The 60,948-nt window shown below is 47.1% G+C and overlaps 5 protein-coding genes across 10 annotated transcripts; 2 read left to right on the plus strand and 3 right to left on the minus strand.

The window, feature by feature from the left end:
- Positions 1-13,884: 13,884 nt before the first annotated feature.
- On the plus strand, positions 13,885-19,419 carry RNF39 (ring finger protein 39). The gene is made up of 4 exons (XM_057555527.1): positions 13,885-14,461; positions 16,113-16,135; positions 16,352-16,443; positions 17,971-19,419. Exons 1-4 carry the CDS (start codon positions 13,976-13,978, stop codon positions 18,549-18,551), a joined length of 1,182 nt encoding a protein of 393 aa, XP_057411510.1. The 5' UTR covers positions 13,885-13,975; the 3' UTR covers positions 18,552-19,419.
- PPP1R11 (protein phosphatase 1 regulatory inhibitor subunit 11) lies at positions 19,375-22,581 on the minus strand. Of its 2 annotated transcripts, none has more exons than XM_057555529.1 (4): positions 22,483-22,581; positions 22,230-22,373; positions 21,027-21,135; positions 19,375-20,590 (listed from the first exon to the last, which is right to left on the minus strand). In XM_057555529.1, exons 1-4 carry the CDS (start codon positions 22,516-22,518, stop codon positions 20,388-20,390), a joined length of 492 nt encoding a protein of 163 aa, XP_057411512.1. In that variant the 5' UTR covers positions 22,519-22,581; the 3' UTR covers positions 19,375-20,387. The 2 variants fall into 2 exon arrangements, with proteins under 2 accessions (XP_057411512.1, XP_057411511.1); XM_057555528.1 differs by having other exon boundaries at positions 22,474-22,567.
- Positions 22,582-25,438: 2,857 nt separating this feature from the next.
- On the minus strand, positions 25,439-28,635 carry POLR1H (RNA polymerase I subunit H). The gene is made up of 5 exons (XM_007179091.3): positions 28,474-28,635; positions 28,197-28,352; positions 27,867-27,967; positions 27,560-27,669; positions 25,439-25,668 (listed from the first exon to the last, which is right to left on the minus strand). The coding sequence occupies exons 2-5, from the start codon at positions 28,330-28,332 to the stop codon at positions 25,644-25,646; spliced, it is 372 nt and encodes a 123-aa protein (XP_007179153.1). The 5' UTR covers positions 28,333-28,352; positions 28,474-28,635; the 3' UTR covers positions 25,439-25,643.
- Positions 28,605-48,605, plus strand: ZFP57 (ZFP57 zinc finger protein). 5 transcript variants are annotated; one of them, XM_057555359.1, is made up of 8 exons: positions 28,677-28,789; positions 28,946-29,448; positions 33,583-33,658; positions 34,053-34,466; positions 42,480-42,983; positions 43,443-43,569; positions 44,041-44,121; positions 45,163-48,605. In XM_057555359.1, exons 5-8 carry the CDS (start codon positions 42,639-42,641, stop codon positions 46,395-46,397), a joined length of 1,788 nt encoding a protein of 595 aa, XP_057411342.1. In that variant the 5' UTR covers positions 28,677-28,789; positions 28,946-29,448; positions 33,583-33,658; positions 34,053-34,466; positions 42,480-42,638; the 3' UTR covers positions 46,398-48,605. The 5 variants fall into 5 exon arrangements, 4 of the variants coding, with proteins under 4 accessions (XP_057411343.1, XP_057411344.1, XP_057411342.1 ...); XM_057555360.1 differs by lacking the exon at positions 28,946-29,448 and having other exon boundaries at positions 28,674-28,789; XM_057555358.1 differs by having other exon boundaries at positions 28,677-29,448.
- Positions 47,318-57,248, minus strand: MOG (myelin oligodendrocyte glycoprotein). The gene is made up of 8 exons (XM_007179090.3): positions 56,996-57,248; positions 55,494-55,841; positions 51,370-51,483; positions 50,025-50,045; positions 49,683-49,703; positions 48,071-48,187; positions 47,752-47,772; positions 47,318-47,400 (listed from the first exon to the last, which is right to left on the minus strand). The coding sequence occupies exons 1-8, from the start codon at positions 57,075-57,077 to the stop codon at positions 47,387-47,389; spliced, it is 738 nt and encodes a 245-aa protein (XP_007179152.1). The 5' UTR covers positions 57,078-57,248; the 3' UTR covers positions 47,318-47,386.
- Positions 57,249-60,948: the final 3,700 nt, after the last annotated feature.

Raw genomic sequence — 60,948 nt, forward strand, 5'->3', positions numbered from 1 at the left:
TGATGAAGCTATCTCTTCAAGATGTGGATTTCCTTTCCTCTGGATATATAACCAGAAAGGGGATTGCTAGATTGTATGATAGTTCTATTTTCAATTTTTTGAGGAACCTCCATAATATTTTCCATAGTGGCTCTACCAGTTTACATGCCCACCAACAGGGTTCTCTTTTCTCCACATCCTTCCCATCACTTATATCTTACCCTTTTTTTTTTGTTTTTTGTTTTTTGCCTCACCCTGTGGCTTGCAGGATCTTAATTCCCCCACCAGGCATCAAACCTGGCTCTCCTGCAGTGGAAGCACAGAGTCCTAACCACTGGACTACCAGGGAATTCCCTTGTCTTTTTTTTTCTTCTTTTTTTTTTCTTTTTGGCTGTGTTGGGTCTTCGTTGCTGCACGCAGGCTTCCTCTAGTTGCGGTGAGCAGGGGCCACTCTTTGTTGCGGTGTGCGGACTTATTGCGGTGGCTTCTCTTTGTTTATGCAATGGTTTTAAATAGATCGTGAATTAAAAGTTACTGATCTCCACCCAGTTCCCCTCATATCCCTCCTTTGTTCTCTTTTAACCCACTCAACTCCTTGGAGGTCTCCCAGACACTGTGTTTGCTTGCCTATGCCTCAGAGGCCCTCTCCCACCCCCTCTCCCTCCATCCACTGGGGAAATATTTCCCGTCTTCTTCTGAGACCAGACTGCATCACTTCCTCTGTGAAAGCTGCTCTCCCCCAGAGAAGAGCCCTCAGTTATCTGGGCTGCCTTCCTGTCCCATTTGTGCTGCTCACATTACTCCTCAATTAGCTCAGCCTTTTAAAAAATTTTATTTATTTATTTTTGGCTGCACTGGGTCTTTGTTGCAGTGCGCAGGCTTCTCATTGCGGTGGCTTCTCTTGTTGTGGAGCACCGGCTCTAGGCGCTCTGGCTTCAGTAGTTGTGGCTTGCGGGCTCTAGAGCACAGGCGCAGTAGTTGTGGCACACTGGCTTAGTTGCTCCGCGGCATGTGAGATCTTCCCGGACCAGGGCTCCAACCCGTGTCCCCTACATTGGCAGTCAGATTCTTAACCACTGCGCCACCAGGGAAGTCCCTAGTTCAGCCTTTTGAAGGCAGACTGTCTTAGCATCTTCAGGGCTTAGCACATTGCCTGGCACATTAAAAAGATGCCATAAATATTTGTTGGATAAAAATCTTCAACTTCCTAAAAGTCTAATCTCTTTTCTATATAATATGCCACATACAGAAGCAGCAGCACTTATAGTATAAAGGATAAAGGAGACCGTTTAGAGTCTTACTAGCTGTGTGATTTGGGGCAAGTCACATGACCTCTCTGAGCCTCAGTTTCTTGATCTGTAAAAGGGGGGTAAAGATATCTACTTCATGAGGATGAAATAAATTAAAATATATAAAAAATGCTCTAAAAAGTAACAAGTATTATTATTGTCCCTTCTCCAAACTCATTTCCAACTTAGTTCTGACAAATCTTCTCCCCAGGTCCAGTCACTTCTGTGAGACCATCTCTCTCCTCTCCATCTCTGTTCCCCATTCATTCCTGGTGCTATTGTTTCACTCTCCAGTCCCCTTCATCTAAGTTGATGGGCCCTGTTCTCCACTAATTCCTCCTGTGACTTCTCTGCAGCCTTTGCCTTTCTCCTCTTACGTGTAAATGAATCTTTACAGCTTCCTCGGAGCCATCCCACGAACTTTGGTGCGGTCCTTTTCCTCCACCTCCTGGAAGCCCCTCCCTGTCCTTCCTGCCACACACACCACCCCTGGCGGGCGGGGGTGGGGGGGCGCTGGGCGTGGCTGGTGGATGCCTCTATCAAGCATTGGTTTCAAGACGCTCGCAAAGGTGCTCAGAGACGGGAGATAAAAGGGTGCGAGATGCCACGCCCTTCACAGGGATGGGTTTGATGAGGGGAGCCGCAGAGTCCGCAGGTCCCGAAGCCAGTTTTCCTCCCAGAGACGCAGGGCAGGGCAGGGCTGTGCAGCAGGGGAGTGTTGAGGGAAGGGGAGGAAGAAGGAGTACATCTGAGGCTCCGGAGGAAGTCAGAGGGAGAGGCTCCTGAACTAATTGGCAGGCTGGATGCCAGCGGCATGCCAGTGATGTTTTGGCGACAGGTCACCTGGGAAGAGGAAGGGAGGGAGGGACAGTCCGTCATGTGGGTCAAGACCTGAGAGGCACGTGGGGCTCTCTCAACTGCTCTCCAGCTCATTAGGCTTTTCTAGGTCATGCCCCGTGTTGCTGTCTCCCTCCAGGGCGCCCCTGCTCTGCCTCACGCCTGCTTTCATGTTTCTGACTTGGTCCCTGTGACTCATAGTCCACGTCTCTGACTCTCATTGTGTCTCTCTTTGTGTCTCTGTCCCTGGGAGCCAGGAATGAGGGTTCTAACACTGGGTTGGGAGAAGAAGCCCTTGAATCCTAGTCTTGACTGTGCATCTCGGCAGCCCTGACATTGGGCGAGCAAGCCTGGGCCCTGGTTTCGTCCCTGTAATTCCCCTGGAGTGGTTAGTGAAATTTTAAAAATAAAAATAATAAGAAGCTTTAAAGATTATAAATTCCTATATAAACATGAACTATTCTTTTTGGTTCTGTCACTGCTCATAATGTCATATGCTTACCTAGGGCTTGATGGAAGAAAGGTTCACATGTTGAGGTATGGGGAAGTCACTCTGGCTTATGCATGATTTGCTTGATCTTATGTTAACTAGAACAGCCTGTCTTACAGCCTGTCAAGCATGCATCTGCTTTAACCATTAAGGAGAAGAATGCATTTAAAAACCAAAATGGAGTAACTGTGGTTCAGTCATTCAAAATGGAACCAGGTGGCCATTAGGACTGTGGTTTCAGACAGGTTCCTGCATTACTGAGAACTTGAATTTTCTCAACTATATCAAAGCCAAGGACACCACCAGCCATTTTCAAAATAATATCTGCTAGCAGCTGCCAGCTGCAACCTTATGGTCTCAAGTTCACCCCTTGTAACTATCCAACCATTTTGGACCCCAACCAATCCTTCTTGCCAGCTCCAATCCTAATTCTTGACAAACAACTTATGTAACCTTGCGGTTTTTGCGTTTATAAGCCTCCCCCATTTGTAGTCCGTGCTTTTGAATCTGTGTTTCCCAGGCCATAGTCCTCAATTTGGCTTGAATAAAACTCTTCTATTCTCATTATAGATTAGTTATTGATTATTTCCGTGGACGTTGCACAGTTCACAAAGCAGTTGGACATCTGACAGTCAGCTCAGCTTCACATGCCCACCATTTAACTCCCGACTTCCCACCGAAACTGGCCCCTCACAGTCTTCCCTACCTCAGTCACTGGCAGCTCCATTCTCCCAGGTGCTTGAGCCAAATCTCTTGGAGCTTCCTGACTCCTATTTTGCTCTCATATCCCACATCCAACTCAGCAGCAACCGTATCAGCTCTCCACCAACTCACATCCAGAAGTCAGCCCCTTCTCATCATCTTTGTTCCCTACCAGACTCACTTCACTCAGGACCAAACAAAGTCTTCACAGTGGCCTCAAGACCACACACCATCAGCCCATCACCTCTCTAACTACCTACCACTCACCCCACTGCTCTGTCTGCTCCAGCCACATGGCCTTCATGCTAAGTCTCACACATCAGTAGCTTTTGCCCCTGACTTTCCCTCTATCTGGACCACTCTCCCTCCAGATAGGCAATTGGCTAATTCTTTCACCTGCTTCAAATCCTTGCTCAAGTATTACCTATTGAAATTATAACCCTGCTCACCCTATCCTGCACCTCTATCTTCCTTCCAAGCTTTATGTTGTTTTACGATACCTACCATACATTTCACTTATTTATTTGTTAATTATCTATTTTCCCCATTAAAATGTAATTCCCATGGGGGCAGATTCCTGTCTGCTTTGCTCTCTGCTGAGTTCCCACCTCCCAACAGCATCTGGCACATAGTAAACATTTGTTGAATAAATGAATATAAATTATTTCCTTTGATCCTTAAAACAATTATTTGATGTAAGCATAATTGTTTCTACTTTATAGTCACAAAAATAACAAGAGTTGAATCAAATCTTGAAAACCCCACTGCTTCCAAGCGGGGTGTGTGTTCCTTCATTCTCTGCAGGTTCTTACCTAGTTTAGTCAGAGTGAGCAAAGGCCTCAGTTTTCTCAGTTCAAAATGAGGGATTTAGACTAGCTGATTTCCCATCTGCTAGAGAATGATGCCTCCTTAGCTGCTTCAGTCCAAGTTCTTCTCTCTCCTCCTAGCCTCACCTCTTCCTGGGTCCAGGGAAGAGAGGCTAAATGGTTTATCAGGTCCACTGGGAAACTGTGGACCACAGATTCATGAGAAACCTTTTCATTTCTAGCTTCCTACACTCCACCTATCTCACTGGTTGACTCTCTGATTCTGTCCAGGAAATAGGATGACTACAAAGAAAAAAAGAAAGAGAGAGAGAATAAGAAAGAGAAAATGATGGAGGAGAAGGCAGAGAAGGAGGGAGAAGGAGTAGGCAGGTAAGTGGATGTTTGGAAACATTCTGCAGAGAGAGGCAGTGGTTGTGCACTGTTGTCCAACTGAAACAAGATATCTTATCACTTTGCATTACTTCCTCCCTTGTGATCCCATCTCAACACCCAAATCTCCTTAAGAGCTTTCCCCATTTCCCTAACAGCTCTTGCGTCAACCCAGTTGCTCATTCCAGGAACTAGGAATTCACCCCTGATTTTCCTCTCCCTTACCCTCCAATGACCACTCCAACACTTTCATCAGTTCTGCCTACAAAATATATTTCAAATTGGCCTGCTTGTTTCCAGATCCACTGGCTCCCATCTAACTTAAGCCATCATCATCTCTTGCCTAAATTACTGGAATCAATTTCTCTCTTCAGGATGACCATCTTGCACAACTCTGGGGGATGCCACTAGCATGTAGTGGTTCTGGGTCTCTCCCATTCCACACTTGTCTTAATCCACTACTCAAAACTTAAGAGCCGGGACTTCCCTGGTGGCGCAGTGGTTAAGAATCTGCTTGCCAATGCAGGGTACACGGGTTCGAGCCCTGGTCCGGGAAGATCCCACATGCCGTGGAGCAGCTAATCCCGTGCACCACAACTACTGAGCCTGTGCTCTAGATCCCACGAGCCACAACTTCGGAAGCCCGCGCGCCTAGAGCCCGTGCTCCGCAACAGGAGAAGCCACCACAATGAGAAGCCTGTGCACTGCAACAAAGAGTAGCCCCCGCTCGCTGCAACTAGATGGAGAAAGCCCGTGCACAGCAACGAAGACCCAACGCAGCCAAAAATAAATAAATAAATAAAAAACAAACAAAAAAACTTAAGAGCTTGCATATCTGGTCTCTGCCTAAGTTTTTATCCACCTTGTACCATCTTTACCCCCCAGCTCCCCATGCACCAGCTTTGGGTTTTTGTTTGTTTTTTGTTTGTTTGGCCACACTGCGCAGCTTGTGGGATCTTAGCTCTCCGACCAGGGATTGAACCCATGCCCTTGACGGTGAAAGTGCTGAGACCTAACCACTAGACCGCCAGGGAATTCCCCCAGCTTTGTTTAACTTAGCCCAAATTGTTCTTGCCTTAGAGTCTTTGCAAAGCTGTTCCCTCTGCCTGGAATGCCCTTCCCTCCTCTCTGTGCCTGATGAACTCTTATTCATCTCTCAGGTCTCCTCTTAAATGTCACCTCCTCAGAGAGGCCTTCCTCAGCCCCTCACCTAAATTAGAGCCTCCTGCTATCAGTCTCTGTGCTGGATCTTTATAAAGTTTCCAGATTTAGCAGGTACAAATACAAGACACCTACTTGAAATCTGAATTTCAGATAAATAATGAATCTTTTTTTTTAGTATAAGTATGCCCCCAAACGTATTTGGAAGATATTTACATATTTTTTAAATTCATTGTTTACCTGAAATTCAAATTTGCTTGTATTTTACCTGGCAACTCTAGATATGTGGATTGACTTTATTCCCATTCTATTTGGTTGGACAGTAAAAAACTATTTCTCAGAAATTTTTGCAGCTAGGGTTCTGGATATGAATTAAGTTCGGCCAATTAGACGTGTTTTTTTTTTTTTGTAATTTTAATTATTTATTTTTTGGCTGCACTGGGTTTTCATTGTTGCACGCGGGCTTTCCCTAGTTGTGGTGAGCGGGGGCTACTCTTCGTTGTGTTGCGCGGGCTTCTCATTGCAGTGGCTTCTGTTGTTGCAGAGCACAGGCTCTAGGCATACGGGCTTCAGTAGTTGCAGTACGTGGGCTCAGTAGTTGTGGCTGACGGGCTCTAGAGAGCACGATCAGTAGTTGTGGCGCACGGGCTTAGTTGCTGCGCGGCATGTGGGATCTTCCTGGACCAGGGATCGAACCCATGCTCCCTGCACTGGCAGGCGGATTCTTAACCACTGCACCACTGGGGAAGTCCCAGATGTGTCTGTATGAGATTTGAAAGGCAGAAGTGAAGTGGAAGCCATTTTCCTATAGCAGATGGTCAGGTGGACAATCTCCAATAAACATGAGAGGTGCATGGGAGTAGGACGCTTGGGGCAGTGGCTGCTATGCTATCAGTAGCCGCAGCATTTCTCACCTATGGTGATTGACCTTGAAGCCAAGAGTCCAGTTAGGACCTAATAACTTTTAATTCTCCAGGCCTTTCAATGATTTTCTTGTCAATTACTTCCCTGTGTTAAATCTCTTGCTACTTAAAGTACCTAGAGTGATTTCTGCTTCCTGTACTGAGGCCTTCCTGGCACAGTTCTCATCACCCTGTACCTTCCTTCATATCACTGTTTGTATACATTGTGTGATTATTCAGTATCTCTCACCCTCAGACTCTAAGCTGCCTGAGGGCAGTTGTTGTTATGCCCACCATCACACCCCAGTGTGGCTGTGAACGGACCTTGTCATTTGCTCCTTCTATTCCTTGTCAAGCTGGGCCCCAACTCTGGACATATACTGAGTAGTCAGTTAATACCTTTTTAATTGAAATAAGTGTCTAAGAAACAGGAAGCAATTTGCTCTTGCGCTCTTGAAGGATGAGGTCCACAAAGGCTTCCCCACTTACCAGTTATCTTGGACAAGTTAGGACATCCCCTCTAGGCCTCAATTTTCTTATCTGCGATATAAGAGTTAAAGCCCCTTTCAACTCTAATATTCTAAAAATCTCTGATTCTTTGAACTCTGTAATAGAGGCAGGAATCAGAGTCAAATTAGCTACACTTGGTGCACTGTACAGGCTAATACACTGTTTGTCTGGAAGACTCATTCTCCCTGATGGGGAAATGGGCTGGAAATGAGATGCTCATCTTGAATATGTGAAAGCGGATGAGAGTTAGAAAAGGAAATGGAAAGAGAAGACGACTAGGACAAAGTGAATGTCTAAATACATAAATTGGACCATGTAAATTCCCCACTTAAAGCCCTTCAGTGGCATTGCACTTTGTAGAACAAAACTCTACTTCTTATCCTGGTCCCTAAGGTCCTGCACAGCCTGGCTCTTAGTACCTCTCCAATCTCATTTTAAACCATTCTCATCACACCTCATAGCATGTGATCTTCATCAAGATCTTTCCTACTTCAGGGCCTTTGCACCTGCTGTTCCCATTGCCGGGAAAGCTCTCCCCCAACTCTTTTTACTGCTGACTCCCTCTTATCAGTCAGGGCTCAGCTCAAATGTCACCTTCTCAGAGAAGCTTTTTCTAACACCCTATTAAAAGCAGTGTGCACCTCCACCAGTTAATTCCTTGTATATTACCCACTTTATATTCTCCAAAGCACTTATCACATCTATAATTATCTTGTTAATTTATTTGTTTACTTGCTTATTAGTTAGTCTTTCTCAATAGGATCTAAATTGCCAGAGGGGGACTTCCCTGGTGGCGCAGTGGTTAAGAATCCACCTGCCAATGCAGGGCACATGGGTTTGATCCCTGGTCCAGGAAGATGCCACATGCCACAGAGCAGCTGAGCCCATGCACCACAACTACTGAGCCTGCACTCTAGAGCCCAGGAGCCATAACTACTGAGCCCAGGTGCCATAACTACTGAGCCCAGGTGCCGCAGCTACTGAAGGCCATGCACCTAGAGCCCGTGCTCCGCAACAAGAGAAGCCACCGCAATGAGAAGCCCGCACACCGCAACGAAGAGTTGCCCCCGCTCACTGCAACCAGCGAAAGCCCGCACGCAGCAATGAAGACCCAACGCAGCCTAAATAAATAAATAAAATTGCCAGAGGAAAGGGACCATGGCTGGCTTGTTCACCACTGTATCCTAACTTCTAGAACAGTGTTTGACATACAGTAGGTGCTTAGTAAATAGCTCTTGAATGATTAAATGAATGGATGAATAAATGCACGGCTCTTAAAGGAACACTGCTAAAGGATGGGGGAATAAGAAGGCTTAGGGAACACTGAGAAGAGAAGAATGATTAGCAAATGTTTAAGGGGGAATTTAAAGGATAGATAAAGTAATGTCAGTGACATTGATGGGGGGTTGTCAGAAGGAAGGAGAATAAATGAGTATCCAGAATGAACTTGAGGAGGGGCAGGATCTTGGAGAAACTGTTAGCCTTAAGCAGGATTTAAAGGGAGAGGGACAGAGGAGGCTTCCAGGAGGGAAAATAAAGTCTCAGAAGAGACGAAGTAATTTTTAAGGGAAAGAGCACAGATTTTGGAGGCAGTAGATCTGCATTTCAGTCCTGGCTCTGCCTCTAACTGGCTGTTTGAGCCCAGGCAAATCCCTTACCATGCTGGAATCCGAGTCCTCACTGTAAAATGGCTGGACTCTCAACCCCACAGCTGTTAAAAGGTTAAACAAGAGACCAGGCAATAAAGATGACAGTCCTATATAACCTTGGTCACATTTTTGAGCATTAGGATTGTTTGGTTAATCTGGTCAAATCTTCGTCGTCTATCTCTATCTTAAGTTCACCCTTCCTGAGGCTGCCCTGAGCATCAGGAGGTGTTTTACCCAGAGTTCCTGGAGCCCTTGAATAGGAAAGCTGCCGTGCTCTATTAGGACTTTCAGTTCTGTTAAAGCACATTGTAAACAGCAGTCTTTTAAAAAAAAGAGTCTTTCTGGAAGCAATCGAATTCGAAGAAAATCTTTGGGAAGGGGAAGAGTAAGTGGGAATTGAGAAAGAGTAATGGTCTCCTTCATTTGTGCTTCTTACCCCTGGGCCTCTTTTCCCACTGCCAGTTTTTTCCCCAAAGATGCTTCACATTCTTTGTTCAGGCTTTTTCATTTCTCTCCTGCTCAACCCAACCCATCCTTCATTTACAAGCCACCTCCTCCAGGAAGCCTTCCTGAAATCATTTTCACTCATTCTCTGATCTGTAAACATAATCCTCCACTCACTCTTCTCCCCTCAGCACACCTTTACAATTTGGTAATGACATATCTTGGTTGATGATAGATATACCTTGTTTGCCTCATCACACTCCCTGATTGAGTAATGGCAGATTTTGGATGATGATGGATATACTTTACCTGCCTTATCATACTTCCTAAGGGCAGGGACCATGGCTGGCTTGTCATCAGTCTCCCAAACACCTTTTCATATCTATCTCTCCCCCTCCAAGGCTCTCAAAGACTTGTAGGCTCTTTATTATGACTTTTTAAAATATTTATTTATTTGGCTGCGCCGGGTCTTAGTTGCGGCACACCGGATCTAGTTTCCTGGGCAGGGATAGAACCCAGGCCCCCTGCATTGGGAGCACGGAGGCTTACCCACTGGACCACCAGGGAAGTCCCAAGACTTGTAGGCTGTTTAAAAAGATGGGGATGTTACTGATATGGGGGAGAGATAAACTGAAGAATAAACAAAAAGAGAGAAAAAAAGGAAGAGATGGAAAAGAAATGAGATTAGGTAAGGCTTTCCCACCTCTAGCATCCCCAGTGCCATGCATGGGTGTCTAGCTGCAACATTCCACAACACCACAAGCAGACATCCTGGAGAGAGCTGGAAAGAGGTGCGAACAGTTATGTGGGAGACACTTATATTAAGAAGATGTGGTGCTAACAGAGAGGTAGGATCCAGTCACGGTCAACTAGAGCAAGCCAAGCCAAGCCAAGCCAAGCCAACACACACTAAAAATCACCTCCATCCACCCAGCTCTCCAGAGATAGAATAAACCCAAGGGGGAATTAGAGGATCAAGTGCAGAGTTGTTGCAGATTCTGGTGAGGGAGGGAGACAGTCTTGAGAAGCGAGACATTTCCTGGCAATGTCTGTTTCCAAATGCCTTTTCCCTGCACTACATGTAGTAGTACTTAAAATCATTAAGTGTGAACTCACAGCAACTACTGCTTAAAAGCTGAGCTAAAGCATTTTTAGCAGGCATCCTCATCATCTGGTTATAGAACGCAAGTTTCAGCTAGATCTTGAACATCTTGAGCCAGACTGAACACCATGTCTCACTTCACATGAGCATCCCCCAGCACTGGGCCTGGCATCTGCCGGTGAAGAATGACTGTTGATTGAGAAGGATAAGAATATCTGTGTCTGTATGCACACAAAGGGGTGAAAGAGGTGGGGGGGGGGATGAACTGGGAGACTGGGATTGACATATATACACTAATATGTATAAAATAGATAACTAATAAGAACCTGCTGTTTAAAAACTAAATAAAATAAAACTCAAAAATTAAAAAAAAAAAGAATATCTGTATCTGGCATTTAGAAGATCTAAGCAGAGTCAGTCAAAAGACCCTTTCGCATTGCCCTATTGGTGATGGGCAGTTCAATGACTGGCTATATATTTATTGAGACCGTCTGTGTGCCAGGCACGGTTCAAGGTTCAGGGAAAACAGCAGTGAACAGGCTAGGTTCCTGTTCCTATAAAGCTACCTTCTATTGGATAGAAACAGATCAAACCAGATAAATAGATCATTTCAGATAGTGATAAATACCATGAATCAATATATCTGGGTAAAGAGACAATGAGCACTTTGGAGGAAAACTACTTGAGATACAGTGGTGAAAGAAGTCCTCTCTGAATATGTTACCTTTGAGTTGAGACCTGAATGAGAAGGTGGAGACAGCCATGGATATTGCTAGAGGAAGAAGGGCCCAAACAGAAGGAACATGAGTGCAAAGGCCTGGCAGTAATGTCAGTCTTGTTATGTTCAAGGAACAGAAAATATAAGGCACTGCAGGTAAAGCATAAGGAGAAAAATGGGGAGGGGAAGGTCCACCTGTAACCTCAACATGTAAGACAGGGGGTCCCCCCTTGGTTAAACATTGGAATCACCTGGAGAGCTTTTAAAACTCCTGATTCCTGGGACCCATCCCCAGAGATTCTGTTTAAATGATCTGAGGTGTCTCCTGGGCATCAGGAGTTTAAAAGTTCCCCCAATGACTTTAATGTGCAACTAAGGATGTGAACCATCGACTAGGACTTGAAGGTCATAGAAAGGCTCTTGGATTGGTGACGATACAAGGTTCCTGATGAGACTCAGAGGCATTTCTCTGATATTCCAGGCCCAGATCCAGAAAGAACCCAATGTCCAAGAGGCCTTGGGGTGGGGATAGAGCCAAGAAAATGAAGCAGTCCAAAAAAAAAAAGGGGAGAGAGAGACAGAGACAGAGAGACAGAAGAGGATAGACCAGAAGGCCCAGAGAGGCAGAGAAATCCGAAAAACGTGACAAACTGGAAGGGGCAAAAACAAGTGCATACAGTCCCAAAGGGCCAGAGACTGAGGGAGAAAGGGAAATCATGTGTATTAGTTTCCTATTTGCTGCTGTAACAAATTATCACAAACTTTTGTTTGAAATCTGAGAAACAACACACATTTATTATCTTATAGTTCTGTAGTTCGGAAGTCTAAAATAGGATTTACAGGGCTAAAATCAAGCCCTGTTGGTGGGGCTGGATTCCATCTGTAATCCATCTCCTAGCTTTCTCCAGCTTCTAGTGGCCACCCACTTCCTTTACTCATGACCCCCCATCCTCAGTCTTCAAAGCCAGCAATGTCAGGCTGAGAGATAAACTTCTATCTCTCTGGTTGTCTTCTTCTGCTTCTGTCCTCCACTTTTTTCTTTTTTTTCTTTGGCTCACCGCGCGGCATGCAGGATCTTAGTTCCCCGACCAGGGATCCAACCAGCGCCCCCCTGCAGCGGAAGTGTGGAGTCTTAACTGCTGGACCGCCAGGAAAGTCCCTGTCCTCCACTTTTAAGGACGCTTGGATAATATAGAATAATCTCCCTACTTTAAACTCAACTGATTAGCAACCTTAATTCCATCTGCAAGCTTAATTCCCCTTTGTCATGTAAGGTAACATGTTCACAGGTTCCAGGAATTAGGACATAGACATCTCTGGGGGACCATTATTCTACCTATCATTACATGGACGTCCATTTTATAAAACAGACTTTGGTCATATCTGAAGTCTTTTTCTTGGATAGCTGTGCGTTTTATGAGCATGGAGCTGGGAGGTTTGTTCCAAGATGAGTGTGTTTATTTGTGTACTTTGTTTATCAGGGTGTCATGTTTGAGTGTCTACCTGATAAGTAGGGGAGAGAAGGATGCCTGGAGGAGTTGCCTAATAACATGCTGCTGCTTCATAAAGACTTACTGTTGTATTGCTGTTCTTATTGACAATAAAACTAATGACAGGGGGTCTCTTTGCATGTGTTCTTTGAATACGTCTATCTGTCCCTAAATAATCCTGGATGTCCATCCCAGTGATATTCAGTGGGTATGAGACTATTTGGGCATATCTGTGATTTTGCATTATATGAAAGTATCTGCCTATTTGTGCATTTTGGGGCATTTAGACATTGCTGGATGCACACGCATGTTTGTACAACAGTGTGTGTGATCATAGTTGTAGACATCTGAATGTTTACTTATTCACAGCCCCACAGGCGTACCAGACAGAAAGGCCTAGCATGAGAGAGGTGGAGGAACTAGGAAGAAGAGGGAGCAAGGAGGAAGGAAGGAAAGGAGGGAAGAGGAGAGGAAAGGAGGGAAGAGGAGAGGGAAGGAGGAAAGAGAGAGAGAGATGGAGGTGAGGGAAGAGGGCATGAGGAAAACTCTGGAAAAAAAAATCAGAAAGTAGAAGGGAGTTCTAGGGATCTGAAATTAAAAGGCGGCAGGGTGGAGTCACAGCAAGGCCATGAATCAGAAGATCTGGGTATGGCTCCACTTCAGGTCATTCCCTTACTGTGTGACCTTGACAGTGCCAGGTCTCTGGGCCTCAGTTGACCAAAAGAGTGAAAATAGACAACCTTTGGGTACATGCCAAAGGAGGAGAGAAAGAGAAAAGTGGAAATAAAAACATACACAGGGAAAAGAGAGAGAGACAACTAGAAAGAGAGACATAGGAAGAAACAAGAGAGGCCATGGGAGCCAGCCAGAGGTACAGCTGAGAGAGCCCTACGCTGACTCCTTGAGGTGGGAGTGTGGGCGCCTGCTCCCCACCCCTTACCCCACAGCTTCAGTGTCCTTAAGCCCTTAACAGGTAAGGCAGAAGGATGGAGAGGAGAGAGGCCTCTGGAATGACAGCCACATACCAACACTCAGAGGCCTGCCAAAGCCGCACAAACCAGGATCCGTGCTTCCGGGCCCCAGGCCCCCAGATGTAGGTGTGCCAGCCACCTGGAATGACTCATACCCTGGCGATGTGGGCACACATGCCAAAAGCGAGCCGGGGCGCCCTGCCCACCTGTACACCGCAGGCCAAGGGAGAGGCGAGATTCGGGCAATTCGGGGGGGTGACGGGGGCTACCCACCCCACACCTTGCTACCTTGCCCCCAGAGCGCCCCCTAGCGACCACCTCCTCGGCTCGAGACCTAGATTTCCCTTCCACCCTCCTCCAAACCTCACGGGGAAGCGGGAGAACCAGATGGGGTGTTACGCAAGGCCTGATGTTTACCTCCCGCAGGGGCCTCCTCCCTCCCTATAAAGCCTGACGTGGTGGGGAGATTGGCGGAGACAGACTGGTTGAAGAGAGAGGCGATCCCAGGAGAGCGCCAGAAAGCGTCAGAAAGTTAATGCGGGAGGCGGAGAGAGGAGCAGCGACGCAACCAGCAGCAGAGGCGCTCAGCCATCTGCGTAGCCCGAAGGTGGTCGCGATGGTCGCGGAAGGGACGGCGCCCGGACGCTGGCTCCCCATGGAGGCATCCGAGCTGCTGGGCCGGGGGCTGGTGCAGCGCCTGGAGCAGCTAGCGACGTGCCCGCTGTGCGGGGGCCCCTTCGAGGACCCGGTGCTCCTGGCGTGTGAGCACAGCTTCTGCCGCGCATGCCTGGACCGCCGCTGGGGGACCCCGCCGGCCACCGGCCCCGAGGTGCCCCCCACCGCCTGCCCGTGCTGCGGCCGGCCGTGCCCCCGCCGCAGCCTGAGGTCTAACGTGCGGCTGGCGGTGGAAGCGCGGATCAGCCGCGGGCTGCGGGAGAAGCTGGCCGAGCCCGGGGCCCGAGCGGGGAAACGCCGAGGGGGCCGCATCCCCACCACGGGCTGCCTGGACCCGCACGGAGAGGTGAGGCAGGGGTGCGCTTCGCGAGTCCGCAGCTGTCGGCCGAAGGGGCCATCCGCGGGCTCCCTGGGGAAGAGGGGAATGGCACCTCCCGAGCTGGGGCCCTTCTCGAAGTTTAGGCAAAAGATGGAGCTGGGGAGAGAAAAGCAGAGGACGAGGGGGCGGCAGCTGTCAAGTGAGAGATGCCGGGAAGGAGTTGACGCTTTGCCCAGAGCGAAGCTGGACGGATGCCTGAGTCTTGTGAGAGGGGCTGGAGGGAAGGGGTTGGGGCACTAGACAGAACACGAGGAGACCCCTAAGGCCCGGCGAAGAGCGCGGGAACTGGGAGGCTGGGGAAAGATGCCGCTAGGCGCCCCGGAGGCGGAGGCCCGGCGGAGGGGGGGTGCTGGGTGCCTGGGAGGTTGGTGAGGGAGATCAGAACTAGCCCAGCGGAGGAGAAGCAGGAGGGAGGATGGACAAAAAGCTGGAGTGGAGGGGCGGGGAAGGAGGCGGCTGTCAAAAGTTGGGAAGAGGGGAGGGAGGCAGATCCAAACTCTCCTGTAGTGTCGTAGGTTGGTCCCCGGGCTCCAGCCTGGGCCTTGCTCTGTTGTTACTGTCGTTCTCCGCTGCTCCCAGGGCCCCAGGCAGAGGCGGCCGCGGGTGGAGGCAAGGTCCGGGAAAACAGACGTTGGGACCTCTGGCTCCTCTCCACATCCCACCCCGATCACCCACCCACCTAGCCTCCCGCGTCCCTCCTGGGCCCTGACACTTTGGCCACCAACCAACCCCATTCCCTTGCCGACCCACAGGCGCCCCGCATTCCCGACTGGCTTCTCACCAGCAGCCGAGCCGGTCTCGAGTCTTGCTTCCACCCTTTGAAGTCTACATATATCTAATTAGTCTAGGTGTAATTGGCATAATTAGGCAAATTGCCTTTCCTCTCTCCCCTTCACCACCCTACTGGTCTGCCCCAGTCTTTCCCACTAGACTGCGAAGCGGGAAGAGGGAATCCTAGTATTTGGAGAGGGAGCGTCCAGCGCCCTCTCCTGGCTCTCCTGGTACCCTGCAGATCTGCTGGGCCTTCTGGGACACATCCAAGTCCAGCTGCTTCCTTGGTCAGGGTAGAGAGACACAGAACAAAGGGCCCAATAAACGACACTGGGCTTTTATGGCAAAAGGGGAAGCAGCTTTATTATAAGGCTTTTATAAATGAACTCTTAGCTTAAGGACTCTAAGTATGTGTTTGGTCCGTGTGATGGAGGAGGCGGGGGATACACCCTCAGGAAGGTGGATAAGGATGGGGGCCACTGAGAAAGAGAAGGGGGGGCGGGCGGGGAGGAAACAGGGAACGGTGAGGACTCTGGGGGCAAGAAAAAGGCCTGGATGAGGCGGGGGAAGGGGAACTGAGAGGCTTTGCGGCATGGCAAAGGGAGGAGGATGGTGGGGGTGGAGTCAGGAGGATGAGAAAGTGGTGACTGAGAGGAAGGAAAGGTCATGAAAGGGGAAGGGGGAGAATGAGAGGAAAAGGGAGCACAGGGGATAAAGAGGTGAGATCAGTCTGAGATGTGCGGAGGGACCTCACCAAATCATACCCAGCTACCTGAGGAGGCGGGGGGAGAGCTCCCCACAGTATGAAGCCCGGAGCTCACATCCATTTTTTTTCTGCCCACCCCAGGATACGAAGAAGACATGGAGAAGGTGAGTTCCATTTTTACTGTTTCTTCTTTTCCACGATCGGCTGCCACATCCGTCACCTTCTTACAGGAGCCACGTCTTTGTCCCCACTCACAGACAGGTTTTCTGGGTGTGGCCTCACCCTTTTCTGCTCCAGAGATGTGAGTGGGTTGGGGGTGGGAACATCAGAGGGCAGAGGGTGTCAACTAATTTCCTGACCCTTCTCCCTCATCTATCCAGGTTTGATGCCCCAACTCCCAAGTCATCTAACTCAGAGGACGATCTCCCTGAAGAATACCCAGTGGTCAAAAAGATGCTTCACAGACTGACGGGTAAGGAGGGCAGAAGGGAGGCAACTAAATGAGAGGCTGTTTTCAGTTTGTTCCCTTTTCTCTCTCAAATATGATCAAGTCCTTTTTGATGTCTGTATTAGTTTCCTAGGGCTGCCATAGGAAAGCACTGCACACCGAGTGGCTTAAACAATAGAAATTTATTGTCTCATGGTTCTAGAGGCAGAAGTTAAATGATTCTAGAGGTATAAGTCAAGGTGTTGACAGTGTTGGTTCCTTCTGGGGGCTGAGAGGGAGACTCTGTTCCAGGGCTCTGTCCTAGCTTCTCATAGCCTCAGGTGTTCCTTGGCCTGTGGATGGCATTCTCCCTGTCTTCACAGCATCTTCTCTCTATACACACTTGTCTTTGGGTCCAAGTTTCCCCTTTTTATAAGGACACCAGATATATTGGATTGGGGTCCACCCTAATGACCTCATTTTAACTTGATTACCTGTGTAAAGATTCTATTTCCAAATACAGTCAAATTCTGAGGTATTGGGGGAACTTCACAACTTTCTGGGGGGGGAACACAATTCAACCTATAACAAGGTCTACCCTTCATTCCTCATATTCCAGCTATTCTCTCCTCTTACCTGTTCATACACTCACACAACAGACCCCTGGGGGTCAGCTGCTTCTGGGGAATCCCTGCTGCCGCCACTTCTCATCACTCCCTTCCAGAAGTGTCCCAGGATTCCTGCGTCTCCTTGCCCCTGAGGCTCTGGGCCTTCTCTGCAGCTTCTGGGGAGTTCCTTCCATCACTTCCAAGGCTGCCCTCTGCCCTTCTTTAAACTGCCTAGAGAAGGTGCTCCTCCCTCTTGGTCACCCACCATCCCACCCAACCCAGATTGCTTCTAGCACCCCTAATCCAGAAATCTTTCCTCAAAGCACCCCATACACACAAGGCCAATGATTAGTTCTTTCTGGTCCCTTTGGCTATCATCACCTTCTCTCTCCTCTGCCCTGCCCTCCCTATAGAAATAGGCCTGTCTACTCCCACCTGTTCCTGTGGGTGGTGGGCTGGTTTCTCAGGATACTTTGGATTTCTCCCTCTGGCCCTCCCCTCTATCACGTGGGGTGATGGTATCTGGTATCAGTCTTCCTCTTTAGCTCCATCTTCTCCATCCTGTTGACCCAGCTCCCACCCCACCCCACCCCCCCCCCCCCGCCCCAGATGCTGCAGATTGAGGTATCAGTCCACACCCTCCCTAGAAGTCAGACGAGCCTCACTCTTCCACCAAGCCCGCAAACCCGGGCAACCCCTCCTTCAGTCTCTGCGCTGTGCCCCCTGGCCTGGGCCAGCAGGGTCCTTTTCCAAGTCCAATTCTCCAGAAGGAAGTGGCCCATCAGCACAGGTTGGGTCTTGCCCAAGCCTGCTCTTCATATGCCGTCACCCTCTTTGGTCCTACAGCCGCCTTTTGAGCTGCTGTGGGCCTCTTGTGTACCCTCTGCGCATCCTCTCCATCCTATCCCTCCTCTGACTCGGAAAGCCCGCTCACACGGTCCTCCCCCTGCTTTCTCCTCTCCAGCCGACCTGACCCTGGATCCTGGCACCGCTCACCGCCGCTTGCTGGTCTCCGCGGACCGCCGCAGCGTCCGACTGGCCCCACCGGGGACACCCGCACCCCGCGACGGCCCGGCGCGCTTCGATCAGCTCCCGGCGGTGCTGGGCGCGCAGGGCTTCGGGGCTGGCCGCCACTGCTGGGAGGTGGAGACCGCGGACACCGCCTCGCGCGGAGACTCTTCCGGGGAGGATGAGGACGACGGGGAGAGCCGCTATGCCCTGGGCGCGGCCGGGGAGTCGGTGCGACGCAAGGGCAAAGTAGGCCTATGTCCCGCGGGGGCTGTGTGGGCCGTGGAGGGTCGCGGCAGCCGCCTATGGGCGCTCACGGCCCCGGAGCCCACCCCACTGGGCCGGGCCGGGCCCCAGCCGCGGCGCATCCGCGTGGACTTGGACTGCGAGCGAGGCCGCGTGGCCTTCTACGACGGCCGTTCCCTGGACTTGCTCTTCGCCTTCCAGGCGCCCGGTCCCATGGGTGAGCGCGTCTTCCCGCTGCTGTGCACCCGCGACCCCCGCGTCCCCCTCTGCCTCGTGCCAGCGGAAGGCTGAGAAGCTCACCCACAACTCCTATTCTGGCTTGGTCCGAAATAAGGCTGCTTCCTCTTGGGCACGGAAATCCTTACGCATTCCAGGCATCATGTCCACGCCCATTGCCAGTGTATTGATAAGCACCCCCCCCACCTACATTGTCTGTTTTCTCCCAGATAGTTAGGACCTCAACTGGCCTCCAGTTTCCACATCCATGCCCGAAGCTTAATTCATTCCTGCCCCCTGCCCCCCCCCCCCCAAATCTTGGGATGGTTTTCTCCCTTGGTTACCCCAGTACTTCCCAAGGGATCTCTCCCCTTCTATCTTTCCCAGGCCTGAATTGGGGAACAGGCCCTGCCCCATCAGTACTGGTAATTGGCCCACGTTTAATACATAGAGGCCCTGCTGGTCAAACATTTACCTCCCACCCCTGCCTCTCCTCCTGGCAAAGAAGGGCCCAGTGCCCTCTCCACAGGTCTGAGGCTTGGGCTTCCCTGCCTCGTCCATTCTGAGGTTTCTCCTCAAGAGAAACAAAAGCCTCCTCCCCCAGAACAAGAGGCTTGACTCTGGCCTGGGCCTTAGGGCCCTCTTTCTGGGGGAGATGGGGGCAGGCCAGTTCTACTCCACCATGGCGGCTTGCTATGCTTACAGCCTTTTCCCATTAAGAACGTTCTTAAAACCTCCCCCCTGCACACTCACAACAAGCAACCAATGGTGCTACCTCTCCTTTCCTCAACCTGGGAATGGCCCAGACACCCCAAATTCACCCTTGTATATAGCCTCACTTCTTTCCCCATTTGTATAAATGGGCCCGTATTTAACACATTTTGTGATGTTGGGTTATTTATTTTGTGCATCTGTGGCAATAAATGAGATCTCAGTGGTGGTATGGATTTGACTGATCTCTGCACCTGTGCATGGCAAGAGGCCTGGAAAATGATATCCAGATCCCAGTAAGGGGTGGGGAAGGCCAGGACATCTGGGCTGGCAGAGACATCAAAGCCTAGGAAGGAAGGGGTGAGAGTGCATCTCTTTGCTCCCTCCCTGTTCCTTCCTCTCCCAGGGACCCAGGCCCCTGGGACCGTGTTGGATCTGTCTCCTAAGCTGGAAGACCAAAGGCTGAGTAGATAGTTAGCTCTAAGTGACCAGTCTTGAAGCCAGCTTTGTCAGAAACCCTAGGTCACACGAAAAGAGAGAGGGGAGAGGACATGATTATTTCTTTTTCCATTTCCCATTCTCCCAAGGTGAGAATGACAAAGACCTCTCTCTCTCCTAACTCCTCTTAAGGGCATGACGGGAGTGGGCAGGAGAGGAGGGAAAGGCTAGGAGCCCTGAGGTCTCACATAAGACCTCACATCCCACAGGCAAGGACTAAGAGTTAGGATGACATAAATACATTAGTGGAAAAGCTCTAAGCCAGGATTAACAAGCATAGCGGGGGGCAAGATTGCCTGGAATCTGACTAGGACCCTGGCAGTGAAAGCTGGGGCTGTTGGAAACCCAATTTAACTGTTTGGAACTCAAGTAGAGAGTGCAAGGGGCCAAGATAATTAGATCACAGGACAGGTAGTTTGGCAGTGAGAACAAAGGGAAAAGACTGGGACCAAGATGCCTGGATCCCTGAAGAGAGGAGGCAGAAATGAGGGCTGGGGAAACCCAGATGCTTGGGTTCTGGAATAGCAGCAAGTCAGAATTCCAGGATCTCTGTCCACCCTCCTCCCCCTCTTCCCTCTATAAGGCAGAGGAGAGGGGAGGAGGGGGCTGGAGAAGGGATCAAACCATGGGTTTAGTCCCCGAGTAGCCACATGAATACATTCAGGGCCAGACAGACACAGGAATGGTGGGGGAGAGAGGAATTTAGTGCTGCATTGGCCCTGGAGGGGGCTGGGAGGGGTCAGGAGGCTGGGGAGGGGTGGTGGGGCTTGGTCCCGGGGTTGCATGACGCCGTCCTTTGCGGTGGCCCCGTACACAGTGTGTATGACCACAGCCCTCCTCTTCCTCATCATCACTCTCCGTGGAGCTCTCGCCAAAGGCCCGAGGTTTCTCATAAATACAGCAGCCTGGATTTGGAGGGAGGAGCCCAGTTAAAAAGGAGGAAGAGATAAGATGGAGCATCAGTTCCATTCCCATTGGATCTCAGTAAAAATCCCTACTTTCACCATTTTCTCCTTCTACCTTCCAGGAACCAACTTCCCCAGGCCCACACTCTGGGACTCAGACACCCAACTCCCTCGTCCTTTCCAGCCAGGAATCCAAAGCTCCACTTATCCCACCTCAGATACCTCTTGACTTCAGGCCTTGGCACGTCCCAATTCAAGCCTCTCCCTACCTCTTTTCCTCTAACTTTAACCTTCTCTCCCTGATACTGGACCACCAGGACAGCCACAGGATTGTGAGTATCTGGGGGCTTCGTGAAGGTCAGCGAATGTGAGAAGGCAGCAGACATGCTGAGGGGAGCCAGGACTACAGGGTTACCGTGGGCCGACAATTACTCACATTTTGATGAGCGGCGGCCCATGTGTTCGTTGTCCACAGTGTCACTCGTCCATTCCACCTTTTTCTCTGGCTTCCGTTTCCGAAGTTTGATGGTTAGGCTCCGGTTCTCCTGGAACGTTAAGAAGGATGGGCATACCTAGCTAGTCCCCTCCTATTAACCTTTCCCACTTCCTCCCGGGGGCCTCCTCTCTTCCCTTCCCCAACTCAATCAGGATCAGACATAGTGCCAGAGGAGCTGAGTGCTGGGAGAAGATAAAATAGAACAGATTTTTGGCCTCAGGGAGTCCCTTGAGGAATCATGAAGTATTATTTCCTGTTCTTGGTAACCACTAGTATACAGAGAAGATACAATTCCTAACCTAGGAAAGGTCCCAGCAAATCTTCAAAGGAAAATATAAACCTCGCTGTTTCTCCGTCTTCCTCCCCAAATCATCCTTGGTGGTATTAATACATGGAAATTATTTTCTCAGTCACCAATGCCTAATCTTTGATCTCCCTTTCTTTTTTCTAGACCCACTATTCTTTTTCCCATTAAAGAAAGGACTCTGTTCTCACCTCTCTCATCCTCAAGCCCAGCCCTCCCCACTTGTTATCCACCTATCCCCCAGCATTCTGGCATCTCTAGTAACTATTACTCTAAACTCCCTTAGTCCAAGGGTTATTAAACCCAACACAACCTTCTCCCTTTGAAGTCAACTTAAGTTGTTTTTGCAAAAATGCTACATTTTTCTCTATTTATATCTCCTCTGATTTTTCAGAATACTATCTTAATCTTCCTTTTCTTGTTCCCCCATTCCCTCTGCTTCCTTTTACAATCATCCCTTCAACAAATATTTACTGATAAGTATGCTTCCAGTCAAATTCCCCTGCAGCTGGCCTCCAACCATGCTTTCTCACACAGCCCTTCATTTCCCCCCAGCACATCCCTTGCTCCTTAATCTCCAAATTCCCGTTCTTTCATTACTTATACACACCACCACTCCAAGCAGCATCACCTATATCCTAACTCTATTGCATGTCTCTTGACCAGCCATCTGCACCAACTCTGACACACCCAAAATTTCCCAATACCTTGAGATTCTCCCAACCCCACTTCCTCCCATATCCCCAGGCCCAGACCCTCCAGCAACTCTCCAAAGCCCTATCCCTTCCCTCCCGGTATCTCCCCAACCCGTAAACAGCACCGCCCCCCGCCTTTCTCACGGGCTCGGTTGTCACGGTAACCGTTGTCTCAGTGACGGTCTCACTCAGCCCGGCCCCTGCCTCCGCCATGGCTAAGGCTGAAGAGAGGGAGGAGGGGAGGAAGGGGGATGAGGCACCCTTCTGTCTTTTCTGTGTCTTTGAGATCTAAGAGAATCGGTATCGGATTCAGATTAGTAGCCAGGATCCTCCACCTTCTTTTTTCCCCCTCCTCCTGGGCCTCCGCTGCCCCACCCCTGGGGATAACCTGTCCAACCCCACTTCCGGATCTCCGCTTCCGGGTGTGACGCATTCTGTGGTCCCCCTTTTCTCTTCCTGGCACTAAATGCGTCAAAGCTCAAGGTCGCCGGATTAGTTCCGCCGTAATGTGACAGTGCGCAGGCGCCGCAAGGAGGCTACGCAACTTTGGCGGAAGGGGCGTCACTGCGATGTGGGAGCAGGGGCGGGGCGATCAAGGGCAGCACGCTCATGCACCAGAGATTGAGCAGGAACCTGCGGTCAAGGAGGGTAGAGTCGGGCTTCGCGCTGCAGACTGGTTACCGCACGTGGTTCAGATGTCCAGTAGCTGAGTCCATCCCACCCCCATCCCTGGCTGTGTGGGAGCGCGGAGAAAACTAAGGGGCAATAGTAATGATCCTACCACGGCCTAGCTTCGTCTTCTTATTGTTTCGTCTGGGAATTAGAGAATCGAGACCTGGGAGCAGTTACAAACACACTTGATTAAGAATCTGGGTTGAGCTTCCCTAGTGGCACAGTGGTTAAGAATCCGCCTGTCAATGCAGGAGACACGGGTTCGAGCCCTGGTCCGGGAAGATTCCACATGCCGCGGAGCAACGAAGCCCGTGCACCACAACTACTAAGCCTGCACGCCACAACTACTGAGCCTGCATGCCGAGAGCCCGTGCTGCGCAATGAGAAGCCCATGCACTGCAACGAAGAGTAGCCCCAGCTCGCTGCAACTAAAGAAAACCCAAACGCAGCCAAAAAGAGAAAACCAAATACCGTATGCAGCCAAAAATAAAATTTTAAAAATAAACAAATTTATTTAAAAAAAAAAAAAAAAGAATCTGGGTTTTAATCCTCGCCCTGTGCTTGTAGGTGTTCGAGCAGGGCACAATGCGCCTTCAACTTGGATTTTTTCCTTTCACTGTGCTGTAACTTGAAGATGGAGGCGTATAAAACACTCAGACCCTGCGTTTTAGCTCCCAGTCTAATGGGAAAGACTGGCATAAATACTAACAGAAATATAAGACATTGGAATATTAACAGATGTAAGTCTCATCTGTGAAACTGAATTTAGTTACATACTGCCTACCCTTGCTCTGGGGTGGAGATGAGTAAGATTAAGCACAGAAGTTGTCATAAATTACAATATAGGCCAGTTTATAAGATAAAAATATGTGTATGTTTCTCAGGGAGCACAAGAGTGGCAAAAAGAGAACAGGAAGGCAGACAAATGGGCTTTTTAGGTAAAGAAAGCAGCTTACAAAGTCGTAGTTGTCCGCACTGAAGGAAATGCAGTTTCGTACTGAAGAGATGTAAGGGGAGTGCCAAATGGTGATTGACAGGTGGGCGTGGTTATATAAGACGCCCTGTATGCTTTGCTAAGAAACTTGCACTTTATCCAGTCGGTGAAAGGCTTAAAGCAGGGTAGAAACATGAACAGATTTGTTTTAGATTTCAGGAGTGAGGCAGGAAAGTCAATTACCAGAACTGTTCAAACATACAGTGGAGAAAACTGCCCTGCCCATCCCTCCAAGTTGCTGTGGGATCAAACAAGATAGTGTATGTTAGAGAGCTCACAATATATAAAGGGCCGCACAATTACAAGATAATCGTTACCATCATCTCTTGGTCGCCATTTAAACCAAGGAATGCAGGAATCAGCATTCCCAGACTGAAATTTGAATGTTTATTGTGCCTGGACGTAGCATTTGCTTCCCTTTTTTTTTTTAAAGGCATGCCTTTTTTTTTTAGAAATTCACGTTCTTTTATTTATTTATTTATTTATGACTGTGTTGAGTCTTCGTTTCTGCGCGAGGGCTTTCTCCAGTAGTGGCAAGTGGGGACCACTCTTCATCGCGGTGCGCGGGCCTCTCACCGTTGCGGCCTCTCTTGGTGCGGAGCACAGGCTCCAGACGCGCAGGCTCAGCAATTGTGGCTCACGGGCCCAGTTGCTCCGTGGCATGTGGGATCTTCCCAGACCAGGGCTCGAACCCGTGTCCCCTGCATTGGCAGGCAGATTCTCAACCACTGCGCCACCAGGGAAGCCCTGCTTCCCTTTTAAGTTTCTGGTTTGAACTGAAAAAAGCAAGATACAACTCAGCATGTATAGTAAATCCCATTAAAAAAAAAAAAAAACAAATATCTCTGTGGAATGGGATTCCTTTTGATTTTTACTTTTTTCTTTCTACCTTTCTATATATGAATCTATTACAATGTAAAAAATATATATATATTACATTTATCTCAAGAGCAATAAAAAAAATTTCCAAAATGTCCACCTGTATCTCAGAGCGTCAGACTTTTTATTGTCCAGACTTACATATCAACTGAATCTGGTTAAGTCTTCTGTTGAATCTCCCACTATCCAAACTCCCACTCTTTGTTTCCCTAAACTCAGGAACCAAATAGATTTAGATAATGAGGGAGTACTTATAATTGCCTTTTTTTTTTTTAATTTTTTTATTTTATTTTTGTCTGTGTTGGGTCTTTGTTGCTGAGCGCAGGCTTTCTCTAGTTGCGGCGAGCGGGGGCTACTCTTCCTTGCGGTGCACGGGCTTCTCATTGCGGTGGCCTCTCCTGTTGCGGAGCATGGGCTCTAGGTGCGCGGGCTCAGTAGTTGTGGCTCGCGGGCTCTAGAGCACAGGCTCAGTAGTTGTGGCACACGGGCTTGGTTGCTCCGCAGCATGTGGGATCTTCCCGGACCAGGGCTCGAACCCGTGTCCCCTGCATTGGCAGGCGGATTCTTAACCACTGCACCACCAGGGAAGCCCTAGAATTACCTTTTTATATTAACCTCATTCCTGGCTCCATTTTTTTGTCCTTGTTTTTTGTTTTATTTATTTTTTCCCCTTTTTCTTTTTGTTGTACTAATTTATATTCTCTTTTTGTAGCTGATATATTTGTTGAAAGGACAAATACATCTCTCTAAGCTAATATAAATTTCTTTTGGAAGAAGACAGATTATAAATAACATACATACGTCTGGCTCTTATAGAAAACTATAACTTTAATAAAGGAAACTCAACTAGAGTAGGAGTACTCTGGGGACAATGGTAATCCCCACATGATGATCTGCTTTTCCTCTGGGAGCAAAACACTGCAATCAGGAGACGGACAAAGGATCTAAGAACCCAATATCTTTCACCTTCCAAGGAAGAGAAGGAGAGATTGTTGAGTCGCTCAGAAAAAAAATCAAGAGTCTTCCTTCTCCTGGAACCTATAGAGAAAGAAAGGACTTGTTATATTGACCAAAGGAAGAGGTTCTAGCAGTGTAAGATAAGACAATCAATTAAATTATCAAGAAAGACTTTCATTTATGACCGTGGAGGACTAGCTCCCCTAAACAACCCTCCATAAATTCAAGACAACTAAAAATGCTGGGATTAAAAATATATCTTGCAAATTATGAAGTATGCCAAGATTTCTTAGGAAAACAAAAAGCACTAGCCATAAAAGAAAAAAGGATAAAGTAGACCTCGTAAAAATTAAAAACTTCTAGTCATTAAAAAAATAAAAAGTTAAAAAAACAAATAGGTCAGACTGGGAAAAAAATATTTGCAAAAGGCACATCTAACTATAAATATTTTTAATCCATTGGTGAGAAGGCAAGAAAGTAAAGGCAACCTTCACACTGGCTCAAATGATATAAAACCAAGAATCTAGACAGGTAAGTTAAAACTGAAGCCCCTGCTACCATGGTTCTCTTGCTGTTTTGATAGCCACATGGGTGAACTAGAGACAAACCTACAATGTCTGATAGGAGATACTCTGAATAAGTTTGAGACCCCAAAAGGGCTACCCCTTTGTATAAAAGTGAACAAGAAAAAAAAAAAATCCAACTCTTCAGAAGAGGAATTTGACTGTCTCACTAGGTAGAGGGAGAAAAAAAAAAATCTCCCCTGAGAATTTCTAACCAAAAGCTGGCCTTTACATTGGATTTGCAGTCCAAATTCATACTACCTATGTGCTCCAAAAAACATGAAGCTGAGAATTTATTTAAAGTGATTCTAGCTTGGTAGCACCTCAAGGCACCTGAACAGGAAACACAAATGCTAAGAGTACAGCTTTCACCCCAGGCCTCAAAGAATTCCGTAGTCCAAATTCTAAAAAATCTGAGCTTATCATCAAAAATCACAAAACAAAAAAAGCACCATGAGAGAGTTAGTAGAAATAAAAGATGGCAGCATCAGACCCAAAAAAACTGTGGGTATGAGAATTATCAGATAGAATATAAATATCATGTTTAGTATGGTGGCCCCTCTAAATGTAATATATATTTTAAGAATAAAAGGAACAATTTAAAATATGATTAAAGAAGTGTGAATTATTAAAAAAGAGGAGGGGATTTGAAAGATAATCAAGTAGAACTCAAAAAAAATTTTTTTAAGTAACAATAATTGAAATAAACTGAAGACAGAATTAGTGAACCAGAAGAAAGACCAGAAGAATTTACCCAGAGGCAGAATAAAAAGAGATGGAAAATATAAAAGACAGGGTGAGAGAAATGGAGGATAGAAGATAAGGTCTAATAAACAACTAATTAATTAGAGCTCCAGAATGTGAGAATTGAGAACATAGGGGAATGGCAATACTCAATGAGATACGGCTGATAATTTTCCAAGGTTGCTGGAAAAAAAAATCAATTCTTACTTTCAGAAAGCCCAACAAATCCCAAACACATAAATAAAAGAAAGCCACATCTTGATATATGGTAGTGAAACTGCAGAACACCAAAGAGAAAGAGGAGTTCTTAAAACTATTCCGTGTTCTTTAAATCACTCAACAGTAATTCTCACCAAAGTAAAACTACCTTGAGTGCAGTGGAAGATTCCAACATAACACACTGATCACCAAGCAATACTTGCCTTCTGTATTTTTTTCTTTCCTTTTAAATATCTTAAAAGCTTTAATTCACTGGGTATAAAAAGGATAAGAAAAGTGTAATTAAAAAAAAAAGACCACAAATCTCCCTATTACTTGAACTGTACAGAAATGAGGGATGGAACCAAAGGAAACAACTGTTTATTCAGTACAAAAAGTAAATCGCTGGATTTGTTTAGGTAGCAAACAGACTGAGAAAGGGCAGAGGGGAGGGAAAGGATACGCACTTGCAGTTGGTACAGGTGTAGAAAACGGTCTGCCCTTCATCAGCGGAGCGCATCTGTCTGGTGTGGTATGCCATTCCCTCGTGCCCACATCGAGAGCAGCGCCTGTCAACCTGGGAAGCAACTGGTGGGTTAATAATTCCCCCTACTGATCACAGACATGAGGCTATCACACTCCTCAGACACTGCTGTTTTAAAGACCCCTCTTCCCTCTTAGAATTGGGTACAAAACACTCCAGATCTGTGCAATCCCCCCTCCATTTCTTTCCCACCCTCCTAACGGGGCCAGTCCTCCATGTCACTCACTTACCACGGGTCCCTGGAACTCAGGTCCTTCCTCCATCGACATGGGCATGGCTGTTCCCAGTTTGTGGAACACAACTGAGGTCTTCACAACCTTCGCCTCAAAGTCTGCGCAGGCAGTAAGAGTTGGTTGTGGAGAGGGCTGACACCCACAACTCCCTCTCGGTTAGGACAGGAGGCCTTATATTCTTCCCTTCAGGTTTCCACCCAAGACCAAAAGTGCCTGATACCCTGCTTCAGGGTCCCCCTCTTCAATCCAACCGATCTTGAGGTCCTAAAGCCTCTGACCCTTCCACGCTGGGCCCTCTGCCGGGGCCGCTGCGTACGAGCCCCTCACCTCGCACGTTGATGGAGAAGCCACAGCGAGTACACGCGACCGTATCCTGAGCTCCGGGAAGAGGCAGGACCGAGCCGCAATCCGGACAGAAATCCAGGTCAGACTGAAAGCTGGAGCAGGTGCTGGCGAGGTCCATGATGGACAGGTGGTCGAGGGCTGGGAAGGGGACGAGAGTATTAATAAAAGAAAGAGAGTAACTCCCTCCCGACTGAAGCGTCCTTCATACTCTGTCCCTGGACCTAAGCATACAGAACCCGAGCCCTTCTCCCACGCACACCTTGGGCCTCTGCGACCAAGGAGCCCAAATATCCGGAATTCCAAGCCCGGGTCCGGTACTTCGACTTAGGGGCTTATCTGGGGCTGGCGTGAGGGACCAGCCAGCTCCGCGGGCTAGAGGGCCTGCTCTACGCGGCAGCGGAGCAGTGAGAGCACGGCGGGCTAGAGCGTCGATGCGTCCCGCCTCACGATTGGCTGTGACGTCATAATTAATCGCAAACGTGGTCCCGAGAGCCTGGAGAGGGGGAGGAACGTCTCTGAAGGAAAGTTTTAGCGTCACTTTCAGCCTGGTTCTGTGATGTCAGCTAAGGAAACAGGTGATTGAAGATGCGCCTCCGGTTATTTTTCCCCTCAGGACCCAGTACTGGGGTGTTTATTTTATTGGTCTCGAATTTTAAAGGGACGCAGTCGCGGGGAGCGTTTCTCCTGAAAAATCGTACTAACCTTACTGAATACTAATTTCTTTGGACTAGAGAACTACTACTTCCTCCGTTCCTGAGTTGATATTTTTCTTTAGCTGCCGGGCAGTGGTTAAAAACAAAGCGAAATGGGGCTTCCCTGGTGGCGCTGTGGTTGAGAATCTGCCTGCCAATGCAGGGGACACGGGTTCGAGCCCTGGTCTGGGAAGATCCCACATGCCGCGGAGCAACTGGGCCCGTGAGCCACAATTACTGAGCCTGCGCGTCTGGAGCCTGTGCTCCGCAACGAGAGAGGCCGCGATAGTGAGAGGCCCGCGCACCGCGATGAAGAGTGGCCCCCGCTTGCCACAACTAGAGAAAGCCCTTGCACAGAAACGAAGACCCAACACAGCCATAAATAAAATAAATAAATAAAATTAAAAAAAAAAAAAACAAAGCGAAACATTCTGGGAGTTACAGTTCTAGCGCTCCTTGGACCTCGCGGTCTAAGCAAGGGCTCTCTGCAGAGCCCCTCCTGGCTCGCGTGCTTTGGGGGCTGTTCTGGGCCGTTGGAAGGGGTGAGTCGACTTCTTACGGGGCAGGAAGTGGAGAGGGTGAAGGCGGAGGAGGAACATCTAGTCCTTAGGCACGATAGGAAACAGGGATGAAGTAGGACACTTGGGAAGGGGCTCAGGACTTTGGAGGTGGCGGAGCAGAAGAGGTTGGGACTCCTTCCTCTTTAGATGCCTGCCAAATGAGGGAGGTTAGCATTAGTCAAGGGAGCAACCTTGGGTAGAATTTCAGTAAGACTTGGTCGAGCTTGGCTTTCAGTTGCGGACCCCCTTCCACCTTGTCCCCTGCCTCCCATGGACCAACTCTACTTCATCATCCTCATCCCTTAGGTGGACAGCTGACATTTCCCTGATCTTTTATAAAACATGAGGACAAGTATTTTTTAAATATTGCTATTTTAATTCATCTGTAACCTACCATCTAAAGTATAGAATCTGCGCTTCCCTGATGGCACAGTGGTTAAGAATCCGCCTGCCAATGCAGGGGACACGGGTTCAAGCCCTTGTGGGGGAAGATTCCCACATGCCGTGGAGCGACTAAGCCCGTGTGCCACAACTGCTGAGCCTGCGCTCTGGAGCCTGCGAACCACAACTACTGAGCCCGCGTGCCGCAACTACTGAACTCTGCATGCCTAGAGCCCGTGCTCCGCAACAAGAGAAGCCACCGCAATGAGAAGCCCACGCACCACAACAAAGAGTAGCCCCCCGCTCGCCGCAACTAGAGAAAGCTCGCGTGCAGCAATGAAGACCCAATGCAGCCAAAAATAAATAAATAAAAAATAAAGTATAGAGTCTTTTTTAAAAAATAAATTTATTTATTTATTTATGGCTGAGTTGGGTCTTCGTTGCTGTGTGCGGGCTTTCTCTAGTTGCAGCAAGCAGGGGCTACTCTTCGTTGTGGTGCCTTCTCTTGTTGCAGAGCACGGGCTCTAGGCGCGCCGGCTTCAGTAGTTGTGGCGCTCGGGCGTAGCTGCTCTGCGGCATGTGGGATCTTCCCAGACCAGGGATCCAATCCGTGTCCCCTGCATTGTCAGGTGGATTCTTAACCAGTGCGCCACCAGGGAAGTCCCTGAAGTATAGAATCTTGTTGTCCTGAAGGGACAGCTTCTAGATGAGTTTCCTAGTTCGCTTCCCATCCCTCCAGCCCCGCTCAACCTGATAGTTGTGCTAAGCTCCTTACATATAAAAGTTGTGGAGCCATCACTATTTTCTCCTTTGAAAGAGACAAGCTGTGATCTCTCCTAGAGAGAGGCTTTGATCTACTTCTCTCTGCAATAATGGAAACACTCACCGTAGTGAGGGGATTAAAACTCTGAGCAAGCTACTGGAGAGTGACAAGCCTCATAATAATTTGTCCTACAAGGAGAGGTCTGTTGCTGAGCCCGTGATGGTAGGCAAGTTTTTATTCTCTCTTCTCTGTGTGTCTTTCGCCTTTGAAAGTGGAAATTGAAATTAGCCGTCTTTTCTCCCCAAATTTCCTTTTAAAGTTTGACAAAATTCAGTGAAGATCCACCATGAGTTGAATACTGTCCTAATGCAGTAAAGGAACTAAGCATTATAAGGCATGGCCCTTTCCCAACAAAAGCTCACAATCTGTTCAGTTCGTATTTATTAAGCACTTATGTCAGTCTTCGAGCTGAAGTTGGGGCTGCAAAGCTGAAAACTATGGTCTCTGACCTTAAGGAGTACAAATGGGTAATTAGAATGCAATGAAAGTACACTTATAGGACAAAATGTGAGAGCCCAGGATAGGCATATAAAACAAATAGGCCTGTATACTACAAAGAGGACTGGTAAATGTTTTAATAAAAAGATACAGTGTTATGGGGAATGTAAGAGAGAAAGATACTCAGATATTATGTGATGAGGATAATCACCAATCAACAAATCATTAATTTTGAGAATTTGGGATTACAGACTCTAATGTTAAGTACTGTGCTAGATACTATGTACAGAGAAATAAAAGTAAGGTGGTCATATTTTTAAAATCTCAAAATAGGTATATGTAGTCAGGCAAATAAGAATATGCCCAAAAGGTCAGTGAGATCCAGTATTTGTTATCAGATCCTTTCTGATATGATAGATAGATCATTGTATTTGTAGATTGAAAAATTATAGTTCCAACTCTTTATGAGTCTGAATTTCATTATCAAAATGTTAAAAGTGATTGATATATGGATACAGATAGCACAGTGGAAACCATGATTTTCAAATGAGTTGTAGAAATAAAAAATGTGTGTTCATATTCATAGCGTGGCAAAAATCACTGTTACATAGAGTAGACTGGAAAGACTTTATAGTCAGGGCTTGACCTGTGGAGGATGGATACCATTTATTTTTTAATTTTTTTAATTTTTATTTTATTTTATTTTTTTGGCTGCATTAGGTCTTTGTTGCTGCACGTGGGCTTTCTGTAGTTGTGGTGAGCGGGGGCTACTCTTTGTTGCAGTGCGCGGGCTTCTCATTGTGGTGGCCTCTCGTTGCGGAGCACAGGCTCTAGGCACATGGGCTTCAGTAGTTGTGGCAGTGGGCTCAGTATTTGTGGCTCATGGGCTCTAGAGCGCAGGCTCAGTAGTTGTGGTGCACGGGCTTAGTTGCTCTGTGGCATGTGGGATCTTCCCGGACCAGGGCTCAAACCCGTGTCGCCTGCATTGGCAGGCGGATTCTTAACCACTGTGCCACCAGGGAAGCCCCAACTGCCGTTTATTGAGAACTTACCGTATATCAAGCATTTTGCCAGGCTCTTTAATCTAATTCTCATTTGTTCTTTATAACTCCAAGAGGCAAATTTTGGTCTTATATCTCCATTTTGTAGATGAGGAAACTGATTTAGAGAGAGATTAAGTTACTTGCCCTGAGTCACACACTGGGAAGTGGTGGAATTAGGATTCAAGCATAGCCCTGTAAGGCTTCAAAGCCCATGCTCTAAACCATAAATGGTATAAATAAAGGCATAGAGATGAGATGCCAGGCATCCTCAGTGGCTTAAATACGACCTCACAGTGAGCTCAGATTAGACCAGGGATGACACACAAAAAGTTGGTAGTCTTCACTTGTGTTGCCATCAGCCTGTCCTATAAATAAACCCAGAGTAACCACAGAGTCTCATTCCAAGCGGATCAACAGGGAATGGTCTCATAATGGACTTAGGGTGAAGGATGATTGGCAGAATAAGGCAGGCAAGCAGAGGGGTGGGCGATCAAATAAGAACAGAATTTCAGAACGAAAGATTATAGGGCAGAGATGCTGTATGTGGTGATAGAGGCAGAGAGGGCCCAGATCAAGAAACTGCACAAAGAGAATGAACTGATAACACTGAAGTCTAGAATTATCTCAGAAGACAAAGGAGGCAGCGGGACTGAGCAATCTGTCATAGATGTGCTTGGGCAAAGCTTCACCAAGGAGCCTGTCTCTTCCCTTGCCCAATCCCTGGTACAGGATTCAGAATGGTTCATGTTGAGTCCACAGGAGAAGTATGCTTTAAGTTTATATGAAAGGATTATGGTTGGTCCTTTATATCTGAGGGTTCCCCATCCACAGATTCAACTAACTGTGGGTGGAAAATATTTGAAAAAAAAACAACTCCCGAAAGTTCCCAAAAGCAAAACTTGAATTTGCCACTTACTGGCAACTATTTACATAGTGTTTACATTGTACTTATGACTATTTACATTGTATTTACAACTATTTACATAATATTTACATTGTAGTAGGTATTACAAGTAATCGAGAGATAATTTAAGGTGTACAGGAGAATGTGCTCAGGTTGTATGCAAATACTGTGCCATTTTATATAAGGGACTAGGGCATGGATTTTGGTATCTGGGGTGGGGGTGGTGAGTCCTGGAACCAAGGGACCTTGGTGGGGGTGTCCATGGATACCGAGGGATGACTGTATGTACTCTTATTTATATGTTCTTATTAAAAGAGCATTCATTATTCGTTACCATAGGAATGTAGTGGTTTCCCATTGGGAAATGGCCCTGCTGTAGTCCTACCTATTACCAGGTTTTTTCTTTCTGAGGGAAATACCCTTGGCCATGACCAAAACAATTGGGTTTTTTGGTTCAGTCAGTATGAGAGCAGATTTGTTCTGACATCTCTCACATTCTAATCTACCTTTGCTTTTTTGTCTTACAGATTGGCCTGGCCTAAAGTATCTAAAGACCCTAGGATTGCTGCAGGTCAACAGTCCCCACTGGAGAAAAAAATCTTGGTAAATAAATTATCTTAACATCATACAGTTTGAAATGACTAGGAGAAGGAAAGTTAGGTTTAAAACCCTTCCGTCCAAGTGACACTTTCCAGTAGTGTGTCCACAGTGGCAAATGTTTTCCAGTTAAATCTTTACTTGCAAAACAAAGTATTATTTTTAAAACTCCCAACCCTATGTTTTTAAAAAACTAGTTACTGATTTTGGCGGTGAGAACTCCAACTTTCAGAGCTCACAGGCTCACCTAGGAATGATAGAAGTAAAATCACTATTACTCCGAAATTAATGAAAGACCATGGTCCTTTCTTGGTGTCAATAGTGAGCGTAAGCTCCTGTTTAAATATGTTCAAAGTAAAAAGATGGTCATATTTTAAAATTCTGTACCTCACTTTGACAGAATCTAGGTGGCGTGCATACAACAGCAGCAAGACAACTGATAATTCAAAAATATCAAGAGGAGTATGAAACACTCTGTAGGGAGCAAGGTCTTTCTCTTGACTACTGGCTTGCCAAAGCAGAGTCTTATTATAATAAAAGGATAATGGAAATGATGAAAGAACAAGAGACAGGCAATGAAATCAAGAAGAGATTGGAGGGGAAAACAACCCAAAGCATAGAAGGACAAAAACGATATTATTTGGTACCTGAGAGAGAAGTGAAACATGTAGAAATGCACATATATCGAGCAGGACAGGTCGGAGAGTTTAAGAATAAAACATTTAGACAATTACCACCACGCCCTACTGAAATAAAATTGCCCAAAATTGTGCCAGAAGTACATGGCATCCAGAACGCACAGAGAAGAAAGCAGGTAAATGAGAGGGAACAGATGCAAATTAAAGCTCACCAGGAACGCATGATTCGAGGGAGAGAACTTGTACAGCAAAAACTCAAGGAAGGAATCTTGAGAAAAGACCAGAGCCTGCCTCCTGTACGTGAGAAGCATGAGAGTGTAAAGAAAGAGATAAAAGAGTATGAAAGTGTTATTGCATATCCACTTTTCCAGCCATGCAGTAGCAGTCGGATTAAAGTGAATATTCTTATGGAAAAGTCTCAGAATAGAGAAGACAATACAATTATCAAGCCATATCAAAGAAGATTCTTAACTATGCCACCCTTTTTAAGAAGTCAAATAGGAAAAATAAAAGATTCAGTGATTTCATGACAAAGTCATGTCTCTTAAATGAACCTTTTTTTTTTTTTTTTTTTAATGCTAGTTCTCTTCTACAGGGTTCAGTGACTATTTTCCCATTTATATCTGATACAGAAGTGTCAGATAGTTCTGGACTTTAAAACTAGCTTGGCTATTTTTAGTTGCCTTGTGTTTGTTCAAGTTGCTTATCCTTTTTGATGTTCATTCCTAATCTGTGAAGTGGGAAAATAATAGTTCATAGCATTTATAGGAGAATTTCATTTTTGTGAAGCATTAGCATGTATTAGATGTTTCATAAATGCTGGGTTTCCCAGTTGGAAAGACCTGGGTTGGACAAAGATGGTGAATAAGGAATTGTTCTAATCTGCCTCTTCCAGTCCCCCTGCCCGCAACCTCAAAGGTTATCTTGATGAGATTGCTATAGGTCACTATGTGGTCTTTTATTTTCCATTCATACCTGTATCGGGGAACTGCTAACCAGGCCGTAAAAGTCTAACTTGTACCATACAATTTCTCTGTATGAGAAACTTAAGTTTGAGAACCTCCTATGTACCAGGCATTGTTAGTCACTGAGATGAATAAAGAGATATCCCTGCCCTTGGCTAGTTTACAACTAGTGGCATAGATCACTCTAAAAACAGATAATAAAGTAGGGTTATGATAGAGGTATGCACAGGTATGTACAGAGGAGGGACATGTGTGTACAGAGGAGGGACATCTAACCTGGCCTAGGTGAGCAGGGTGAGGAGGAAGGAGGTCAGAGAATGGAGTGTAGTAATCTCTCATGTTTCTTCCAGCTCCATATTTTGTCACTTTCAGTCACCCACTTAAGCAAGACCTTCCCAATGTTTGGATTCGCTCATAGGTAACCAAACTCACCTTCTCTCAAATAGATGTCCTCCAAAAGTTTGGAAATTTGGGGTTCAGAATTGGTGAGTAGAGAATCAGAGAAATGGAAACTGGATGGCCTAAGGAATATTATACTTAAGTTGTGATAATCCTATGCCCACCCTTTTGTATTAGCAGGACACCCTTTACCCAGGATATTGCTAGATCAGCACTGTCCCATAGACCTTTATGCGATAATATAACTGTTCTATAGGTTTGCTCTTCAATACAGTAGCCAGCCATTTCCCACATGTGGCTACTGAGCATTTGAAATGTGGCTGGTGCACCTGAGGAACTGAATTTTTAATTTTACTTAATTTGCATTAATTTTAAATTGCTACATGTGGCAAGTGACTGCTGTATTGTACAGCATGGCACTAGATAAATATAACTCCTGTGTTCTAGACTTCAATCCCACAATCCATTTTCTGTCTTTGACAATATTTGCAGGTATAATAGATCACTGCTTACTTACATTAGTATAAGTTTAGTTTCCTTTATATTTGAGATGCTCCTTAATCCCATGAAGAGATTCAAAAAGCACTGTAGGCAAATTCTGTGTGGAAATGAGTTGGCTGAAGTTGCTTAAATTGGGTTCAGAAACTAGCCCTCCCTTTGCTCCTTCTGGAATTTGACCAGGACACATACGAAAATCTCATTCCTACCCACCTGATTTGCCTCATGCAGACTTTTTTGTCCTATCTGTTCTCTGGTCTTCCATCATGTTGCAGCTTTTAGATTTTATACCTTGCAAAGATGTGGTTCCTCAGGATGCAGAGGCAAAAGACTTAGAAATTCAGATCAATAGGGTAATGATACAGCCTTTGAGTTGAGTGGGATTGAAAAGTAACCTAATACATAACTGTTGGTAATTGTTTACCATGAAGATATTCACTGCTGGACCATCCTTTTGACCTTTAAATGTACTCAAATCTCTCCCATCTAAATAAGCTGCTACTACATGGGAATTCCCCGGTGGTCCAGTGGTTAAGACTCTGTGCTCTCACTGCCGAGGGCCCAGGTTCAATCCCTGGTCAGGGATAAATCCCACAAACTGAGTGGTGCAGCTAAAAAAATTTTTAAAAAGAATAAATAAGCTACTATGCTATTTCTTTGCACTCCTTTAAAGCCAAGTCCCTTAGAAAGTCTATACCAGCTCCCTGCATTCTAGTTTCAGTGCCCATCAATCCACCAAATCCCTTTTTGGGGAGTCATCAGCAAAGAGCTCCGTGTGGCTAAATCCAATGGACAGTTAAGGGTGGAACGAAAAGGAGAAGGTGCCAACAACAGGCAGAAGACCTGATAGGCATTTGGCAACAAGAGGGATCAACAATTCAAGTGTAAGAATGCATGACACAGAAAACAAGAGGCCAAGGAAGAGCAACAGTCCTTAGAAGTTGGAGATCAGGCAGGAAACCAATGGAACCCATTTAAGGAACAGGAGTAGGGTACCAAAGGAATAAGATAAACAAACAGTTATAAGACTCAGGATAAAACACACGAATAGGAATAGAAGCACTGACAAATCCAGGACGTAGAACTATTGAATTGGGTTCCACTAGGGATGGGACAAGACTGAGTCTTAGGCTGAGCTGAGCCAATAGTTGAGGATTAAGAAAGTCCAAAATAGAAACAAAGCTTATCAGGTCACAGGGGCAGGAGACAAAGCAGATAATTACTATAACCCTCATACTGAGTCAGTTACATGAGATAAGAATTTGAACTCATTAAAGCATGCCTGATATTATCTTTAACCATGGAAGTCATAGTGGCTTGAAAATTGAGCCTCAGGATATAAGGTGTACAAGGTTGGCATGTTGTTTTAAATAGAACTAATTATAAAGTCTTTCATTGGAGTAGCACTACAAATTACAGTAAGGTTGAACAGGAGTACATTTTATCCTTCAAGGGGGATGGTAAGCAGATCAGCAAGGCCATTTAGCATAGGCAAATAAAAGGCAAACCATTGCTACGTTTCCTGGGAGGCCAAAAACATGGCACAGATTAGTTTCAAGGGGCACAATGGTATGGATGGAGAAGGCTGGGCTAGAATAACAGCACTGTACCCTACAGTGTCAACAGTGGTGAGGCGCCGCTGATAGCCCTTGAGGGGGTCAAAGAGCCAATGAAGTCCATCTGCCAGGAGCAGATGAGGACAATGCCCCTTGCTATGTGGCCTCCCTCATCGTAAGACAAGTCAACTTTTGGCAGTAATTGCAAGTCCAAATCAGAAACTGAGTCCTTTACTGTGTGCCCAGTCTATGATGGTGAATGTCTTGCCATGTCTGGTATGATGATGGACTCAGGCAGCAGTGGGGACTGTCTTCACAAAACATGTTTCCATCAGCAGCTTGATTCCAGTCAATTCCATCAGCAACGAGGCTCTTCTTGTGGGCATTCACCTGAGTGACCCAGATGGTTAGATAAGCAGTTATGGTTTATTTCCACAGTTTGCAGCTCCAAAGACAGATGTCTCACCAGTCTAGTTTTTCAAGTGGCATACCACATAGGTAGGCAACAGCACAAGAGTCAGTAAAATTATAGGAAGGTTGATCAAAGAGGTTATTGGCGAGAGCTATGAAATGGCCTTGTGTTCTACCCACCAAGAGGAGCGACAACATCCATTTTTGGCTCTGCATCAGTGGCAATGAGATTGAATGGCTGCATCAGCCAGGGACAGCATTGGGTTTCAGCCTAGCCGAACCGCAGTGAACCAGGGCCAGGCATTTAGGGGAATCTCTGTGAACTGAGAGCCCCATGGGACCAGCAGCTTTGCTTCAGTTGGCAGAGTAGGGGATAAAGTTTTTCCCAGAGGGATATCTGCCACTTTTCCATGTAAAGTAGAGATGTTGAAGCCAGGCCAGCCACATCCTTAAATATACCATTTCCAAATGAGGATTATTGGATCCTTCCCACTTTGTTAGAAGTTGAGTCCAAGTTGACCTACCCCCAAATGTGAGCATTAAGCTAGCGTGTCAGAAGGCCTCCATGGGTCAGGGGTTTAGTTTTGATAGGAGCCCGGTAGCAAGCTGATGCTGCTTTTCAAGATGAGTGTACCCAGTAACCATGTTAGGAAGGTGGCAGGTCCAAAACCCTCAGGGGTGCCACTGAGCACAGGCTGCCTCCATCACCATCTCCACCAGCCTACTGTCTCCATCTGACTCTGTGGGAGCCTCCTCAGCCCACCCACATGAATGTTCTGTCCACAAGGGCAGATCACAGGGTCAGGTACCTTGGGAACACTAAGAGATTTAAAACCTGCATCTGCCAGCCATCCAGTACTAACCATGGATCCAAGACTCCAGTGTACAGACTTGAAAGCAGGGGGTCTGGTTTCCTGTCCCAGTACAACCAGATGTGCACTTTGACAAGGCTCAACATCTCTGAGCCTGTTTCCTCATCTGTGAAGACAGAATAACAAATTCCTACCTCACAAGATGTTTGTGAGGATTTAATGGAGGCTATGTTTACAAGTTTTTTTTTGTAAATTGCAAAACCCCACGCCAATGTGAAATATAAAATATGATCATGATACAAAATGGTATATGGTAAATGCTAATTAAGTGGAAAGGAAATAAATGTGATTTCCATTGAGCTGATTAAAAAAAAAAAAAAGGCATTACTGAGAAAGTCAAACTGGGTTTGGGTAAGTGGCCAAGGTAAGTAGAACTTTACCTGAACATGTCCTCTCTGCTCCCCTACCTCTGTCTGCTGTCATCATTTAAGTCACAGCGGTTTGCCTTCACTTTTCTTTCTTTCTCTCTTTTTAAAATTAATTTATTTTATTTTATTTATTTATGGCTGCATTGGGTCTTCCTTGCTGCTTGCAGGCTTTCTCTAGTTGCAGCAAGCAGGGACTTCTCTTCCTTGAGGTGCCTTCTCTTGTTGCAGAGCACGGGCTCTAGGCGTGCGGGCTTCAGTAGTTGTGGCGCGCAGGCTCAGTAGCTGTGGCTCACGGGCTCAGTAGTTGTGGCTTGTGGGCTCTAGAGCGCAGGCTCAGTAGTTGTGGCGCCCGGGCTTAGTTGTTCCGTGGCATGTGGGATCTTCCTGGACCACAGCTCGAACCCCTGTGCCCTGCATTGGCAGGCGGATTCTTAACCACTGCGCCACCAGGGCAGTGCTGCCTTTGCTTTTTTAAGGTGCTGTGTGCCTCCAGGTCTCTTTCTGGGAGCGCGTAAAGGTCTCATTTTTCTCCTTTGGGCTCTAGGTGATGGTGGTTGGTGATTATGTGTTTTGATCAGAGGTAATTTAATCCTTTTTTCCCCCAAGACTAAATTAAGACTGGGAATGAGATCCGAGCGCTAGGTGGGACCAGCGGCTGCAATTGGTAGGAGGAATGGGCTAGTGGGGCGGGGCGGGTCCTCGTCCTTTTAAGCTTCCTAGACTGTGAACTCTTGACCTTGGCGGGCCCACAAGCTTAACCCGGCAGGGTGCATGGTGGCCTTTCGGAAACAGGCGAGGAGAGCGGGGCCGGTGCTGGGCCCTGGTGGGGCCGGGACGGGGTCGTGGGCAGCCGGTAAACGTGCGCTGGGGTGGAGCGGGCTCGCCGCTGGCCCCTCGGAAACCCTACGTCCCAAAGTCCCGGTCCTCGGCAGCGGCGGGTGAGTAGGACAGCGGGGAGTTGAGCTTGCGGTGGTGGAAGTTAGTGAAGGGTCTTTGTCCCGCAACCTTCCGCCCCTGACCTCGGCAGGCAAGGGGAGCTTCCAACCCCTGGGGCCCATGGGGAAACCTGGGTTAGGGTATGGCCCAGGGCGCCGACCACTCCGGCCGCGTGGGGGACTCAGCGAAGAGGACGGGCTCCTGGCACGTGCTGAAAAAGTCGGGATCCCAGCAACGAAGTTTCGGGGCAGACAGGCATCGGGCAGTGCCGTCCCAGTCAACGGGACCAGTTCAGGGCACAGAAACCCCAACCAGTGGGTATTAACGAGCGTGCCACGCAGTGGTGAGCGAAACTCTCCGTCCCTGCCCGCGGGAGGCCCCGAGACCGGAGTGTGGGGCTGCGCGCGCAGTGACGGGAGGTACGCCCTGTGGGCTCGCGATCTGGTCCGGCAGAGCTGGGCAGGAGCTGCAAAGGGTCCTTGAGGGACAGAGCAGAGACCCGAAGACCGGGTGAGAAGGGCAAATCCCGAGGGTCGTTTTGCTTGGCTGAAGGGCAGAAAACAATAGTGGCTGGAACACCGGGGTGGGGGGCGGCGAGGGCGGACCCCACGAAGCCTGGCAGGTGTGGTGGGGATTTCAGTCGTCCTCAGAATTGCTATGGGAAACCATGGACGGGTTTGGGGTTAGAGAGAGATTGGGTGGACTCAGAGAACTGGAAAATGGCGACACATTTCCTCGAGGGATTTACATTCTGGAAGGGCAGGGACGGGCCGGCAACAGATAAACCGATCTGCGCGGAAAGTCTGTTGAGTTATATCCAGCCTCTTTCCATCGCGGCCCAGCCGGCTTGAGCTCTGGGGCGTGTGGATGTAGAAAGTACTATCGAGGTAAAAGTGCCAGAGGCAGGCAGCAGCTGCCAGAAATTTCAGTCTCCATAGTCATGCTCCCTTCCCAAACCGGAGAACCAGCTTAGAATCTGGACCGAGGGCCTCAGGCTACAACCCGCAGCAAATGCTTTTTGAGAACGACTGACAGGGGTGGGTCTTTCCTGCGGGAGAACAGGAAAGCCAGGACCTTGAGGATACTATTACTGAGACTGTTTTGAAGTGTTACTTTCATTGTGTTTGGCTGGAGAGTAGGAGAATAATCCAGACCTGCCCCTCTCATGCAATGATCGTGGATGGTCTTGAAAGAAAGGAAGGGAGGGAGGGAAGGAGGGACTCAACTTCACCTCCCAGGAATGCACCTTTCCTGTCAGCTTTCTTTTTAGCGATCCCACTAACTCCACTGTTGAATGCCCTTTTCCTTGCTGGCATTTTCAATTCTACCACCTTTCAGAAAAAGTGAAAGGAAGAAAGTCAACAGGTTTTTATGTCTTCATTCTTTTCATTCCATCTGGAGGGAGGAGAAGCCGGGTGAGTGGCCGTCAGTAGGAGGAGGTGGGAGTTCAGCCACGTGTGGGCAGAGCAGGAACTTCCTGGGCTAGGCAGGCAGCCCAGCGCCGGGCTCCTTGGGAGCCCTGCAGAAGCATTTGCTGTTGGGTTGTTACCATTATCATTCTTTTTTTTTTTTTTTTTGGCCATGCCTCGAGGCATGTGGGATCTTAGTTCCTGGACCAGAGATCAAACCCATGCCCCCTGCAGTGAGAGCTAGGACTCTTAACCACTGGACCACCAGGGAAGTCCCTCCATTATCATTCTTTACAAGGATCTGTATGTATTAAAAATCCACAGAATCGTATATTTTTGGGTCCTGGATGGGATCTTAGAGAGTCTCCTTTAATCTCATTTTCCAGTGAAACCAGATCAGAATGAAGAAACTTGTACAAGGTGGTTTGTGACAGATCCAGGGCTGGTTACCTCAGGCACGTGCTTTCTTTCCAGAATACCGTACTGTTGCTCTAGAGAGGGCTTTGGGACAGCGGAAATCACGTCCTCAGTGGTAGAGTCAAGGCTTTGAACACAAACTCTGCTGTGGACCGGGAGTATCCTTGAGCACATTACTTAGCATCTCTGTACTTTAGGTTCCTTAAAATGGGGTCATTAATCGTTACCTCATGGGGCAGTGCTGAGGGGTTTTAGGTACAAAGCAGGGGTTCAGTAACTCTTGGTGTTCCCTGACCAAATTAGGAAACTGCTGTTCCTCACTCCCCCTCTTGCTGATATGATTTCTCTCTGACCTCAGGTTCCTAGAGGTGGGCACCAGCCAGCGGCTAGAAACAGGGTGAAGCAGAAGGCAGACGACGCCTTCAGAGCCCCAACCTGGTGTTACTGAACAGTGGGTGCTGAGCCAAGGGTGACCAGCTTCCTGAACTCTGCGGCCTAGGCTTGGAGGGAATCAGAGATGTTCTCAGCTGTGGAAGAGGAGAATTTGGACAGCAGGACAAAGAAGGAAGACAGCCCCCTGGAGCAGATACCTTTGCCACCAGAGGCCACATCAAACCCTGGGGCCTTTTCAAAGTCTCTCCATCTGCTCAGTCACTGGGAGGTAGACAGCCCCAGGAAGGAGCCCAGTCAGCCTTGGGGGCCAGGCCAGGAGTGGACAAAGCTAGAAAGAGACATCAGGGAAGAGAAGGTGTTTGACCTGCTGAAGCCAATTGAACCTGTACAGAAGCTGCTCCCTCAGGTGGATGAGGAGGCCCTGCAGGAAGCCGTGAAGGGAGAATGCTGGTGGAAGGCGTGGGTGAAGGTGAGGAGACCAAGCGAGAGACAGAGGGAGGGACTGGGTCCTGGACTCCAGGAGCTCTTCCATCCATTATCCTGTCTACAGAACAAATGGAATCTCAAGAGTGTTCCAAGCTGAACAGCACCCAGGAGAAGGGGTTTCAAGGACTTTTTTTCAGACTCCACACCACACTGGCATCCTTGAAGGAGTACCTGCTGAAATTCATCAGAGTGGCAGCCTTTTTCCTTTGCGTTCTTCCTACTTATATTCAGTATATACCCCTCCTTTCTCCTCCCACATTGTTCTTCCCTCCTCTCCATCCTTCCTTTCCTGTCTGTACATTAAAGTTGCTGGCTTTGTACTTGTCTTTTCCTATTTCTCCCTTCCTTCCATGTTTTTCTTTTTCTCTTAGTTGTCTGAATCTTGAGACTGGATGTCTGTCTGTCTATATACAGACTCTCTGAATCTCTCCTGTTCTTCCAGAAGCCAGTCACCTCTGAGGATGTGGCAGTGAATTTCACCCAGGAAGAGTGGGAATGTCTAGATGCCAGTCAGAGGGTACTCTACCAGGACGTTATGTCAGAGACCTTCAGAAACCTGATGTCTGTGGGTAAGAGGCTGGGGTTCCTCACAAGCCCTCTGTCCCAGGCCTCTGGAACATCTTGTTTCCCTGGGCAGGTAGATCAGCTCACAGTTAGCTTCACTGATCCTTGGTTCTATATGTTCCAGGTATGCAAGATCTGGGTTACTAGGCTCAGGGTGAAAGAAGAAATGAAAGCTTGCATGAAGGCAAAGATAAGGCTTGTAACATGATGATAATGTTCTCAAAGTATGCAAATCTGCCTATTCATCCAACTAGTATTTACTGAGTCACTCCTATTATGTACCAGGCACTTTGTTAAGAGCTGGCCTTTTGTGTCTCTCCTCCCTGCACGTAAGTGTCCCAGATTATGGCTCTTAAACCAAATATAACAGAAGAAGGTAGCCTGTTGTCCCCATCAGGTGTGAAGGGGCCGAGCCTGGGACCTCAACTCTTCCTCTCCTTCCCACTCCCCAGTCAGAATCTTTCTGTCTAATCCAGATCTGATCGCCAAGTTTGAACAAGAAGAGAAACAGTGGAGAGCAGATCTCCGTCCCCCAAATGGAGAAGGCCTTCATTCAGGTAAGAATTGCAAAGGAGAGAGGAGGGTGAAAAGGACCCAGGACATGCCTTGGGAGGATGGAAATGACTAAGAGGATCGGGGTCTGCATACTCACTCCTAGCCTGCATCCTTCCTGCCTGGTCAGACGTGGAGCTGGAAGAAACCTTGACATCATCTGCTCAAGTCCCCTGGCTTCAAGAAGATGAGTATCTAAGCCAGTCAGGACAAATGAATATCTTCAGTTTCTAGAGATGGAGAGATTCCATGTCAGTTGCTTATGTCAGTGATACCACCTTGATTAAAAAGTCCTTTCCGGGACTTCCCTGGTGGTCCAGTGGGTAAGACTCCATGCTCCCAATGCAGGGGGCCCGGGTTTGATCCCTGGTTGGGGAACTAGGTCCCACATGCTGCAACTAAGATCTGGCGCAGCCAAAATAAATAAGTAAGTTAAAAAAAAAATTTTTTTTTAAGTCCTTTCCAAAAGAAAAGAAAGGGAGGGGAGACGAGCTTGATGCTGAGTTGGACCAGGGGAGACTTGTTCTTAAGAGTAGAATAAAGACTTGAGAGAAATTTAAGTCTGAGCTGACCTCGCTCCTGGTTTGCCAGGACAGTCCTGGTTTATGCTTCTCATCCTAGCTTGATTGTTAATAGCACCTTCCGTCACTCAAGTGTCCCAATTTGCATGATGTATTATGAGGTCACCTGTGGGTATCTGGGGTGTCTGGGAGTACGAACAAAATTGAAAATGAGAGGAATTAACGCACATGGTAAATCAACCATACTTCAATTTAAAAACAAAAGAAAATGAAAGGAAATGGATTTCAAGAAATGTTAAAATTTTGATCTCTGATATTTTTGGAAGATTCCAGTTAAATTTTTATTTGCTTTTAATTGGAAAACCCAAAAGTTTATTCTTATCTCTGGCCTCTGAGGTCTAAGAGTGAGCGTGAATGTCAGGTGGGAGAGGGAGGGCAGAAAGAGGGGAAGTCGCTTGGACAGAACGGAGAGCTTGTGTCGGGGTTGTCGTGGTGAATCTCGCTATTCTTCCTCATTCCGTACAGGAGGCATGAGAGAGGAACTTCAAGAACAGAGTCAGAGTTTGGGAGATGAGGGAAATAGCGATGACAAGAAGGTCTCCCTTGCTCGCAGAAGGGCAAGCCCATCCTCTGCTCCAGCTGGGTCCCTGGACAGGACACCAGTGTTCCCAGCATCCTGGACTGGGCCACCCTTTACCTGCCATACCTGTGGCAGGTGCTTCAGCAAGCGCTCCAGCCTCTACAACCACCAGTTTGTTCACAGCTGCGGCCAGTGTGGGAAGTCCTTCCTGAACCCCAAGGACCTCAGCTACCACCGGCGCAAGCACCTTGGGGAGAGGCCCTTCTGCTGCTCGCTCTGTGACAAGACCTACTGTGATGCTTCTGGACTGAGCCGTCACCGCCGTGTCCATCTGGGTTACCGGCCCCATTCGTGTCCCTTCTGTGGGAAGTGCTTTCGGGACCAGTCTGAGCTCAAACGCCACCAGAAGATACACCAAGGCCAGGAGCTGGGGGCTGGAAACCAGAAGCATATCGTGAAGATTCCAGACAACACAGCTGGATTCCAGGGGCTGGCAACTGCGAACAATGCACCAGTGGCTGGGACCCAAGGACCCTCATTTAAAACCACGGGTCCCGAGGCTCAGACCCAGCCACCTATAGACAGGAGCCAGGCACCTGCGACCAAGAACCAGGTAATCACTGGGAAGCCTCAGCTCCCAGTCGTTACAACCCCAGAGCCTGTGACCAGGACCCAGGCAGCCAACAAGAGAGCCACCCGCCTGGATACCAAGTCCAGCTCTCACCCAGGAAAGCCTTCAAGACTCAAGGTCTTCTCTTGCCCTCATTGTCCCTTGACTTTTAGCAAGAAAATCTGTCTCTCCAGCCACCAGAAGGCCCACTTCACAGAGCAGTCCAACCGCTGCTTCCACTGCGGCAAGTCCTTCACTTTATTCTCTGGGCTGGTCAGGCACCAACAGACTCACTGGAAGCAGAAGCTCTACTGTTGCCCTATCTGCGACGTCTGCTTTGGGGAGAAAGAGGACCTTCTGGGTCACTGGGGGGGCTACAGGGGCAAGGGGCTCTGCCTGGGCAGTCCCCATAAATGCTGGGCGATCCTGGGTCAGTGGCTTGGCTTCTTTCCCGATGCCTCCACTGTGGCAGGGGAGGAGATGGATCTTTCTCCTGGATCCATACCCTCAGGAGAGGGAAGGAAGGGAGGGGAGAAGGCAGCAGAGGAAAGAAAGCAGATAAGGCAGTGAAGGTCTTGGAATGTAAATAAATGGCCTTTCCACCCGAGGTCTTTCTCTGTTTGGTTTTCCTGAGGGCTGACCTCCAGGGTAAGAAGACTGGGGTAGAGGAAGAGAGAGGTGAAAGAATAATGAAGGAAATACAGAAAGGAAAAGGGACAAGGGGTGGCACGTGGAAACTTGTAGTATTATTAATTAGCACCCAGCTTGTTTCTTTGTGTCTCATAGACCATCAAGTAGTAGTTGTTGAAGAAAACAGTGGACACTCCAATAGGTATGAAGATGGGAGAAAAAGGATGAGTGGGGGAGAGAGTCCGAGGGACCCATCTGGACCAGATGTAGAAGGGGAGGCGTTTTAAAGCAGGTGTGTGGCCCAGTTGTCATCCCTTGCTCCCCTGGCACCTCGGTAGGCTGCCCGGGGCAAGATGGAGCTCTGGCCAGTGTTCTGTGGGTTTCTCCCCATCTCCTGTTTTTGGTTAGGGCTCGCCATGTCCTCACTGTGCAGGTCACTTGGCGCTGTCTTGGATGTTTTGGGCTTTTCCTGCTCCTTCCCAGCAGGGCTGAGATCTTGGAAGAAACGACCACCATTGCAAAGTTGGTGTGCTATAATTTGCCGTGAGGAGGTTCCTGGTCTCCAGTTCATGGCGGAGACCCTCTTGTCTGTGTCACTCTGCAGCACAGGTGCTCTCTGCTGGAGAGGAGAGCGGCTGCCTGGTTGTAGCCAGAGAGGGTTTCCAGACGGAAGACAGACCAAGGAGCAGAAATATGTGGGCAGCGTAAAGGGGCAGAGGAAGGAAGGAGCTGGGGAAAGGGAGAGACTAAGTAGGTGACAGAAGAGAGGTTGATCCTGTTTGGAATTCAGAGCATCCCTGCAAGTGCAGATTGGAATGTCCCCACAGCAAAGAGGCCAGTGAGTGTGCAACTTGATGGATGCGACATCCCCGAGGACCAGTCTCTGGGCCAACCAGGCTCTTCTCCACCCTGCCAAGATGCGACATCATTCAGAAGGGGTTTCCTAGAAGGAGGAGAAAATAACTTGAAAAAGCTGTCAACAGTTTCTATCATGAAACTGTCACACCAGGGAGAAGAAAGGCCCTGTGGAGTCACCTAGTCTTGGAGGTGAGGCCCAGGGCAGCTGCTGTAGGGAACAATCGAGAAAGGAGGCCAACTGGAGTGGGATTCTTGCTTTGGAGCACAAAGGTGGAGGAGGAGTCCTCCCTCCAGCCAGGCTCACCAGCCCTTCCTTTCCTTTGGGATTTTGATCCCTCAATAGCCCCCTCTTCCCCTTGCTGCTTTCCTCGTTTTTGTTTTTGTTTTTGTTTTTTTTTTTTTGCTCTCAGCTTATAAGAAAGAGAAGAAAACTTACTTAGCTCTTCAAGAAATTGCCCTGAAAACAAAGAGAAATAGGTGATGAGTGGAAGATGACTAACTCCTCCCACATCCTCCCTGTGGAATTCATAGTCACGCCCCCTCCCTTTCCACTAAGGGACCCCACAGAGCTCAGTAAGTGGTTCTCTTCATTGATTCTCTGAGGAGCCTGGAGTTGGCCATGTGGACAGAGCAGGAAGGAAATTCCAGCTCTGAATCTTGAGCCCTGGTTCCATCCACCCTCTTTATGTTTCCCACTCAGGGCTGGCTTGCTCCGCTGCTGCTCAGTGGTCCTGTTTGCTGCCCCAGCACTGCACCTGCCAGTCTTCGGTGTAGCCAGTTGTAGCAGATGATCAAGGCCACCAGAGGTCCGAGAACTGGCACGATTACAAACAAGGTTATCTTCCAGCAGGGCACCGTCAGGAAGTGGGGATCTGAATCGTTTGCCACAGAACAAACAGGATTAACATGTGTTCCCCCTTGTGTCCCACCCACCCCTCTCCATTTATTATTGGGTTTCTTTTGGGTGGTGGAGGGGGGAGGTTCTTAACCTGGGTTCCAAAATAGTTTGTGGATAGAGTCCAGGGAGTTCATGAATTTGGATGAGAAAAGCGCTACATTTTTATTTTCACTAACTTCAAACTGAATTTAGCATTTTCTTACACTAAAAATGTAGCTAACAAACCAGTTATCAGCAGTGACTGTGACTTTATCACCAATGGAAACCACATTCCCTTCAGAGTTGTTGCAGAAATCTCAGAATACTGTTTATCAATATTTTGAAATCACCAAATTATTAGACCTGCTGCTACATTTTATTATTTAATGTATATTTTTGTTATTTAACGAAACATTTGTTACTTTATCACACATTTGTTTATATTTCAAAAACTATTTCAAAACAATGGTTTTCTTTATAATCCTATGTGTTATATTTTATGTGTACAGTTCAAAACATTCAGGAAAGGGAGGGGTCCATGAGGCTTCACCAGATTGCCAAAGAGTACAAAAAGTTAAGACCTTTGTTATTTGAATCCTGTAAAACAAAGATCCTGTTCCTCCCCTTTGAGTTGCAGACTGTGTGTTGTTTTTTCAGCACACTGATTAAATGCTAGCGTGGAGCCAGGGGCACCTCCAGCCTCAGGAGGAGAGGCTGTTCAGGAAGGCTGCTCAGAGCAGGGACCATCTTATAATTTCTGCAACATCCATTCAACAAATATTTGGGTGCCCTTCTGTTGTAGGCATTGTCATCAGGCACTGGACAATCTGCAGTGAACAAAAAGGACAGAGACCATGTCCTAGGGCCAACATTCTATTTTTTTTTTTTTTTTTTTGCTGCACGGCATTCGGGATCTTAGTTCTCCCACCAGGGATTGAACCCTCAACCCCTGCAGTGGAAGTGTAGAGTCTTAACCAGTGGACCACCAGGAAGTCCAGGCCAACATTCTAGTGGGGTTTGATGTCTTCACTCTTCCCTCAAGACGCCTTCCCTGAGGAGTCACATGTAGTTACTCATTCTGTACTGTGAAAACTCATTCCTCTGTGTGAGTTGTCGATGATGTATATGTACTTTGTTCTCCAGTTAATTTACGTATATGTATCACCTCCCCAACTAGACATCAAGTTGATGTGCAAAGGATCTGTTTACTTCCCCTTTGTAATTCCTGAAAAAAGAAGTAATGTACATAAAGTACTTGTAATTCCTAGAATATTAACATTTGGGAAGCTGTTACAGTGCCAGGTACATGAAAGCGTAATGTAAAGTGTTTGCTATTATCTAACCCATCCTAGGTGCAGATGATGACATTCAAAGAAAGAACAAGAGAGGGAGGAAACCAACCAGAAGCCAGGGGTCCTTACGTCCCCAGGTAACAGGAGCCGAGTGAAGCACCAAGCTGACCTGCGGGGACTGGGTACCCCAGGACTTACCAAAAGTCCGGTGGAGATTCTCTGAAAGAACAAATGGAAAGGGATTATTAGTATGGCACTCAAAACAATCTTTTCTCCTCTGAGCCTTTGTTATTTAGTCACTTGAAATTGTAAGTGACACACATGGAGGAAAGGAAGCTGTAGGATTTTACTTCTCTGGCTGAAGGCAGGGAAGAGGAATGAGACTCTACGACTGGTTATAGGAGTTTTAAATAGTGGTTTCCGCCTGAAGGGAGCACAGGGTATTGGGACAGAGGCAGAGATGGTCTGAGAAAATGACCATTTCAGTTACGCCAGAAGACCTGGAGGGAGGCATGGGGAGGGAAGGTGCCTGGAACTCACCTATCTCTGCTGGAATTTTTCCTAAAATAGAAAAAGGCGACATTTTTAGTTCCAACTCAGGCACTAGATGGGGCCCCTCCACACCCATTGCCTTGGGCCTTTGTGCAGGGTGTTTCTCAGTAGCCCATGAACATCCTTAGAGTGAGAAGAGCACCAGATTTGAAAGCAGGAGTTCAGGCTCATTCCCTGGCTATTGCCTGGGTTAAATATTGGGTTAAAGAAAGCGGAGAAGCTCAGTAGACAGCGATGTTCACCAATGCCCCAAACTAATCTAAGGTTTTATTACTGCCCCCACTGCTCTCTGCTCCTTTTCTTGCTGGTTCTCAGTTCACAATGTCACTCCACCCCGCTGGGTTGTCACTGTAAATCTAAAGCTACTTCCCATCTGAATGAGGAAGGAAGGAACTAAATGTTTAGTTGAGCAGCTGCTTTGTGACCGGCTCTGTACTAGGTGCTTTACATAACACTATCCCCTTTAATCCTCCCATAACTTGTAGGAGGGAGGGTGTTATCTCTACTTGAATCAGACAAGGCAACTGAGGCTTGGAGGGTTCATGTCATTGTCTGAACTGGATCTAAACCCGGCTGCCCAACTCCACTGATCAGGTTCTTTCTGCTCAGCCATGTGGGCTGAAGACCTTTCTCATGTGGGAGAAGAGGTAACTGAGTATCTGGGACGAGGTCATGGGAAGAGAAGATCCCACCAATATCCCCCCTCATATACTCCAAGCCCTCCTTGCTGCTTTATCCTCTTAGGAATGGGAGGGGGAGGAGAATTGGAGGCCCGGCGGGCTTTAGCTTTGAGAACGCTTGGTGGCGGGGAGAAGTCTCAAAATGAAAGCTCTTGGGCACAAGAGAGAAACTTCAGATGGTTGAACCCGTGTCCTCAGTGTTGGATGGAAAAGGAGGAAACAACACCTACTATGTGGTAGGGACTTTTACTTACAGTATCTTTATTTAAACCTAGTAGCACAGACTTGCCTGATTCTGAAGCTCACACTCCCCCGGTTGCATGAGCTACTGTGTATGTTTCAGGGGCCAGAAGATAGGGGTTTAGGCCTGAGCTCTGCCACTTATAAGCTGTGCCAGCTTGAGTAAATCTCTGAACCACTCCAGGCCTCAGTTGCTTCCTCTGTAAAACGGGGCTATTATATATCAGCCCTACCTCATAGGGAAATGAAAGGTCCTATTATCTAAATGATATTTACATTCGGTAGGATGTAAAACTTGTCATTATGGAGTTCTGAACCCAGAAGTCCCTCAAAAATAAACGTTAGCTGACCAAGCTCCAAGAGACCAGGCACTTCAGGGAAGGATCCCCAGCCAGCCACCCTCCAGCCTGTACCTCTGAGTCTGCGCTGCAGGCAGAGGAAGACAAGGCCCACAGTGATCTGCAAGAGGAGCACAGGCAGAACCGCGATGAGCACCAGCACTCCAGGGTTGATCCAGTAGAAGGGATCTGAAAGGCAGAACCGGGGTGGCCCAGCACTGTATCATCAACGCCCAGCACAGTGCCCACGGCTCCATGAGTCAGGTTCAAAGAAGATGACTCAGAACTAACACCTAAGCTTAGGTTTAAAGGAAAAGTAAGTGGTTGTTTCTGGGAAGGACCAGTGGTTTAGAATGACAGGAGTCGAGGCTGTGTACTGGGCCAGTCTTGGAGAGTTTTGAGAACCACGAAAGGGACTTAGATCTGATCCTCAAGGTCACGGGGTACCTTTCATGCGGAGGAGTGACAAGATCTGATTTACTGACTGCAGGACTGGAGGAGGGGGGCGAGGGCAGTCAATTAAGAGGCCATGGTAATGGTGAAAGTAAAAAACATGAGCCTAGGACGGTGGCGGTGTAGGAAGTCAAGGTGAATTTAAATAGGAAAAAAAATACATATTTTCAGTAAACTTTAAACTGAAATTTAGTGTTTCTTTCAATTATGTTTGTAGGCAACACTCCACAACAATATGAACAGAACCTGAGACTTTGTCATCCCTAAAAATCACAAATATTTTCATATCACGGTACAGAAATCTCAAAATATCACTTATGTTCATTTTGAAATGACACTATTATCAGGGCCACCCTATATCTTACTTTAATTTTTTTTTTTTTTTTTTAAGATTTCTTTATTGATTGATTGATTGATTGCTATGTTGGGTCTTCGTTTTTGTGCTAGGGCTTTCTCCAGTTGTGGCAAGTGGGGGCCACTCTTCATCGCGGTGCGCGGGCCTCTCACTATTGTGGCCTCTCTTGTTGTGGAGCACAGGCTCCAGACGCGCAGGCTCAGTAGCTGTGGCTCACGGGCCTAGTTGCTCCGCGGCATGTGGGATCTTCCCAGACCAGGGCCCGAACCCGTGTTTCCTGCATTAGCAGGCAGATTCTCAACCACTGCGCCACCAGGGAAGCACTTACTTTAATATTTTGATAACTGTATTTCAGTACAAGTATGTTTTATGCATTTCAAATATCCTTCTGAGAAGGGGTTCATCGACTTTACCAGTCCAACAAAAGGGTGCATGACACAGAGAAAAGTTAAGAACCTTTCTTCTGGAGCTTTTGAGAAAGTAGGGTCCGCCGGATTTGGTAACTGAGCAGACATGGAGTGGGAAAGATGAAGAGACAGGGGATGACCTTTGGCCCTCTGGCGCCATCTATTGCCGGGCCGGCCCTTTTCATCTTGTTCTCTGCCTTAGGGGGCTAGATAAAGATACTGTCATCAGGGTAGGCATTAAGTCACAGCAAACAACGTCAAACTGGTTTCTTAGGTAAAAGTACCATCCTTCAAGCTGCGGTTTCAGGCTCTTGTCTGTTACTGTGTTCCCCAGGAGAAAACACAGCCAGCTCCACTTTCAAAGTTCTCATTGGAAGTTACCTGGAGCAACATGGTTTAGCAATTACATATTTTAGTTCCTTTTTTTGTACACCTTTTATATTTTAACAAAGGGTTAAGATCACAAAAAGAGAGAAAAGGAGACATTATGAGACTTCTGATGTAAAGTGATATGAACGAAGTATATAGATAGCATCACCTATGAAATATGCTTGACAAAATAAATCAAACCTGAATCGTATTGTTCATATCCTAATCTATAAGTTTACAGAAAATAAAGGGTATGGAACACTGTATTAAACAACATGGGAATGAAATCAGCAAAATCTAGACCGTGGGAAACTCTACAGGGTGAATACCAGCCTGTGGATCTTGTTTGGATTGGATTCAAGCAAACCAACTGTAAAAATATATTTATAAAACAATCAAAAAATATATTTATAAAACAATCATAAATCATAAAAATAAACAATCATACCACAGACTGGGTATTGTTAAGAATTTTTGTTAAATTTTAAAGATGTAATAATAGTATTTTGGTTAGGATTTTGTTTTGGTTTTTTTTGTTTTTTGTGGGGGTTTTTTGAGTTTTTCTATTTGAGACATACAGTTTTGAGGATTTAGCAATGACACAATAATGCTGCCTAGGATTTGCAGGAGGAATTCATTTGGGGAGGATGGTGATGAGTGGGGCCTAGTGAAACAGGTGGCCTGTCCTTGGGTCATAACTGTTGCAGTCAGGTGATGGGAACTTGGAGGCTCATTATAATAATCTCTTTACTTCTGTATATGTCTTAAAGTTTCATAATGAAGAGTTTAAGAAAGGATTAGAGACAACTAGTAATAAAATCACAAAACTGACAAGAAAAATACAAAGTTGGAAGGAGAGATTAGAAACTCTTTAGAGAAAGAGGGGAGGTAATTACACCTGAAACTTGGCAATCACATAGTCACTGCATTTCAGTCCTAAATTTGTCTCAGCTTCCTGGATCCTCACGTTAGGTGGGTGGTCCATCATAAAACTCTCTTTTTTAAAAGACTCTTAGGCATGCAGATTATGAGAAGGGAGGAAGAGGGTCGGAATGTGGAAATCCACCCAAAGGAAAACTTTCTCCCCAGGCAGTTCATTTGTTTGTTTGTTTGTTTGTTTGCTTGTTGGGGTGGGGTGGGGGATGTACTGGGGGAGGCAGTTATTGAGCTAGGAAGCTACTGAACAGGAATGAGGAAAATCGGAAAACTGGAGAGATCCTCACTATCAGACTTCCTTGCAGGTAAAAATCCCCCAGTGAAAACAGCTGTATGAAGAACATTCTGTGACACACAAAGCTGTTTTCACATCCCTGAGATCCCTCTCTAGAAATAGTGCTTTGTTATCCCGCATACAATGCCATCTTCTGGTCCCAGCACTGCAACAGTGGCCCTTGAGATACAAAAGTGATCGATTGTCTGATGTTTGCCCTGCAGGTGGGGAGGAGGGAAGGGAAATGACCTGAGGCTCAGGCCTCAGAATATTTTTGTTCCTCAATTAAATAGCAATTAACTTTCCAATCTCCCCCTCCTTGTCCGTGTCTTAACCCCTCGGGGATAAAACAAAAAAATAAATTTCAAAGTCATCCCTCACATAAAACATACCACAAAGGAAATTCTGGAGAAAGGAAGCAGTGGAGGTAAAATCTATAGGTAACATCTCTTTCTATGATTATATTCAGACATTAGCTCTACTTGTTTAACTCCTTGCAACTACGCTTACCAGGAATATATTGTTTAATAATGTTCCTCATCTAATAAAACACCACAAACAGATCAACTGAGGAATTCACTGTAATAGGATTTGATAAGTTTGACGTCTTAGGAATAAGGCCCTTGTTTATAACAAATAAATGAAAAGACAATCCAAAGCAAAACAAGAAAGGAAAAGGTCCACTTGGATACTTTGATTAACTTTCAGATAAGTCATATTCCCCTCTAGTAGCACAAAATAATCACAAATTGATTACTTTGGATTTTGCTGCCTACATTTATCATTTTTTCTATTTAAAATTTTTTTAAATTTCTCTGTATGTACCCACAAATGTGCATGTTATATACACACTTTTATATAAATGGATAAATATGATTATATGGATAAAATTATGGTCTTTTTTCTTTTTTAGTTGGATCACACCCCATCCTCCCTTGTCTCCCCCAAAGTGAACCATATTAACTTTCTTATGGATATCTTTATATATTTCTCTGATATATAAAACGTAAGGTTTTGTTTTTGTTCCCTATATTCTGTAGCTTGCTTTTATCACTCAACAATACCTTGTAAAATGCCTCCAAGCTGTCTGGAATGGCCCTAAAACAATCTTTTAAATGGCTACATGATATTCACTGTATGGGTAACAGTGTTTACTTAGTCACTTCCCTACTCATAGGCACGGACTCTGATTCTGGCTTCCTTCCCATGCAGAATAATGATGTAACGGACAATGTGAGCATATGAGTTCCCAGAGATACTGATGTGCGTATCTCTATGGAGTTAACTCCCAGGAATGAGCTGTTTGGGTTGAAGGATCTCATCTCAATTGAGAGAATGACTGAAGGCTCAAAGGGAGGTCCTGGCCATGCAACAGACAATACCTACTATTATAGACACTACTCACCTTCCACTTTCAACTCCATTGCTGCCTCTTCTTGGTAAGAATGATCTCGGAAGAAGCAGGTGAAACCTCCTTCATCTGAGAACCTTACATTCCGGATCCTGAGGGTCACCTTCCCCTCCCCAATAGTCTCTTTCAGCAGCTCCGTGCGGCCCCGGTATTCAGGCGCCTGCTCTTCAGCTTGGTCCTTGCCATTTCGGTAGAGATGAACCACCCTGGAGAAGGGGGGTCGGTACCATCCCACCTCCATGCCTGTAGCGTTCTTTCCTGGAGATATGCGACAGGGCAATTCCGCTTCATCCCCCACCAGTGCCCGGATGGGCTGCCCTGGTCCCATTACTCTGAACTGTCCTATCCAAGACACAAAAGAAAAGAAACTGAGCATCAGAGGGAACCTTGACAAACAAGCCCTTCATGGGAGGGGCTTCTTCAAAACAGGGAAAGAAGAAGACACTTGATTTTTAAATAGAATTCTAGAGCCAGGGAGAAGCTCAATTTTTCTTAAAGGTCTCTGGTTATAGAGATACCGTGAGTTCCCTGGACAGAACATTCTAGCATGTGGTCATCCCAGCCTTTAGGTCCCACCTTGGAATGTGGTCCAGCATCTTGCAATTTAATTGTCCTGTGGGCCTCCCTGTTCAGACTTGGCCAACTTGATCCTTCTTCTCCCCTTAGAGGTTTTGCTTTGGTCGTTCCTCCACCACCACCTCTCCATCACTTCTCAGCCCTCTGTACTTGTTCACACCCTGGTCCCAAATTCCTCTCCTCTGAGATCTTCCACCCTAGAGGTGGAGGATCTTCTTTCCTTCTTTCCTCCTTCTTCTTTTCCTCTGTATCTTCAGTCCTCTCTACAGCTCCTGGACCCTGCCCTGTACATGTTCCCAGTCTTTTTTCCTCTGTGGGATATATCTCCTTGTCAGACTTGGAGCTACTAGAAGATGAAGCTGGTTTCTCCATTAGACCTGCAGCCATTTCCCGAGGGAGTATATGTTCTGAGCCTTCTCTGTTAGGCGGCTCCCTGAGATTGGGAACCTGTCTTCGGACAGCAGGGCTCCTCTGTAAAAACGTATTAGTGCCTGATAGTGTGAAACAGAACTCTCAAACATGAAGAGACACTACAGCTCAACAAACATTTATCATGATTTACCATGGGACAAGCACAACTAAGCATATTATATATCTTATCTCATTGAAACCTGACAGCAACTCCGAGAGGCTGTTATTATGATATTCCCCATTTGATAGGTGAGAAAGCAAAGTTGGAAAGATAGGTAAGACCAAGTTCAAGGAGAGCCCTGAGTTAAGGTCGCATGATGGATCTGGGTCCCCTTCTGAAGGCTGTAGGGAGGCACTGGCGGTATCTGAGGGGAACCACGTCAGCACATTTATGTTTTGAAAAGATAACTTGCATTGCAACTTGAGGGTGAGTTGAAGGAGGTGAGCCCAGGGAACTAGCCTTTCTGTTCTCAGGGTCTCCCCAGGGCAGGAATAAAGATAAATCTTACCTGCAGAGCTGGAAGACAGCTGGAGGAGGAGGAGGAGGGAGGGGAGGCAGCTGGGCAGAGAGGAGCTCAAAAAACTGGCCATCTCCACTGTCAGTGGGGAAAGAGAGCCCCTGCAACAGGGTCAGGCCAAGCAGAGGCCCTCGGGATGCGTGTCCCCACGGCTGAAGAAGACCCAGGGGAGGATCGGGGAGGGCAGAGCTGCCCTGGCCCTGCTTCCTCCCCAGCAGAGTCGCAGCTGTACTCCCAGGCACAGCCCCACATCACCCTTGCCAGGCACTTACACAAAGGGCTACAGAGCCAGGACATGACCAGGGTTTGCCTTCCCCACCCCCTCAGAGTTACGGAGCAGAGGCTGCCTGGTACTGGGCCTTCCTCCCCCACTCTCTCCCCGCGGCCAGCCATTGAGGGGGCTTCTAGGATCTGACCTGTTGGGATGGATCACTCACTGGCCCTCAGGCTGAGGCTTGTCAGTGCAATCTGCAAGGTCCCTTCAATCCCTCTCCTCCAGGTATTAGTCAAAAGATAAGGATCTGTGTTGGATTTTTAAAAAAGAAGGAACATTTAGACTTGGTTTCCTATTTCTACGGTCTCATAACTCATTACCAGGCCATTCTTTCCTCTTGATGTCTGACCTTCCTCTCTCCCACCGCAAATCCAAACACCCTTCCTTATGTTCAGATGTGTTGCTTGGACTTAGTTAGCTTCTCCCTCCCAAAGAATACATTTCAAAAAGTCACGAGTTGGGACTTCCCTGTTGGCGCAGTGGATGAGACTCCACGCTCCCAATGCAGGGGGCCTGCGTTCGGTCCCTGGTCAGGGAACTAGATTCCACATGCATGCTGCAACTAAGAGTTCTCACGCCACAGCTAAGGAGCCTGCCTGCCGCAACTGGGACCTGGTGCGACCAGATAAATAAATAAATAAATAAATAAATATATTTTTTTAAAAAAAGTAATGCATTTAAAAAAAAAAAAAGTCACGAGTCAACTGTCAGGAGTTGATGGCCACCTGTGCTCCAAGAGGCAAGCATGAAGAAAGCAAGATCCGCAAAGTCAGCGGCTGTCAATCAATACAGGCACTGAGGACAGATCAGCAGTCAGGACACAGCCCCCAGCCTGGGCATCACTGTCCAATTTCCTCAGTGTCACAGGGGAAAGTGAGATCTGGGATGGGAATATGATCTTTCTCCTTATCCCCAGACTTGGCTGATCACTAAAGAGTGAGACCAGTATCAGCACCAAGTTTGAAAAATATATTTTCCAATCTTAAAACAAGGATGTCTCATCAAAAAAAAAAAAAAAAAAAAAAGTCAGGATGGACAATTTAAAGCCATGCTGTCCAATACTGTAATCACTAGTCACAAGTGCCCATTTAAATTAAATAAAATTAAAAATTCAGTTCCTTGATTGCACTAGCCATGTTTCAAACGCTCAGTGGCACATATAGCTAGTGGTTACTGCATCGGACAGCACAAATAAAGACCAGATCCATCATCACAAAAAAATTATATTGGGCAGCACCGTCCAAGGGCTAGGAACAGAGCAGGGACAGACATTTTCTGCTCTTGTCTGAGATGAGCATGAGGGGCTAGAAGGATGGACTCCAGTCAGCTGAGTCTGGGAGTGATGTATTCTTTTTTTCTGCAAGGCGGCTGTAGTTTGGGCACAAGCAGGCTGGCTATTCTGAAGCCGTGAGGGTGAAAGTCAAGGTCTGGAGGGATGAATGAGGTGGGAAGAGGAGTCTCTGTGCTTGCCTGACTTCCTCTCATGTGGGGATTCTCTCCTTCTAGAACCTAACATATCCTGTGATGCTCTTCCTCCAAGATACGAGTTCAGGTTCAGGTAAGAAAGTTATGCACAAGATGCTTTCCTGGACAGGGTTTGGGGGTCGTAGGGTGCTTGAAATTGTCTGGCACTAGTCCAGTTGTCAAAAGCTGGATAGGAGATCAGGGTGGAGGGTTAGAAGATCAGAGAGGGTCAGGAGCTAGCCAACCAAAACCACTTATAACGACTACACCCCCTACCTCTGAAGAGCTCACCTCACTCGCCTCCATGCCTTCGACTGCCTCACATCTTTGGAAAGGGGTTGGATTTCTGGAGCTGGGGCAAGCAGTCCCTTGGATGATATGGTCTCTGGACAAGGGAAACGGGCAGGGCCACCAGCAAAAACAAAGCCGGTGGAGTTGCCATTTACAGAAATCTGGGTATAGGAACATCTGGGTTTTGTTGGGCATGGTGCATGGTGTGGACGTGTCTAACAACCCTGTGTTGTTGGTCAGGCTGGTCATTTCCTTCAGCACTTAAAAGTTACTTTAATTTTATGTGGCGTATGTTATATGATCTTGCAAATATTCTTGGGTTGTTTCTTACTCTCCTCAGTAATTTCCATTTGATCTACACCTCTCACCAGGTCTGATAACAGGCCGTGTACACAGTCATGTATGCAAAGTGACATACTATAAATATGTTAATGTGTATATTAACACACTATCCGTATGTGAAATAGTAAGCACTCAATAAATGGGAGCTTACCTAGATGTTACCCAAGAGCAGTACTGCGTAAGCTTTTACAGAGAATGTGTAAAATATATATCATGCACTATTCTGCTCCTTGTGTTCTTCTTGTGGTGTTTACTTAGTAATGCATAATTCCACATTAATACATAATATAGCCCTCTTGAACTTTTGAAAATAGGTTCTTATTTATTTGTTTATTTGGTTGTTCATTTGCTTCTGTTTCCAAATCCAAAAGGTATAAAATTACATACTTGAAAATCGCCCAGCCATCGGGAGCCAACTTGTTTTCTCTGAATCCTTCCACATATGTGCCACTAGAGGGAGCCCCACAAGAAAGTTCCTGCATGTGAGAACTAATCTACCCTCCCTCCCTTTTTAACATAAATGGTAACAACAATTTATCTTGGAGACAATCTATATTAGTACCTAAAGAACATCCTTGTTATTTTACACAGCTACACAATATTTTATGGCATGAATGTATCATACTTATTTAACTAGTTTCCCAGGACATTTAGATTGTTTCAATTTTTAAAATATCCATTTTACTAGGTTAAATAAAAATGTATTCAATTAATTTAAATTAATAAATATTTAACAGAAACGATGTGCGTCAAGCTTTATATTAGGCTCTGATTGTAAAAGTTTCAGTAAGGTGAAGAAAAAAGAATTTTTTTTTGGCCGTCCTGTGCTGCAGCTTGTGGGATCTTAGTTTCCCGAACGCCGGCCCCCTGCAGTGGAAGCCCGGAGTCCATACCACTGGAAAGCCAGGGAATTCCCAAGGAGGTTCTTGCTTTCTTTGTGGTTTCACTCTTGACCTGTTATGGTGGCTTTGTTTTTGTTTTTGCTATTTAATATCACATTCCTTCAGGCACTGGGATACTTAGGGGGGTGAATGCAGGCCTTCCCATGTGCCTGGGGTCCTGCCTCTCAACTTGGCAAGACAGGTGTATATGTCTGACCCCACCTCTCCCCTGTGTCCAGGCTCCTGCTGGGAGAGGGCAGCACAGAGAGTGGCAATGGTTCCTGGGGGAAGTTGAAGGCAACTAAAAACCAGTCCTGGGGAGGCTGAGAAGTGAGATCAAGCTTGAACCTCGGCTCCAAGCCCTCAGCACATGTTCTATTACCCCATCAGACTTCACTTACAAAACACAAATTGAAAGAAAATTATTAAGAATTTCAAGGCCTTCCCTGGTGGCGCAGTGGTTGAGAATCTGCCTGTTAATTCAGGGGACACGGGTTCGAGCCCTGGTCTGGGAAGATCCCACATGCCGCGGAGCAACTGGGCCCGTGAGCCACGATTACTGCGCCTGCGCGTCTGGAGCCTGTGCTCCGCAACAAGAGAGGCCGCGATGGTGAGAGGCCCACGCACCGCGATGAAGAGTGGCCCCCGCTTGCCACAACTAGGGAAAGCCCTTGCACAGAAACGAAGACCCA

The sequence above is a fragment of the Balaenoptera acutorostrata genome, chromosome 10, assembly GCF_949987535.1.
Source record: "Balaenoptera acutorostrata chromosome 10, mBalAcu1.1, whole genome shotgun sequence".
NCBI classification, from domain to species: Eukaryota; Metazoa; Chordata; class Mammalia; order Artiodactyla; family Balaenopteridae; genus Balaenoptera; species Balaenoptera acutorostrata.

Bases quoted from the DNA above. Each gene is read 5' to 3' on its own strand.
- RNF39 (XM_057555527.1), top strand. From the start codon at position 13,976: ATGCGGGAGGCGGAGAGAGGAGCAGCGACGCAACCAGCAGCAGAGGCG. The intron at 16,136-16,351 runs GTGAGTTCCATT...TCATCTATCCAG, and splicing joins ACGAAGAAGACATGGAGAAG to GTTTGATGCCCCAACTCCCA. The intron at 16,444-17,970 runs GTAAGGAGGGCA...TCTCCTCTCCAG, and splicing joins GATGCTTCACAGACTGACGG to CCGACCTGACCCTGGATCCT.
- PPP1R11 (XM_057555528.1), bottom strand. From the start codon at position 22,518: ATGCGTCACACCCGGAAGCGGAGATCCGGAAGTGGGGTTGGACAG. The intron at 21,136-22,229 runs GTGAGAAAGGCG...TTAACGTTCCAG, and splicing joins TTACCGTGACAACCGAGCCC to GAGAACCGGAGCCTAACCAT. The intron at 20,591-21,026 runs GTGAGTAATTGT...CTCCAAATCCAG, and splicing joins GGGCCGCCGCTCATCAAAAT to GCTGCTGTATTTATGAGAAA.
- POLR1H (XM_007179091.3), bottom strand. From the start codon at position 28,332: ATGGACCTCGCCAGCACCTGCTCCAGCTTTCAGTCTGACCTGGATTTC. The intron at 27,968-28,196 runs GTGAGGGGCTCG...CTGCCTGCGCAG, and splicing joins CTTCTCCATCAACGTGCGAG to ACTTTGAGGCGAAGGTTGTG. The intron at 27,670-27,866 runs GTAAGTGAGTGA...GTTGCTTCCCAG, and splicing joins CTGAGTTCCAGGGACCCGTG to GTTGACAGGCGCTGCTCTCG.
- ZFP57 (XM_057555360.1), top strand. From the start codon at position 42,639: ATGTTCTCAGCTGTGGAAGAGGAGAATTTGGACAGCAGGACAAAGAAG. The intron at 42,984-43,442 runs GTGAGGAGACCA...CTGTTCTTCCAG, and splicing joins GGTGGAAGGCGTGGGTGAAG to AAGCCAGTCACCTCTGAGGA. The intron at 44,122-45,162 runs GTAAGAATTGCA...CATTCCGTACAG, and splicing joins TGGAGAAGGCCTTCATTCAG to GAGGCATGAGAGAGGAACTT.
- MOG (XM_007179090.3), bottom strand. From the start codon at position 57,077: ATGGCCAGTTTTTTGAGCTCCTCTCTGCCCAGCTGCCTCCCCTCCCTC. The intron at 51,484-55,493 runs GTGAGTAGTGTC...TCTGCCTTTCAG, and splicing joins AATGGAGTTGAAAGTGGAAG to ATCCCTTCTACTGGATCAAC. The intron at 50,046-51,369 runs GTACAGGCTGGA...TTTCTATTTTAG, and splicing joins CCTGCAGCGCAGACTCAGAG to GAAAAATTCCAGCAGAGATA.